Source organism: Triturus cristatus, chromosome 1_1 (genome assembly GCF_964204655.1).
Source record: "Triturus cristatus chromosome 1_1, aTriCri1.1, whole genome shotgun sequence".
Taxonomy (NCBI): Eukaryota; Metazoa; Chordata; class Amphibia; order Caudata; family Salamandridae; genus Triturus; species Triturus cristatus.
The window spans coordinates 1,217,816,775-1,217,884,728 of NC_140579.1; positions in this window are offsets into that span (position 1 = coordinate 1,217,816,775).

Genomic DNA, 67,954 nt, shown 5'->3' on the forward strand with positions numbered 1-67,954 from the left:
CTGCTTTCTCTGTCTCTACAGCAGCTCTGCTGACCTGGTTCTCTGGTTCTAGAGGAGGTCTGCTGCCCTGGTTCTCTGGCTCTAAAGCAGCTCTGCTGACCTGGTTCTCTGCCTCTAGAGCAGCTCTGCTGACCTGGTTCTCAGGCTCTAGAGCATCTCTGCTGACCTGGCTGCCTGGCTTTAAAACAGCTCTGCTGACCTAGTTCTCTGGCTCTAAAGCAGCTCTGCTGACCTTGTTCTCTGGCTCTAGAGCAGATCTGTTGATCTGGTTCTCTGGCTCTAAAACAGGTCTGCTGACCTAGTTCTCTGGCTCTAAAGCAGCTCTACTGACCTGGTTCTCTGGCTCTAGATCAGCTCTGCTTACTTGGTTATTAGGCTATAGAGCAGCTCTGCTGACCTAGTTCTCTGGCTCTAAAGCAGCTCTGCTGACCTGGTTCTCTCCCTCTACAGTAGCACTGCTGACCTGCTTTCTCTGTCTCTACAGCAGCTCTGCTGACCTGGTTCTCTGCCTCTAGAGCAGCTCTGCTGACCTGGTTCTCAGGCTCTAGAGCATCTCTGCTGACCTGGCTGCCTGGCTTTAAAACAGCTCTGCTGACCTAGTTCTCTGGCTCTAAAGCAGCTCTGCTGACCTTGTTCTCTGGCTCTAGAGTAGCTCTGTTGACCTGGTTCTTAGGATCTAGAGCAGCTCTGCTGACCTGGTTCTCTCCCTCTGGAGCAGCTCTGCTGACCTGGTTTCTCTGGCTCTACAGCAGCTCGGCTGACCTGGTTCTCTGGCTCTAGAGCAGCTCTGCTGACCTGGTTCTTAGGCTCTATAGCAGCTCTACTGACCTGGTTCTCTGGCTCTAATGCAGCTCTGCTGACCTGCTTTCTCTGGCTCTACAGCAGCTCTGCTGACCTGGTTCTCTGGCTCTACAGCAGCTCTAATGACCTGGTTCTCAGGCTCTAGAGCAGCTGTGCTGACCTGGTTCTCTGGCTCAAAAGCAGCTCTGCTGACCTAGTTCTCTGGCTCTAAAGCAGATCTGCTGACCTGGTTCTCTGGCTCTACAGCAGCTCTGCTGACCTGGGTCTCTGGCTCTACAGCAGCTCTGTTGACCTGGTTCTCTGGCTCTAGAGCAGCTGTGCTGACCTGGTTCTTAGGCTCTAGAGCAGCTCTGCTGACCTGGTTCTCTCCCTCTGAAGCAGCTCTCCTGACCTGGTTCTCTCCCTCTAAAGCAGCTCTGCTGACCTGGTTTCTCTGGCACTACAGCAGCTCGGCTGACCTGGTTCTCTGGCTCTAAAGCAGCTCTGCTGACCTGGTTCTATGGCTCTAAATCAGCTCTGCTGACCTGGTTCTCTGGTTCGAGAGCAGCTCTGCTGCCCTGGTTCTCTGGCTCTAAAGCAGCTCTGCTGGCCTGGTTCTCTGGCTCTAAAACAGCTCTGCTGACCTGGTTCTCTCGCTCTAGAGCAGATCTGCTGACCTTGTTCTTAGTCTCTAGAGCAGCTCTGCTGACCTGGTTCTTAGGCTCTAAAGCAGCTCTGATGACCTGGCTCTCTGCCTCAAAAGCAGCTCTGCTGACCTCGTTATCTGGCTCAAGAGCAGCTGTGCTGACTAGGTTCTTAGGCTCTAGAGCAGCTCTGCAGACCTGGTTCTCTCCCTCTAAAGCAGCACTGCTGACCTGGTTTCTCTGGCTCTACAGCAGCTCTGCTGACCTGGTTCTAGAGGAGGTCTGCTGCCCTGGTTCTCTGGCTCTAAAGTCGCTCTGCTGCACTGGTTCTCTGTCTCTAGAGCAGCTCTGCTGACCTGGTTCTCAGGCTCTAGAGCAGCTCTGCTGACCTAGTTGTCTAGCTCTAAAACAGCTCTGCTGACCTTGTTCTCTGGCTCTAGAGTAGATCTGCTGACCTGATTCTTAGGCTCTAAAGCAGCTCTGCTGACCTGGTTCTTAGGCTCTAGAGCAGCTCTGCTGACCTGGTTCTCTCCCTCTAGAGCAGCTCTGCTGGCCTGGTTTCTCTGGCTCTACAGCAGCTCGGCTGACCTGGTTCTCTGGCTCTAGAGCAGCTCTTCTGACGTAGTTCTCTGGCTCTAAAGCAGATCTGTTGACCTGGTTCTCTGGCACTAGAGCAGCTGTGCTTACCTGGTTCTTAGGCTCTAGAGCATCTCTGCTGACCTGGTTCTCTCCCTCTAAAGCAGCTATTCTCACCTGGTTTCTCTGGCTCTACAGCAGCTCTGCTGACCTGGTTCTCTGGCTCTACAGCAGCTCTGATGACCTTGTTCTCTGGCTCTAGAGCAGCTGTGCTGACCTGGTTCTTAGGCTCTAGAGCAGCTCTGCTGACCTGGTTCTCTCCCTCTGAAGCAGCTCTCTTGACCTGGTTCTCTCCCTCTAGAGCAGCTCTGCTGACCTGGTTTCTCTGGCTCTACAGCAGCTCAGCTGACCTGGTTCTCTGGCTCTAAAGCAGCTCCGCTGACCTGGTTCTCTGCCTCTAAAGCAGCATTGCTGACCTGGTTTCTCTGGCTCTACAGCAGCTTGGCTGACCTGGTTCTCTGGCTCTTGAGAAGCTCTGCTGACCTGGTTATCAGGCTCTAGAGCAGGTCTGCTGAACTGGTTCTCTGGCTCTACAGCAGCTCTGCTGACCTGGTTCTCTGGTTCTAAAGCAGCTCTGCTGACCTGGTTCTCTGGCTCTATAGCTGCTCTGCTGACCTGGTTCTCTGTCTCTAGAGCAGCTCTGCTGACCTGGTTCTCAGGCTCTAGAGCAGATCTGTTGATCTGGTTCTCTGGCTCTAAAACAGGTCTGCTGATCTAGCTCTCTGGCTCTAAAGCAGCTCTACTGACCTGGTTCTCTGGCTCTAGATCAGCTCTGCTTACTTGGTTATTAGGCTATAGAGCAGCTCTGCTGACCTAGTTCTCTGGCTCTAAAGCAGCTCTGCTGACCTGGTTCTCTCCCTCTACAGCAGCACTGCTGACCTAGTTTCTCTGGCTCTACAGCAGCTCTGCTGACCTGGTTCTCTGGTTCTAGAGGAGGTCTGCTGCCCTGGTTCTCTGGCTCTAAAGCAGCTCTGCTAACCTGGTTCTCTGCCTCTAGAGCAGCTCTGCTGACCTGGTTCTCAGGCTCTAGAGCATCTCTGCTGACCTGGTTGTCTGGCTCTAAAACAGCTCTGCTGACCTAGTTCTCTGGCTCTAAAGCAGCTCTGCTGACCTTGTTCTCTGGCTCTAGAGTAGCTCTGTTGACCTGGTTCTTAGGCTCTAGAGCAGCTCTGCTGACCTGGTTCTCTCCCTCTACAGCAGCTCTGCTGACCTGGTTTCTCTGGCTCTACAGCAGCTCGGCTGACCTGGTTCTCTGGCTCTAGAGCAGCTCTGCTGACCTGGTTCTTAGGCTCTAGAGCAGCTCTACTGACCTGGTTCTCAGGCTCTAGAGGAGCTGTGCTGACCTGGTTCTCTGGCTCTACAGCAGCTCTGCTGACCTGGTTCTCTGGCTCTACAGCAGCTGTGCTGACCTGGTTCTTAGGCTCTAGAGCAGCTCTGCTGACCTGGTTCTCTCCCTCTGAAGCAGCTCTCCTGACCTGGTTCTCTCCCTCTAAAGCAGCTCTGCTGACCTGGTTTCTCTGGCTCTACAGCAGCTCGGCTGACCTGGTTCTCTGGCTCTAAAGCAGCTCTGCTGACCTGGTTCTATGGCTCTAAATCAGCTCTGCTGACCTGGTTCTCTGGTTCGAGAGCAGCTCTGCTGCCCTGGTTCTCTGGCTCTAAAGCAGCTCTGCTGGCCTGGTTCTCTGGCTCTAAAACAGCTCTGCTGACCTGGTTCTCTAGCTCTAGAGCAGATCTGCTGACCTTGTTCTTAGTCTCTAGAGCAGCTCTGCTGACCTGGTTCTTAGGCTCTAAAGCAGCTCTGATGACCTGGTTCTCTGCCTCAAAAGCAGCTCTGCTGACCTCGTTATCTGGCTCAAGAGCAGCTGTGATGACCTGGTTCTCAGGCTCTAGAGCATCTCTGCTGACCTGGTTGTCTGGCTCTAAAACAGCTCTGCTGACCTAGTTCTCTGGCTCTAAAGCAGCTCTGCTGACCTTGTTCTCTGGCTCTAGAGTAGCTCTGTTGACCTGGTTCTTAGGCTCTAGAGCAGCTCTGCTGATCTGGTTCTCTCCCTCTAGAGCAGCTCTGCTGACCTGGTTTCTCTGGCTCTACAGCAGCTCGGCTGACCTGGTTCTCTGGCTCTAGAGCAGCTCTGCTGACCTGGTTCTTAGGCTCTAGAGCAGCTCTACTGACCTGGTTCTCTGGCTCTAATGCAGCTCTGCTGACCTGTTTTCTCTCGCTCTAGAGCAGCTCTGCTGACCTGGTTCTCTGGCTCTACAGCAGCTCTAATGACCTGGTTCTCAGGGTCTAGAGCAGCGCTGCTGACCTGGTTCTTAGGCTCTAGAGCAGCTCTACTGACCTGGTTCTCTGGCTCTAATGCAGCTCTGCTGACCTGCTTTCCCTGGCTCTACAGCAGCTCTGCTGACCTGGTTCTCTGGCTCTACAGCAGCTCTAATGACCTGGTTTTCAGGCTCTAGAGGAGCTGTGCTGACCTGGTTCTCTGGCTCCACAGCAGCTCTGCTGACCTGGTTCTCTGGCTCTACAGCAGCTGTGCTGACCTGGTTCTTAGGCTCTAGAGCAGCTCTGCTGACCTGGTTCTCTCCCTCTGAAGCAGCTCTCCTGACCTGGTTCTCTCCCTCTAAAGCAGCTCTGCTGACCTGGTTTCTCTGGCTCTACAGCAGCTCGGCTGACCTGGTTCTCTGGCTCTAATGCAGCTCTGCTGACCTGGTTCTATGGCTCTAAATCAGCTCTGCTGACCTGGTTCTCTGGTTCGAGAGCAGCTCTGCTGCCCTGGTTCTCTGGCTCTAAAGCAGCTCTGCTGGCCTGGTTCTCTGGCTCTAAAACAGCTCTGCTGACCTGGTTCTCTAGCTCTAGAGCAGATATGCTGACCTTGTTCTTAGTCTATAGAGCAGCTCTGATGACCTGGTTCTCTGCCTCAAAAGCAGCTCTGCTGACCTCGTTATCTGGCTCAAGAGCAGCTGTGCTGACCTGGTTCTCATGCTCTAGAGCATCTCTGCTGACCTGGTTGTCTGGCTCTAAAACAGCTCTGCTGACCTAGTTCTCTGGCTCTAAAGCAGCTCTGCTGACCTTGTTCTCTGGCTCTAGAGTAGCTCTGTTGACCTGGTTCTTAGGCTCTAGAGCAGCTCTGCTGACCTGGTTCTCTCCCTCTAGAGCAGCTCTGCTGACCTGGTTTCTCTGGCTCTACAGCAGCTCGGCTGACCTGGTTCTCTGGCTCTAGAGCAGCTCTGCTGACCTGGTTCTTAGGCTCTAGAGCAGCTCTGCTGACCTGGTTCTCTCCCTCTAGAGCAGCTCTGCTGACCTGGTTTCTCTGGCTCTACAGCAGCTCGGCTGACCTGGTTCTCTGGCTCTAGAGCAGCTCTGCTTACCTGGTTCTTAGGCTCTAGAGCAGCTCTACTGACCTGGTTCTCTGGCTCTAATGCAGCTCTGCTGACCTGCTTTCTCTAGCTCTACAGCAGCTCTGCTGACCTGGTTCTCTGGCTCTACAGCAGATCTAATGACCTGGTTCTCAGGCTCTAGAGCAGCTCTGCTGACCTGGTTCTTAGGCTCTAGAGCAGCTCTACTGACCTGGTTCTCTGGCTCTAATGCAGCTCTGCTGACCTGCTTTCTCTGGCTCTACAGCAGCTCTGCTGACCTGGTTCTCTGGCTCTACAGCAGCTCTAATGACCTGGTTCTCAGGCTCTAGAGGAGCTGTGCTGACCTGGTTCTCTGGCGCTACAGCAGCTCTGCTGACCTGGTTCTCTGGCTCTACAGCAGCTGTGCTGACCTGGTTCTTAGGCTCTGGAGCAGCTCTGCTGACCTGGTTCTCTCCCTCTGAAGCAGCTCTCCTGACCTGGTTCTCTCCCTCTAAAGCAGCTCTGCTGACCTGGTTTCTCTGGCTCTACAGCAGCTCGGCTGACCTGGATCTCTGGCTCTAAAGCAGCTCTGCTGACCTGGTTCTATGGCACTAAATCAGCTCTGCTGACCTGGTTCTCTGGTTCGAGAGCAGCTCTGCTGCCCTGGTTCTCTGGCTCTAAAGCACCTCTGCTGGCCTGGTTCTCTGGCTCTAAAACAGCTCTGCTGACCTGGTTCTATGGCACTAAATCAGCTCTGCTGACCTGGTTCTCTGGTTCGAGAGCAGCTCTGCTGCCCTGGTTCTCTGGCTCTAAAGCACCTCTGCTGGCCTGGTTCTCTGGCTCTAAAACAGCTCTGCTGACCTGGTTCTCTAGCTCTAGAGCAGATCTGCTGACCTTGTTCTTAGTCTCTAGAGCAGCTCTGCTGACCTGGTTCTTAGGCTCTAAAGCAGCTCTGATGACCTGGTTCTCTGCCTCAGAAGCAGCTCTAATGACCTGGTTCTCAGGCTCTAGAGCAGCTCTGCTGACCTGGTTCTTAGGCTCTAGAGCAGCTCTACTGACCTGCTTTCTCTGGCTCTACAGCAACTCTGCTGACCTGGTTCTCTGGCTCTACAGCAGCTCTAATGACCTGGTTCTCAGGCTCTAGAGGAGCTGTGCTGACCTGGTTCTCTGGCGCTACAGCAGCTCTGCTGACCTGGTTCTCTGGCTCTACAGCAGCTGTGCTGACCTGGTTCTTAGGCTCTGGAGCAGCTCTGCTGACCTGGTTCTCTCCCTCTGAAGCAGCTCTCCTGACCTGGTTCTCTCCCTCTAAAGCAGCTCTGCTGACCTGGTTTCTCTGGCTCTACAGCAGCTCAGCTGACCTGGTTCTCTGGCTCTAAAGCAGCTCTGCTGACCTGGTTCTATGGCACTAAATCAGCTCTGCTGACCTGGTTCTCTGGCTCTAATGCAGCTCTGCTGACCTGCTTACCCTGGCTCTACAGCAGCTCTGCTGACCTGGTTCTCTGGCTCTACAGCAGCTCTAATAACCTGGTTCTCAGGCTCTAGAGGAGCTGTGCTGACCTGGTTCTCTGGCTCCACAGCAGCTCTGCTGACCTGGTTCTCTGGCTCTACAGCAGCTGTGCTGACCTGGTTCTTAGGCTCTAGAGCATCTCTGCTGACCTGGTTCTCTCCCTCTGAAGCAGCTCTCCTGACCTGGTTCTCTCCCTCTAAAGCAGCTCTGCTGACCTGGTTTCTCTGGCTCTACAGCAGCTCGTCTGACCTGGTTCTCTGGCTCTAAAGCAGCTCTGCTGACCTGGTTCTATGGCTCTAAATCAGCTCTGCTGACCTGGTTCTCTGGTTCGAGAGCAGCTCTGCTGACCTGGTTCTTAGGCTCTAGAGCAGCTCTGCTGACCTGGTTCTCTCCCTCTAGAGCAGCTCTGCTGACCTGGTTTCTCTGGCTCTAAATCAGCTCTGCTGACCTGGTTCTCTGGTTCGAGAGCAGCTCTGCTGACCTGGTTCTTAGGCTCTAGAGCAGCTCTGCTGACCTGGTTCTCTCCCTCTAGAGCAGCTCTGCTGACCTGGTTTCTCTGGCTCTACAGCAGCTCGGCTGACCTGGTTCTCTGGCTCTAGAGCAGCTCTGCTGACCTGGTTCTTAGGCTCTAGAGCAGCTCTACTGACCTGGTTCTCTGGCTCTAATGCAGCTCTGCTGACCTGCTTTCTCTAGCTCTACAGCAGCTCTGCTGACCTGGTTCTCTGGCTCTACAGCAGCTCTAATGACCTGGTTCTCAGGCTCTAGAGCAGCTCTGCTGACCTGGTTCTTAGGCCCTAGAGCAGCTCTACTGACCTGGTTCTCTGGCTCTAATGCAGCTCTGCTGACCTGCTTTCTCTGGCTCTACAGCAGCTCTGCTGACCTGGTTCTCTGGCTCTACAGCAGCTCTAATGACCTGGTTCTCAGGCTCTAGAGGAGCTGTGCTGACCTGGTTCTCTGGCGCTACAGCAGCTCTGCTGACCTGGTTCTCTGGCTCTACAGCAGCTGTGCTGACCTGGTTCTTAGGCTCTGGAGCAGCTCTGCTGACCTGGTTCTCTCCCTCTGAAGCAGCTCTCCTGACCTGGTTCTCTCCCTCTAAAGCAGCTCTGCTGACCCGGTTTCTCTGGCTCTACAGCAGCTCGGCTGACCTGGTTCTCTGGCTCTAAAGCAGCTCTGCTGACCTGGTTCTATGGCACTAAATCAGCTCTGCTGACCTGGTTCTCTGGTTCGAGAGCAGCTCTGCTGCCCTGGTTCTCTGGCTCTAAAGCACCTCTGCTGGCCTGGTTCTCTGGCTCTAAAACAGCTCTGCTGACCTGGTTCTCTAGCTCTAGAGCAGATCTGCTGACCTTGTTCTTAGTCTCTAGAGCAGCTCTGCTGACCTCGTTCTTAGGCTCTAAAGCAGCTCTGATGACCTGGTTCTCTGCCTCAAAAGCAGCTCTAATGACCTGGTCCTCAGGCTCTAGAGCAGCTCTGCTGACCTGGTTCTTAGGCTCTAGAGCAGCTCTACTGACCTGGTTCTCTGGCTCTAATGCAGCTCTGCTGACCTGCTTTCTCTGGCTCTACAGCAGCTCTGCTGACCTGGTTCTCTGGCTCTACAGCAGCTCTAATGACCTGGTTCTCAGGCTCTAGAGGAGCTGTGCTGACCTGGTTCTCTGGCGCTACAGCAGCTCTGCTGACCTGGTTCTCTGGCTCTACAGCAGCTGTGCTGACCTGGTTCTTAGGCTCTGGAGCAGCTCTGCTGACCTCGTTCTCTCCCTCTGAAGCAGCTCTCCTGACCTGGTTCTCTCCCTCTAAAGCAGCTCTGCTGACCTGGTTTCTCTGGCTCTACAGCAGCTCAGCTGACCTGGTTCTCTGGCTCTAAAGCAGCTCTGCTGACATGGTTCTATGGCACTAAATCAGCTCTGCTGACCTGGTTCTCTGGTTCGAGAGCAGCTCTGCTGCCCTGGTTCTCTGGCTCTAAAGCAGCTCTGCTGGCCTGGTTCTCTGGCTCTAAAACAGCTCTGCTGACCTGGTTCTCTAGCTCTAGAGCAGATCTGCTGACCTTGTTCTTAGTCTCTAGAGCAGCTCTGCTGACCTGGTTCTTAGGCTCTAAAGCAGCTCTGATGACCTGGTTCTCTGCCTCAAAAGCAGCTCTGCTGACCTCGTTATCTGGCTCAAGAGCAGCTGTGCTGACTTGGTTCTTAGGCTCTAGAGCAGCTCTGCTGACCTGGTTCTCTCCCTCTAAAGCAGCACTGCTGACCTGGTTTCTCTGGCTCTACAGCAGCTCTGCTGACCTGGTTCTAGAGGAGGTCTGCTGCCCTGGTTCTCTGGCTCTAAAGTCGCTCTGCTGACCTGGTTCTCTGCCTCTAGAGCAGCTCTGCTGACCTGGTTCTCAGGCTCTAGAGCAGCTCTGCTGACCTAGTTGTCTGGCTCTAAAACAGCTCTGCTGACATAGTTCTCTGGCTCTAAAGCAGCTCTGCTGACCTTGTTCTCTGGCTCTAGAGTAGATCTGCTGACCTGATTCTTAGGCTCTAAAGCAGCTCTGCTGACCTGGTTCTTAGGCTCTAGAGCAGCTGTGCTGTCCTGGTTCTTATGCTCTAGAGCAGCTCTGATGACCTGGTTCTCTCCCTCTAAAGCAGCTATTCTCACCTGGTTTCTCTGGCTCTATAGCAGCTCTGCTGACCTGGTTCTCTGGCTCTACAGCAGCTCTGATGACCTGGTTCTCTGGCTCTAGAGCAGCTGTGCTGTCCTGGTTCTTATGCTCTAGAGCAGCTCTGCTGACCTGGTTCTCTCCCTCTGAAGCAGCTCTCTTGACCTGGTTCTCTCCCTCTAAAGCAGCTCTGCTGACCTGGTTTCTCTGGCTCTACAGCAGCTCAGCTGACCTGGTTCTCTGGCTCTAAAGCAGCTCTGCTGACCTGGTTCTATGGCTCTAAATCAGCTCTGCTGACCTGGTTCTCTGGTTCGACAGCAGCTCTTCTGCCCTGGTTCTCTGGCTCTAAAGCAGCTCTGCTGACCTGGTTCTCTGCCTCTAGAGCAGCTCTGCTGACCTGGTTTTCAGGCTCTAGATCAGCTCTGCTGGCCTGGTTCTCTGGCTGTAAAGCAGCTCTGCTGACCTGTTTCCCTGGCTCTAAAGCAGCTCTGCTGACCTGGTTCTCTGCGTCCAGAGCAGCTATGCTGACCTGGTTCTCAAGCTCTAGAGCAGCTCTGCTGACCTGGTTCTCTGGCTCTAAAACAGCTCTGCTGACCTGGTTCTCTAGCTCTAGAGCAGATCTGCTGACCTTGTTCTTAGTCTCTAGAGTAACTCTGCTGACCTGTTTCTTAGGCTCTAAAGCAGCTCTGATGACCTGGTTCTCTGCCTCTAAAGCAGCTCTGCTGACCTGGTTATCTGGCTCAAGAGCAGCTGTGCTGACTTGGTTCTTAGGCTCTAGAGCAGCTCTGCTGACCTGGTTCTCTCCCTCTAAAGCAGCTCTGCTGACCTGGTTTCTCTGGCTCTACAGCAGCTCAGCTGACCTTGTTCACTGGATCTAGAGCAGCTCTGCTGACCTTGTTCTTAGGTTCTAAAGCAGCTCTGCTGACCTGGTTCTCTCCCTCTACAGCAGCACTGCTAACCTGGTTTCTCTGGCTCTACAGCAGCTCTGCTGACCTGGTTCTCTGGCTCTAGAGCACCTCTGCTGATGTGGTTCTTTGGCTCTAAAGCAGCTCTTCTGACCTGGTTCTTAGGCTCTACAGCAGCTCTGCTGACCCGTTCTATGGCTCTACAGCAGCCCTGCTGACCTGGTTCTCTGGCTCTACAGCAGCTCGTCTGACCTAGTTCTCTGGCTCTAAAGCAGATCTGTTGACCTGGTTCTCTGGCACTAGAGCAGCTGTGCTTACCTGGTTCTTAGGCTCTAGAGCAGCTCTGCTGACCTGGTTCTCTGGCTCTACAGCAGCTCTGATGACCTGGTTCTCTGGCTCTAGAGCACCTGAGCTGACCTGGTTCTTAGGCTCTAGAGCAGCTCTGCTGACCTGGTTCTCTCCCTCTGAAGCAGCTCTCTTGACCTGGTTCTCTCCCTCTAAAGCAGCTCTGCTGACCTGGTTTCTCTGGCTCTACAGCAGCTCAGCTGACCTGGTTCTTAGGCTCTAAAGCAGCTCTGATGACCTGGTTCTCTGCCTCAAAAGCAGCTCTGCTGACCTCGTTATCTGGCTCAAGAGCAGCTGTGCTGACTTGGTTCTTAGGCTCTAGAAAAGCTAGAATCGTGTCAAAAAAGCCAGATGGGGTGGTAGAGCTTTTTCGTTTCATGCGGCTAGCCAGTGGAATGAGCTCCCTGGCTTTGTTAAACTTACGGAAAGTCACCAAGTTTTCAGAAAACTGATAAAAACACGGCTGTTTGATACGACTCGGTGTTAGATGGAGTGGTCTCTCTCTATGGACTAGCGCCAAGACGCCTCGGCATTTGTTCGCGCTCTATAAATGATGATCCTATCCTATCGTAGAGCAGCTCTGCTGACCTGGTTCTCTCCCTCTAAAGCAGCACTGCTGACCTGGTTTCTCTGGCTCTACAGCAGCTCTGCTGACCTGGTTCTAGAGGAGGTCTGCTGCCCTGGTTCTCTGGCTCTAAAGTCGCTCTGCTGACCTGGTTCTCTGCCTCTAGAGCAGCTCTGCTGACCTGGTTCTCAGGCTCTAGAGCAGCTCTGCTGACCTAGTTCTCTGGCTCTAAAACAGCTCTGTTGACCTAGTTCTCTGGCTCTAAAGCAGCTCTGCTGACCTTGTTCTCTGGCTCTAGAGTAGATCTGCTGACCTGATTCTTAGGCTCTAAAGCTGCTCTGCTGACCTGGTTCTTAGGATCTAGAGCAGCTCCTCTGACCTGGTTCTCTCCCTCTAGAGCAGCTCTGCTGGCCTGGTTTCTCTGGCTCTACAGCAGCTCGGCTGACCTGGTTCTCTGGCTCTAGAGCAGCTCTTCTGACCTAGTTCTCTGGCTCTAAAGCAGATCTGTTGACCTGTTTCTCTGGCACTGGAGCAGCTGTGCTTACCTGGTTCTTAGGCTCTAGAGCAGCTCTGCTGACCTGGTTCTCTCCCTCTAAAGCAGCTATTCTCACCTGGTTTCTCTGGCTCTACAGCAGCTCTGCTGACCTGGTTCTCTGGCTCTACAGCAGCTCTGATGACCTGGTTCTCTGGCTCTAGAGCAGCTGTGCTGACCTGGTTCTTATGCTCTAGAGCAGCTCTGCTGACCTGGTTCTCTCCCTCTGAAGCAGCTCTCCTGACCTGGTTCTCTCCCTCTAAAGCAGCTCTGCTGACCCGGTTTCTCTGGCTCTACAGCAGCTCGGCTGACCTGGTTCTCTGGCTCTAAAGCAGCTCTGCTGACCTGGTTCTATGGCACTAAATCAGCTCTGCTGACCTGGTTCTCTGGTTCGAGAGCAGCTCTGCTGCCCTGGTTCTCTGGCTCTAAAGCACATCTGCTGGCCTGGTTCTCTGGCTCTAAAACAGCTCTGCTGACCTGGTTCTCTAGCTCTAGAGCAGATCTGCTGACCTTGTTCTTAGTCTCTAGAGCAGCTCTGCTGACCTCGTTCTTAGGCTCTAAAGCAGCTCTGATGACCTGGTTCTCTGCCTCAAAAGCAGCTCTAATGACCTGGTTCTCAGGCTCTAGAGCAGCTCTGCTGACCTGGTTCTTAGGCTCTAGAGCAGCTCTACTGACCTGGTTCTCTGGCTCTAATGCAGCTCTGCTGACCTGCTTTCTCTGGCTCTACAGCAGCTCTGCTGACCTGGTTCTCTGGCTCTACAGCAGCTCTAATGACCTGGTTCTCAGGCTCTAGAGGAGCTGTGCTGACCTGGTTCTCTGGCGCTACAGCAGCTCTGCTGACCTGGTTCTCTGGCTCTACAGCAGCTGTGCTGACCTGGTTCTTAGGCTCTGGAGCAGCTCTGCTGACCTGGTTCTCTCCCTCTGAAGCAGCTCTCCTGACCTGGTTCTCTCCCTCTAAAGCAGCTCTGCTGACCTGGTTTCTCTGGCTCTACAGCAGCTCAGCTGACCTGGTTCTCTGGCTATAAAGCAGCTCTGCTGACATGGTTCTATGGCACTAAATCAGCTCTGCTGACCTGGTTCTCTGGTTCGAGAGCAGCTCTGCTGCCCTGGTTCTCTGGCTCTAAAGCAGCTCTGCTGGCCTGGTTCTCTGGCTCTAAAACAGCTCTGCTGACCTGGTTCTCTAGCTCTAGAGCAGATCTGCTGACCTTGTTCTTAGTCTCTAGAGCAGCTCTGCTGACCTGGTTCTTAGGCTCTAAAGCAGCTCTGATGACCTGGTTCTCTGCCTCAAAAGCAGCTCTGCTGACCTCGTTATCTGGCTCAAGAGCAGCTGTGCTGACTTGGTTCTTAGGCTCTAGAGCAGCTCTGCTGACCTGGTTCTCTCCCTCTAAAGCAGCACTGCTGACCTGGTTTCTCTGGCTCTACAGCAGCTCTGCTGACCTGGTTCTAGAGGAGGTCTGCTGCCCTGGTTCTCTGGCTCTAAAGTCGCTCTGCTGACCTGGTTCTCTGCCTCTAGAGCAGCTCTGCTGACCTGGTTCTCAGGCTCTAGAGCAGCTCTGCTGACCTAGTTGTCTGGCTCTAAAACAGCTCTGCTGACATAGTTCTCTGGCTCTAAAGCAGCTCTGCTGACCTTGTTCTCTGGCTCTAGAGTAGATCTGCTGACCTGATTCTTAGGCTCTAAAGCAGCTCTGCTGACCTGGTTCTTAGGCTCTAGAGCAGCTCTGCTGACCTGGTTCTCTCCCTCTAAAGCAGCTATTCTCACCTGGTTTCTCTGGCTCTATAGCAGCTCTGCTGACCTGGTTCTCTGGCTCTACAGCAGCTCTGATGACCTGGTTCTCTGGCTCTAGAGCTGCTGTGTTGTCCTGGTTCTTATGCTCTAGAGCAGCTCTGCTGACCTGGTTCTCTCCCTCTGAAGCAGCTCTCTTGACCTGGTTCTCTCCCTCTAAAGCAGCTCTGCTGACCTGGTTTCTCTGGCTCTACAGCAGCTCAGCTGACCTGGTTCTCTGGCTCTAAAGCAGCTCTGCTGACCTGGTTCTATGGCTCTAAATCAGCTCTGCTGACCTGGTTCTCTGGTTCGACAGAAGCTCTTCTGCCCTGGTTCTCTGGCTCTAAAGCAGCTCTGCTGACCTGGTTCTCTGCCTCTAGAGCAGCTCTGCTGACCTGGTTTTCAGGCTCTAGATCAGCTCTGCTGGCCTGGTTCTCTGGCTGTAAAGCAGCTCTGCTGACCTGTTTCCCTGGCTCTAAAGCAGCTCTGCTGACCTGGTTCTCTGCGTCCAGAGCAGCTATGCTGACCTGGTTCTCAAGCTCTAGAGCAGCTCTGCTGACCTGGTTCTCTGGCTCTAAAACAGCTCTGCTGACCTGGTTCTCTAGCTCTAGAGCAGATCTGCTGACCTTGTTCTTAGTCTCTAGAGCAACTCTTCTGACCTGTTTCTTAGGCTCTACAGCAGCTCTGATGACCTGGTTCTCTGCCTCTAAAGCAGCTCTGCTGACCTGGTTATCTGGCTCAAGAGCAGCTGTGCTGACTTGGTTCTTAGGCTCTAGAGCAGCTCTGCTGACCTGGTTCTCTCCCTCTAAAGCAGCTCTGCTGACCTGGTTTCCTTGGCTCTACAGCAGCTCAGCTGACCTTGTTCACTGGATCTAGAGCAGCTCTGCTGACCTTGTTCTTAGGTTCTAAAGCAGCTCTGCTGACCTGGTTCTCTCCCTCTACAGCAGCACTGCTAACCTGGTTTCTCTGGCTCTACAGCAGCTCTGCTGACCTGGTTCTCTGGCTCTAGAGCACCTCTGCTGATGTGGTTCTTTGGCTCTAAAGCAGCTCTTCTGACCTGGTTCTTAGGCTCTACAGCAGCTCTGCTGACCCGTTCTATGGCTCTACAGCAGCCCTGCTGACCTGGTTCTCTGGCTCTACAGCAGCTCGTCTGACCTAGTTCTCTGGCTCTAAAGCAGATCTGTTGACCTGGTTCTCTGGCACTAGAGCAGCTGTGCTTACCTGGTTCTTAGGCTCTAGAGCAGCTCTGCTGACCTGGTTCTCTGGCTCTACAGCAGCTCTGATGACCTGGTTCTCTGGCTCTAGAGCACCTGAGCTGACCTGGTTCTTAGGCTCTAGAGCAGCTCTGCTGACCTGGTTCTCTCCCTCTGAAGCAGCTCTCTTGACCTGGTTCTCTCCCTCTAAAGCAGCTCTGCTGACCTGGTTTCTCTGGCTCTACAGCAGCTCAGCTGACCTGGTTCTTAGGCTCTAAAGCAGCTCTGATGACCTGGTTCTCTGCCTCAAAAGCAGCTCCGCTGACCTCGTTATCTGGCTCAAGAGCAGCTGTGCTGACTTGGTTCTTAGGCTCTAGAAAAGCTAGAATCGTGTCAAAAAAGCCAGATGGGGTGGTAGAGCTTTTTAGTTTCATGCGGCTAGCCGGTGGAATGAGCTCCCTGGCTTTGTTAAACTTACGGAAAGTCACCAAGTTTTCAGAAAACTGATAAAAACACGGCTGTTTGATACGACTCGGTGTTAGATGGAGTGGTCTCTCTCTATGGACTAGCGCCAAGATGCCTCGGCATTTGTTCGCGCTCTATAAATGATGATCCTATCCTATCGTAGAGCAGCTCTGCTGACCTGGTTCTCTCCCTCTAAAGCAGCACTGCTGACCTGGTTTCTCTGGCTCTACAGCAGCTCTGCTGACCTGGTTCTAGAGGAGGTCTGCTGCCCTGGTTCTCTGGCTCTAAAGTCGCTCTGCTGACCTGGTTCTCTGCCTCTAGAGCAGCTCTGCTGACCTGGTTCTCAGGCTCTAGAGCAGCTCTGCTGACCTAGTTCTCTGGCTCTAAAACAGCTCTGTTGACCCAGTTCTCTGGCTCTAAAGCAGCTCTGCTGACCTTGTTCTCTGGCTCTAGAGTAGATCTGCTGACCTGATTCTTAGGCTCTAAAGCAGCTCTGCTGACCTGGATCTTAGGCTCTAGAGCAGCTCTGCTGACCTGGTTCTCTCCCTCTAGAGCAGCTCTGCTGGCCTGGTCTCTTTGGCTCTATAGCAGCTCGGCTGACCTGGTTCTCTGGCTCTAGAGCAGCTCTTCTGACCTAGTTCTCTGGCTCTAAAGCAGATCTGTTGACCTGGTTCTCTGGCACTAGAGCAGCTGTGCTTACCTGGTTCTTAGGCTCTAGAGCAGCTCTGCTGACCTGGTTCTCTCCCTCTAAAGCAGCTATTCTCACCTGGTTTCTCTGGCTCTATAGCAGCTCTGCTGACCTGGTTCTCTGGCTCTACAGCAGCTCTGATGACCTGGTTCTCTGGCTCTAGAGCAGCTGTGCTGTCCTGGTTCTTATGCTCTAAAGCAGCTCTGCTGACCTTGTTCTCTGGCTCTAGAGTAGATCTGCTGACCTGATTCTTAGGCTCTAAAGCAGCTCTGCTGACCTGGTTCTTAGGATCTAGAGAAGCTCCTCTGACCTGGTTCTCTCCCTCTAGAGCAGCTCTGCTGGCCTGGTTTCTCTGGCTCTACAGCAGCTCGGCTGACCTGGTTCTCTGGCTCTAGAGCAGCTCTTCTGACCTAGTTCTCTGGCTCTAAAGCAGATCTGTTGACCTGTTTCTCTGGCACTGGAGCAGCTGTGCTTACCTGGTTCTTAGGCTCTAGAGCAGCTCTGCTGACCTGGTTCTCTCCCTCTAAAGCAGCTATTCTCACCTGGTTTCTCTGGCTCTACAGCAGCTCTGCTGACCTGGTTCTCTGGCTCTACAGCAGCTCTGATGACCTGGTTCTCTGGCTCTAGAGCAGCTGTGCTGACCTGGTTCTTATGCTCTAGAGCAGCTCTGCTGACCTGGTTCTCTCCCTCTGAAGCAGCTCTCTTGACCTGGTTCTCTCCCTCTAAAGCAGCTCTGCTGACCTGGTTTCTCTGGCTCTACAGCAGCTCAGCTGACCTGGTTCTCTGGCTCTAAAGCAGCTCTGCTGACCTGGTTCTATGGCTCTAAATCAGCTCTGCTGACCTGGTTCTCTGGTTCGACAGCATCTCTTCTGCCCTGGTTCTCTGGCTCTAAAGCAGCTCTGCTGACCTGGTTCTCTGCCTCTAGAGCAGCTCTGCTGACCTGGTTTTCAGGCTCTAGATCAGTTCTGCTGGCCTGGTTCTCTGGCTGTAAAGCAGCTCTGCTGACCTGTTTCCCTGGCTCTAAAGCAGCTCTGCTGACCTGGTTCTCTGCGTCCAGAGCAGCTATGCTGACCTGGTTCTCAAGCTCTAGAGCAGCTCTGCTCACCTGGTTCTCTGGCTCTAAAACAGCTCTGCTGACCTGGTTCTCTAGCTCTAGAGCAGATCTGCTGACCTTGTTCTTAGTCTCTAGAGCAACTCTGCTGACCTGTTTCTTAGGCTCTAAAGCAGCTCTGATGACCTGGTTCTCTGCCTCTAAAGCAGCTCTGCTGACCTGGTTATCTGGCTCAAGAGCAGCTGTGCTGACTTGGTTCTTAGGCTCTAGAGCAGCTCTGCTGACCTGGTTCTCTCCCCCTTAAGCAGCTCTGCTGACCTGATTTCTCTGGCTCTACAGCAGCTCAGCTGACCTTGTTCACTGGATCTAGAGCAGCTCTGCTGACCTTGTTCTTAGGTTCTAAAGCAGCTCTGCTGACCTGGTTCTCTCCCTCTACAGCAGCACTGCTAACCTGGTTTCTCTGGCTCTACAGCAGCTCTGCTGACCTGGTTCTCTGGCTCTAGAGCACCTCTGCTGATGTGTTTCTTTGGCTCTAAAGCAGCTCTTCTGACCTGGTTCTTAGGCTCTACAGCAGCTCTGCTGACCCGTTCTATGGCTCTACAGCAGCCCTGCTGACCTGGTTCTCTGGCTCTACAGCAGCTCGTCTGACCTAGTTCTCTGGCTCTAAAGCAGATCTGTTGACCTGGTTCTCTGGCACTAGAGCAGCTGTGCTTACCTGGTTCTTAGGCTCTAGAGCAGCTCTGCTGACCTGGTTCTCTGGCTCTACAGCAGCTCTGATGACCTGGTTCTCTGGCTCTAGAGCACCTGAGCTGACCTGGTTCTTAGGCTCTAGAGCAGCTCTGCTGACCTGGTTCTCTCCCTCTGAAGCAGCTCTCTTGACCTGGTTCTCTCCCTCTAAAGCAGCTCTGCTGACCTGGTTTCTCTGGCTCTACAGCAACTCAGCTGACCTGGTTCTTAGGCTCTAAAGCAGCTCTGATGACCTGGTTCTCTGCCTCAAAAGCAGCTCTGCTGACCTCGTTATCTGGCTCAAGAGCAGCTGTGCTGACTTGGTTCTTAGGCTCTAGAAAAGCTAGAATCGTGTCAAAAAAGCCAGATGGGGTGGTAGAGCTTTTTCGTTTCATGCGGCTAGCCGGTGGAATGAGCTCCCTGGCTTTGTTAAACTTACGGAAAGTCACCAAGTTTTCAGAAAACTGATAAAAACACGGCTGTTTGATACGACTCGGTGTTAGATGGAGTGGTCTCTCTCTATGGACTAGCGCCAAGACGCCTCGGCATTTGTTCGCGCTCTATAAATGATGATCCTATCCTATCGTAGAGCAGCTCTGCTGACCTGGTTCTCTCCCTCTAAAGCAGCACTGCTGACCTGGTTTCTCTGGCTCTACAGCAGCTCTGCTGACCTGGTTCTAGAGGAGGTCTGCTGCCCTGGTTCTCTGGCTCTAAAGTCGCTCTGCTGACCTGGTTCTCTGCCTCTAGAGCAGCTCTGCTGACCTGGTTCTCAGGCTCTAGAGCAGCTCTGCTGACCTAGTTCTCTGGCTCTAAAACAGCTCTGTTGACCTAGTTCTCTGGCTCTAAAGCAGCTCTGCTGACCTTGTTCTCTGGCTCTAGAGTAGATCTGCTGACCTGATTCTTAGGCTCTAAAGCAGCTCTGCTGACCTGGTTCTTAGGATCTAGAGAAGCTCCTCTGACCTGGTTCTCTCCCTCTAGAGCAGCTCTGCTGGCCTGATTTCTCTGGCTCTACAGCAGCTCGGCTGACCTGGTTCTCTGGCTCTAGAGCAGCTCTTCTGACCTAGTTCTCTGGCTCTAAAGCAGATCTGTTGACCTGTTTCCCTGGCACTGGAGCAGCTGTGCTTACCTGGTTCTTAGGCTCTAGAGCAGCTCTGCTGACCTGGTTCTCTCCCTCTAAAGCAGCTATTCTCACCTGGTTTCTCTGGCTCTACAGCAGCTCTGCTGACCTGGTTCTCTGGCTCTACAGCAGCTCTGATGACCTGGTTCTCTGGCTCTAGAGCAGCTGTGCTGACCTGGTTCTTATGCTCTAGAGCAGCTCTGCTGACCTGGTTCTCTCCCTCTGAAGCAGCTCTCTTGACCTGGTTCTCTCCCTCTAAAGCAGCTCTGCTGACCTGGTTTCTCTGGCTCTACAGCAGCTCAGCTGACCTGGTTCTCTGGCTCTAAAGCAGCTCTGCTGACCTGGTTCTATGGCTCTAAATCAGCTCTGCTGACCTGGTTCTCTGGTTCGACAGCAGCTCTTCTGCCCTGGTTCTCTGGCTCTAAAGCAGCTCTGCTGACCTGGTTCTCTGCCTCTAGAGCAGCTCTGCTGACCTGGTTTTCAGGCTCTAGATCAGCTCTGCTGGCCTGGTTCTCTGGCTGTAAAGCAGCTCTGCTGCCCTGTTTCCCTGGCTCTAAAGCAGCTCTGCTGACCTGGTTCTCTGCGTCCAGAGCAGCTATGCTGACCTGGTTCTCAAGCTCTAGAGCAGCTCTGCTGACCTGGTTCTCTGGCTCTAAAACAGCTCTGCTGACCTGGTTCTCTAGCTCTAGAGTAGATCTGCTGACCTTGTTCTTAGTCTCTAGGGCAACTCTGCTGACCTGTTTCTTAGGCTCTAAATCAGCTCTGATGACCTGGTTCTCTGCCTCTAAAGCAGCTCTGCTGACCTGGTTATCTGGCTCAAGAGCAGCTGTGCTGACTTGGTTCTTAGGCTCTAGAGCAGCTCTGCTGACCTGGTTCTCTCCCTCTAAAGCAGCTCTGCTGACCTGGTTTCTCTGGCTCTACAGAAGCTCAGCTGACCTTGTTCACTGGATCTAGAGCAGCTCTGCTGACCTTGTTCTTAGGTTCTAAAGCAGCTCTGCTGACCTGGTTCTCTCCCTCTACAGCAGCACTGCTAACCTGGTTTCTCTGGCTCTACAGCAGCTCTGCTGACCTGGTTCTCTGGCTCTAGAGCACCTCTGCTGATGTGGTTCTTTGGCTCTAAAGCAGATCTTCTGACCTGGTTCTTAGGCTCTACAGCAGCTCTGCTGACCCATTCTATGGCTCTACAGCAGCCCTGCTGACCTGATTCTCTGGCTCAACAGCAGCTCGTCTGACCTAGTTCTCTGGCTCTAAAGCAGATCTGTTGACCTGGTTCTCTGGCACTAGAGCAGCTGTGCTTACCTGGTTCTTAGGCTCTAGAGCAGCTCTGCTGACCTGGTTCTCTGGCTCTACAGTAGCTCTGATGACCTGGTTCTCTGGCTGTAGAGCAGCTGAGCTGACCTGGTTCTTAGGCTCTAGAGCGGCTCTGCTGACCTGGTTCTCTCCCTCTAAAGCAGCTCTGCTGACCTGGTTTCTCTGGCTCTACAGCAGCTCAGCTGACCTGGTTCTCTGGCTCTAAAGCAGCTCTGCTGACCTGGTTCTATGGCTCTAAATCAGCTCTGCTGCCCTGGTTCTCTGGCTCTAAAGCAGATCTGCTCACCTGGTTCTCTGGCTGTAGAGCAGCTGAGCTGACCTGGTTCTTAGGCTCTAGAGCGGCTCTGCTGACCTGGTTCTCTCCCTCTAAAGCAGCTCTGCTGGCGTGGTTCTCTGGCTCTAAAGCAGCTCTGCTGACCTAGTTCTCTGGCTCTAAAGCAGCTCCGCTGACCTGGTTCTCTGCCTCTAAAGCAGCACTGTTGACCTGGTTTCTCTGGCTCTACAGCAGCTCGGCTGCCCTGGTTCTCTGGCTCTAGAGCAGCTCTGCTGACCTGGTTCTCAGGCTCTAGAGCAGCACTGCTGACCTGGTTTCTCTGGCTCTACAGCAGCTCTGCTGACCTGGTTCTCTGGCTCTAAAGCAGCTCTGCTGACCCGTTCTATGGCTCTAAAACAGCTCTGCTGACCTAGTTCTCTGGCTCGAAAGCAGCTCTGCAGACCTTGTTCTCTGGCTCTAAAGTAGCTCTGCTCACCTGGTTCTTAGGCTCTAGAGCAGCTCTGCTGACCTGGTTCTTAGGCTCTAAAGCAGCTCTGCTAACCTGGTTCTCTGGCTCTATAACAGCTGTGCTGACCTGGTTCGTAGGTTCTAGAGCAGATCTGCTGACCTGGTTCTCTCCCTCTAGAGCAGCTCTGCTGACTTGGTTTCTCTGGCTCTACAGCAGCTCAGCTGACCTGGTTCTCTGGCTCTAGAGCAGCTCTGCTGACCTGGTTCTTAGGCTCCAGAGCAGCTCTACTGACCTGGTTCTCTGCCTCTAAAGCAGCTCTGCTGACCTGGTTTTCTGGCTCTACAGCCGCTCTAATGACCTGGTTCTCAGGCTCTAGAGGAGCTCTGCTGACCTGGTTCTCTGGCTCTAAAACAGCTCTGCTTACCTAGTTCTCTGGCTCTAAAGCAGCTATGCTGACCGGGTTCTCTGGCTCTAGAGACGCTGTGCTGACATGGTTCTTAGGCTCTAGAGCAGCTCTGCTGACCTGGTTCTCTCCCTCTGAAGAAGATGTTCTGACCTGGTTTCTCTGGCTCTACAGCAGCTCTGCTGACCTGGTTCTCTGGCTCTACTGCAGCTCTGATGACCTGGTTCTCTGGCTCTAAAACAGCTCTGCTGACCTGGTTCTCTAGCTCTAGAGCAGATCTGCTGACCTTGTTCTTAGTCTCTAGAGCAACTCTGCTGACCTGTTTCTTAGGCTCTAAAGCAGCTCTGATGACCTGGTTCTCTGCCTCTAAGGCAGCTCTGCTGACCAGGTTATCTGGCTCAAGAGCAGCTGTGCTGACTTTGTTCTTACGCTCTAGAGCAGGTCTGCTGACCTGGTTCTCTCCCTCTAAAGCAGCTCTGCTGACCTGGTTTCTCTGGCTCTACAGAAGCTCAGCTGACCTTGTTCACTGGATCTAGAGCAGCTCTACTGACCTTGTTCTTAGGTTCTAAAGCAGCTCTGCTGACCTGGTTCTCTCCCTCTACAGAAGCACTGCTAACCTGGTTTCTCTGGCTCTACAGCAGCTCTTCTGACCTGGTTCTTAGGCTCTACAGCAGCTCTGCTGACCTGTTCTATGGCTCTAAAGCAGCTCTGCTGACGTGGTTCTCTGGCTCTAAAGCAGCTCTGCTGACCTAGTTCTCTGGCTCTAAAGCAGCTCCTCTGACCTGGTTCTCTGCCTCTAAAGCAGCACTGCTGACCTGGTTTCTCTGGCTCTACAGCAGCTCGGCTGCCCTGGTTCTCTGGCTCTACAGCAGCTCTGCTGACCTGGTTCTCTGGCTCTAGAGCACCTCTGCTGACGTGGTTTTTTGGCTCTAAAGCAGCTCTTCTGACCTGGTTCTTAGGCTCTACAGCAGCTCTGCTGACCCGTTCTATGGCTCTAAAACAGCTCTGCTGACCTAGTTCTCTGGCTCTAAAGCAGCTCTGCAGACCTTGTTCTCTGGCTTTAGAGTAGCTCTGCTCACCTGGTTCTTAGTCTCTTGAGCAGCTCTGCTGACCTGGTTCTTAGGCACTAAAGCAGCTCTGCTCACCTGGTTCTCTGGCTCTATAACAGCTGTGCTGACCTTGTTCTTAGGTTCTAGAGCAGCTCTGCTGACCTGGTTCTCTCCCTCTAGAGCAGCTCTGCTGACTTGGTTTCTCTGGCTCTACAGGAGCTCGGCTGACCTGGTTCTCTGGCTCTAGAGCAGCTCTGCTGACCTGGTTCTTAGGCTCTAGAGCAGCTCTACTGACCTGGTTCTCTGGCTCTAAAGCAGCTCTGCTGACCTGCTTTCTCTGGCTCTACAGCAGCTCTGCTGACCTGGTTCTCTGGCTCTACAGCAGCTCTAATGACCTGGTTCTCAGGCTCTAGAAGAGCTCTGCTGACCTGGTTCTCTGGCTCTAAAACAGCTCTGCTTACCTAGTTCTCTGGCTCTAGAGACGCTGTGCTGACATGGTTCTTAGGCTCTAGAGCAGCACTGCTGACCTGGTTCTCTCCCTCTGAAGAAGATGTTCTGACCTGGTTTCTCTGGCTCTACAGCAACTCTGCTGACCTGGTTCTCTGGCTCTACTGCAGCTCTGGTGACCTGGTTCTCTGGCTCTAAAACAGCTCTGCTGACCTGGTTCTCTAGCTCTAGAGCAGATCTGCTGACCTTGTCTTAGTCTCTAGAGCAACTCTGCTGCCCTGTTTCTTAGGCTCTAAAGCAGCTCTGATGACCTGGTTCTCTGCCTCTAAAGCAGCTCTGCTGGCCTGGTTCTGTGGCTCTAGAGCAGCTCTACTGACCTGGTTCTTAGGCTCTAAAGCAGCTCTGATGACCTGGTTCTCTGCCTCAAAAGCAGCTCTGCTGACCTCATTATCTGGCTCAAGAGCAGCTGTGCTGACTTGGTTCTTAGGCTCTAGAAAAGCTAGAATCGTGTCAAAAAAGCCAGATGGGGTGGTAGAGCTTTTTCGTTTCATGCGGCTAGCCGGTGGAATGAGCTCCCTGGCTTTGTTAAACTTACGGAAAGTCACCAAGTTTTCAGAAAACTGATAAAAACACGGCTGTTTGATACGACTCGGTGTTAGATGGAGTGGTCTCTCTTTATGGACTAGCGCCAAGACGCCTCGGCATTTGTTCGCGCTCTATAAATGATGATCCTATCCTATCCTAGAGCAGCTCTGCTGACCTGGTTCTCTCCCTCTAAAGCAGCACTGCTGACCTGGTTTCTCTGGCTCTACAGCAGCTCTGCTGACCTGGTTCTAGAGGAGGTCTGCTGCCCTGGTTCTCTGGCTCTAAAGTCGCTCTGCTGACCTGGTTCTCTGCCTCTAGAGCAGCTCTGCTGACCTGGTTCTCAGGCTCTAGAGCAGCTCTGCTGACCTAGTTGTCTGGCTCTAAAACAGCTCTGTTGACCTAGTTCTCTGGCTCTAAAGCAGCTCTGCTGACCTTGTTCTCTGGCTCTAGAGTAGATCTGCTGACCTGATTCTTAGGCTCTAAAGCAGCTCTGCTGACCTGGTTCTTAGGATCTAGAGCAGCTCTTCTGACCTGGTTCTCTCCCTCTAGAGCAGCTCTGCTGGCCTGGTTTCTCTGGCTCTACAGCAGCTCGGCTGACCTGGTTCTCTGGCTCTAGAGCAGATCTGTTGACCTGTTTCTCTGGCACTAGAGCAGCTGTGCTTACCTGGTTCTTAGGCTCTAGAGCAGCTCTGCTGACCTGGTTCTCTCCCTCTAAAGCAGCTATTCTCACCTGGTTTCTCTGACTCTACAGCAGCTCTGCTGACCTGGTTCTCTGGCTCTACAGCAGCTCTGATGACCTGGTTCTCTGGCTCTAGAGCAGCTGTGCTGACCTGGTTCTTATGCTCTAGAGCAGCTCTGCTGACCTGGTTCTCTCCCTCTGAAGCAGCTCTCTTGACCTGGTTATCACCCTCTAAAGCAGCTCTGCTGACCTGGTTTCTCTGGCTCTACAGCAGCTCAGCTGACCTGGTTCTCTGGCTCTAAAGCAGCTCTGCTGACCTGGTTCTATGGCTCTAAATCAGCTCTGCTGCCCTGGTTCTCTGGCTCTAAAGCAGCTCTGCTGACCTGGTTCTCTGCCTCTAGAGCAGCTCTGCTGACCTGGTTTTTAGGCTCTAGATCAGCTCTGCTGGCCTGGTTCTCTGGCTGTAAAGCAGCTCTGCTGCCCTGTTTCCCTGGCTCTAAAGCAGCTCTGCTGACCTGGTTCTCTGCGTCCAGAGCAGCTATGCTGACCTGGTTCTCAAGCTCTAGAGCAGCTCTGCTGACCTGGTTCTCTGGCTCTAAATCAGCTCTGCTGACCTGGTTCTCTAGCTCTAGAGCAGATCTGCTGACCTTGTTCTTAGTCTCTAGAGCAACTCTGCTGACCTGTTTCTTAGGCTCTAAAGCAGCTCTGATGACCTGGTTCTCTGCCTCTAAAGCAGCTCTGCTGACCTGGTTATCTGGCTCTACAGAAGCTCAGCTGACCTTGTTCACTGGATCTAGAGCAGCTCTTCTGACCTTGGTCTTAGGTTCTGAAGCAGCTCTGCTGACCTGGTTCTCTCCCTCTACAGCAGCACTGCTAACCTGGTTTCTCTGGCTCTACAGCAGCTCTGCTGACCTGGTTCTTACGCTCTAGAGCAGCTCTGCTGACCTGGTTCTCTCCCTCTAAAGCAGCTCTGCTGACCTGGTTTCTCTGGCTCTACAGAAGCTCAGCTGACCTTGTTCACTGGATATAGAGCAGCTCTGCTGACCTTGTTCTTAGGTTCTAAAGCAGCTCTGCTGACCTGGTTCTCTCCCTCTACAGCAGCACTGCTAACCTGGTTTCTCTGGCTCTACAGCAGCTCTGCTGACCTGGTTCTCTGGCTCTAGAGCACCTCTGCTGATGTGGTTCTTTGGCTCTAAAGCAGCTCTTCTGACCTGGTTCTTAGGCTCTACAGCAGCTCTGCTGACCCGTTCTATGGCTCTACAGCAGCCCTGCTGACCTGGTTCTCTGGCTCTACAGCAGCTCGTCTGACCTAGTTCTCTGGCTCTAAAGCAGATCTGTTGACCTGGTTCTCTGGCACTAGAGCAGCTGTGCTTACCTGGTTCTTAGGCTCTAGAGCAGCTCTGCTGACCTGGTTCTCTGGCTCTACAGCATCTCTGATGACCTGGTTCTCTGGCTCTAGAGCAGCTGAGCTGACCTGGTTCTTAGGCTCTAGAGCAGCTCTGCTGACCTGGTTCTCTCCCTCTAAAGCAGCTCTGCTGACCTGGTTTCTCTGGCTCTACAGCAGCTCAGCTGACCTGGTTCTCTGGCTCTAAAGCAGCACTGCTGACCTAGTTCTATGGCTCTAAATCAGCTCTGCTGCCCTGGTTCTCTGGCTCTAAAGCAGCTCTGCTGACCTGGTTCTCTGCCTCTAGAGCAGCTCTGCTGACCTGGTTTTCAGGCTCTAGATCAGCTCTGCTGGCCTGGTTCTCTGGCTGTAAAGCAGCTCTGCTGCCCTGTTTCCCTGGCTCTAAAGCAGCTCTGCTGACCTGGTTCTCTGCGTCCAGAGCAGCTATGCTGACCTGGTTCTCAAGCTCTAGAGCAGCTCTGCTGACCTGGTTCTCTGGCTCTAAAACAGCTCTGCTGACCTGGTTCTCTAGCTCTAGAGTAGATCTGCTGACCTTGTTCTTAGTCTCTAGAGCAACTCTGCTGACCTGTTTCTTAGGCTCTAAAGCAGCTCTGATGACCTGGTTCTCTGCCTCTAAAGCAGCTCTGCTGACCTGGTTATCTGGCTCAAGAGCAGCTGTGCTGACTTGGTTCTTACGCTCTAGAGCAGCTCTGCTGACCTGGTTCTCTCCCTCTAAAGCAGCTCTGCTGACCTGGTTTCTCTGGCTCTACAGAAGCTCAGCTGACCTTGTTCACTGGATCTAGAGCAGCTCTGCTGACCTTGTTCTTAGGTTCTAAAGCAGCTCTGCTGACCTGGTTCTCTCCCTCTACAGCAGCACTGCTAACCTGGTTCCTCTGGCTCTACATCAGCTCTGCTGACCTGGTTCTCTGGCTCTAGAGCACCTCTGCTGATGTGGTTCTTTGGCTCTAAAGCAGCTCTTCTGACCTGGTTCTTAGGCTCTACAGCAGCTCTGCTGACCCGTTCTATGGCTCTACAGCAGCCCTGCTGACCTGGTTCTCTGGCTCTACAGCAGCTCGTCTGACCTAGTTCTCTGGCTCTAAAGCAGATCTGTTGACCTGGTTCTCTGGCACTAGAGCAGCTGTGCTTACCTGGTTCTTAGGCTCTAGAGCAGCTCTGCTGACCTGGTTCTCTGGCTCTACAGCAGCTCTGATGACCTGGTTCTCTGGCTGTAGAGCAGCTGAGCTGACCTGGTTCTTAGGCTCTAGAGCGGCTCTGCTGACCTGGTTCTCTCCCTCTAAAGCAGCTCTGCTGACCTGGTTTCTCTGGCTCTACAGCAGCTCAGCTGACCTGGTTCTCTGGCTCTAAAGCAGCTCTGCTGACCTGGTTCTATGGCTCTAAATCAGCTCTGCTGCCCTGGTTCTCTGGCTCTAAAGCAGATCTGCTCACCTGGTTCTCTGCCTCTAGAGCAGCTCTGCTGACCTGGTTTTCAGGCTCTAGATCAGCTCTGCTGGCCTGGTTCTCTGGCTCTAAAGCAGCTCTGCTGACCTGTTTCCCTGGCTCTAAAGCAGCTCTGCTGACCTGGTTCTCTGCGTCCAGAGCAGCTATGCTGACCTGGTTCTCAAGCTCTAGAGCAGCTCTGCTGATCTGGTTCTCTGGCTCTAAAACAGCTCTGATGACCTGGTTCTCTGCCTCTAAAGCAGCTCTGCTGACCTGGTTATCTGGCTCAAGAGCAGCTGTGCTGACTTGGTTCTTAGGCTTCAGAGCAGCTCTGCTGACCTGGTTCTCTCCCTCTAAAGCAGCTCTGCTGACCTGGTTTCTCTGGCTCTACAGCAGCTCAGCTGACCTGGTTCTTAGGCTCTACAGCAGCTATGCTGACCCGTTCCATGGCTCTAAAGCAGCTCTGCTGACGTGGTCCTCTGGCTCTAGAGCACCTCTGCTGATGTGGTTCTTTGGTTCTAAAGCAGCTCTTCTGACCTGGTTCTTAGGCTCTACAGCAGCTCTGCTGACCCGTTCTATGGCTCTAAAGCAGCTCTGCTGGCGTGGTTCTCTGGCTCTAAAGCAGCTCTGCTGACCGAGTTCTCTGGCTCTAAAGCAGCTCCGCTGACCTGGTTCTCTGCCTCTAAAGCAGCACTGTTGACCTGGTTTCTCTGGCTCTACAGCAGCTCGGCTGCCCTGGTTCTCTGGCTCTAAAGCAGCTCTGATGACCTGGTTCTCTGCCTCTAAAGCAGCTCTGCTGACCTGGTTATCTGGCTCAAGAGCAGCTGTGCTGACTTGGTTCTTACGCTCTAGAGCAGCTCTGCTGACCTGGTTCTCTCCCTCTAAAGCAGCTCTGCTGACCTGGTTTCTCTGGCTCTACAGAAGCTCAGCTGACCTTGTTCACTGGATCTAGAGCAGCTCTGCTGACCTTGTTCTTAGGTTCTAAAGCAGCTCTGCTGACCTGGTTCTCTCCCTCTACAGCAGCACTGCTAACCTGGTTTCTCTGACTCTACAGCAGCTCTGCTGACCTGGTTCTCTGGCTCTAGAGCACCTCTGCTGATGTGGTTCTTTGGCTCTAAAGCAGCTCTTCTGACCTGGTTCTTAGGCTCTACAGCAGCTCTGCTGACCCGTTCTATGGCTCTACAGCAGCCCTGCTGACCTGGTTCTCTGGCTCTACAGCAGCTCGTCTGACCTAGTTCTCTGGCTCTAAAGCAGATCTGTTGACCTGGTTCTCTGGCACTAGAGCAGCTGTGCTTACCTGGTTCTTAGGCTCTAGAGCAGCTCTGCTGACCTGGTTCTCTGGCTCTAAAGCAGCTCTGATGACCTGGTTCTCTGGCTGTAGAGCAGCTGAGCTGACCTGGTTCTTAGGCTCTAGAGCGGCTCTGCTGACCTGGTTCTCTCCCTCTAAAGCAGCTCTGCTGGCGTGGTTCTCTGGCTCTAAAGCAGCTCTGCTGACCTAGTTCTCTGGCTCTAAAGCAGCTCCGCTGACCTGGTTCTCTGCCTCTAAAGCAGCACTGTTGACCTGGTTTCTCTGGCTCTACAGCAGCTCGGCTGCCCTGGTTCTCTGGCTCTAGAGCAGCTCTGCTGACCTGGTTCTCAGGCTCTAGAGCAGCACTGCTGACCTGGTTTCTCTGGCTCTACAGCAGCTCTGCTGACCTGGTTCTCTGGCTCTAAAGCAGCTCTGCTGACCCGTTCTATGGCTCTAAAACAGCTCTGCTGACCTAGTTCTCTGGCTCGAAAGCAGCTCTGCAGACCTTGTTCTCTGGCTCTAAAGTAGCTCTGCTCACCTGGTTCTTAGGCTCTAGAGCAGCTCTGCTGACCTGGTTCTTAGGCTCTAAAGCAGCTCTGCTAACCTGGTTCTCTGGCTCTATAACAGCTGTGCTGACCTGGTTCGTAGGTTCTAGAGCAGATCTGCTGACCTGGTTCTCTCCCTCTAGAGCAGCTCTGCTCACTTGGTTTCTCTGGCTCTACAGCAGCTCAGCTGACCTGGTTCTCTGGCTCTAGAGCAGCTCTGCTGACCTGGTTCTTAGGCTCCAGAGCAGCTCTACTGACCTGGTTCTCTGCCTCTAAAGCAGCTCTGCTAACCTGCTTTCTATGGCTCTACAGCAGCTCTGCTGACCTGGTTTTCTGGCTCTACAGCCGCTCTAATAACCTGGTTCTCAGGCTCTAGAGGAGCTCTGCTGACCTGGTTCTCTGGCTCTAAAACAGCTCTGCTTACCTAGTTCTCTGGCTCTAAAGCAGCTATGCTGACCGGGTTCTCTGGCTCTAGAGACGCTGTGCTGACATGGTTCTTAGGCTCTAGAGCAGCTCTGCTGACCTGGTTCTCTCCCTCTGAAGAAGATGTTCTGACCTGGTTTCTCTGGCTCTACAGCAGCTCTGCTGACCTGGTTCTCTGGCTCTACTGCAGCTCTGATGACCTGGTTCTCTGGCTCTAAAACAGCTCTGCTGACCTGGTTCTCTAGCTCTAGAGCAGATCTGCTGACCTTGTTCTTAGTCTCTAGAGCAACTCTGCTGACCTGTTTCTTAGGCTCTAAAGCAGCTCTGATGACCTGGTTCTCTGCCTCTAAGGCAGCTCTGCTGACCTGGTTATCTGGCTCAAGAGCAGCTGTGCTGACTTTGTTCTTACGCTCTAGAGCAGGTCTGCTGACCTGGTTCTCTCCCTCTAAAGCAGCTCTGCTGACCTGGTTTCTCTGGCTCTACAGAAGCTCAGCTGACCTTGTTCACTGGATCTAGAGCAGCTCTACTGACCTTGTTCTTAGGTTCTAAAGCAGCTCTGCTGACCTGGTTCTCTCCCTCTACAGAAGCACTGCTAACCTGGTTTCTCTGGCTCTACAGCAGCTCTTCTGACCTGGTTCTTAGGCTCTACAGCAGCTCTGCTGACCTGTTCTATGGCTCTAAAGCAGCTCTGCTGACGTGGTTCTCTGGCTCTAAAGCAGCTCTGCTGACCTAGTTCTCTGGCTCTAAAGCAGCTCCTCTGACCTGGTTCTCTGCCTCTAAAGAAGCACTGCTGACCTGGTTTCTCTGGCTCTACAGCAGCTCAGCTGCCCTGGTTCTCTGGCTCTACAGCAGCTCTGCTGACCTGGTTCTCTGGCTCTAGAGCACCTCTGCTGACGTGGTTTTTTGGCTCTAAAGCAGCTCTTCTGACCTGGTTCTTAGGCTCTACAGCAGCTCTGCTGACCCGTTCTATGGCTCTAAAACAGCTCTGCTGACCTAGTTCTCTGGCTCTAAAGCAGCTCTGCAGACCTTGTTCTCTGGCTTTAGAGTAGCTCTGCTCACCTGGTTCTTAGTCTCTTGAGCAGCTCTGCTGACCTGGTTCTTAGGCACTAAAGCAGCTCTGCTGACCTGGTTCTCTGGCTCTATAACAGCTGTGCTGACCTTGTTCTTAGGTTCTAGAGCAGCTCTGCTGACCTGGTTCTCTCCCTCTAGAGCAGCTCTGCTGACTTGGTTTCTCTGGCTCTACAGGAGCTCGGCTGACCTGGTTCTCTGGCTCTAGAGCAGCTCTGCTGACCTGGTTCTTAGGCTCTAGAGCAGCTCTACTGACCTGGTTCTCTGGCTCTAAAGCAGCTCTGCTGACCTGCTTTCTCTGGCTCTACAGCAGCTCCGCTGACCTGGTTCTCTGGCTCTACAGCAGCTCTAATGACCTGGTTCTCAGGCTCTAGAGGAGCTCTGCTGACCTGGTTCTCTGGCTCTAAAACAGCTCTGCTTACCTAGTTCTCTGGCTCTAGAGACGCTGTGCTGACATGGTTCTTAGGCTCTAGAGCAGCTCTGCTGACCTGGTTCTCTCCCTCTGAAGAAGATGTTCTGACCTGGTTTCTCTGGCTCTACAGCAACTCTGCTGACCTGGTTCTCTGGCTCTACTGCAGCTCTGGTGACCTGGTTCTCTGGCTCTAAAACAGCTCTGCTGACCTGGTTCTCTAGCTCTAGAGCAGATCTGCTGACCTTGTCTTAGTCTCTAGAGCAACTCTGCTGCCCTGTTTCTTAGGCTCTAAAGCAGCTCTGATGACCTGGTTCTCTGCCTCTAAAGCAGCTCTGCTGGCTTGGTTCTGTGGCTCTAGAGCAGCTCTACTGACCTGGTTCTTAGGCTCTAAAGCAGCTCTGATGACCTGGTTCTCTGCCTCAAAAGCAGCTCTGCTGACCTCGTTATCTGGCTCAAGAGCAGCTGTGCTGACTTGGTTCTTAGGCTCTAGAAAAGCTAGAATCGTGTCAAAAAAGCCAGATGGGGTGGTAGAGCTTTTTCGTTTCATGCGGCTAGCCGGTGGAATGAGCTCCCTGGCTTTGTTAAACTTACGGAAAGTCACCAAGTTTTCAGAAAACTGATAAAAACACGGCTGTTTGATACGACTCGGTGTTAGATGGAGTGGTCTCTCTTTATGGACTAGCGCCAAGACGCCTCGGCATTTGTTCGCGCTCTATAAATGATGATCCTATCCTATCCTAGAGCAGCTCTGCTGACCTGGTTCTCTCCCTCTAAAGCAGCACTGCTGACCTGGTTTCTCTGGCTCTACAGCAGCTCTGCTGACCTGGTTCTAGAGGAGGTCTGCTGCCCTGGTTCTCTGGCTCTAAAGTCGCTCTGCTGACCTGGTTCTCTGCCTCTAGAGCAGCTCTGCTGACCTGGTTCTCAGGCTCTAGAGCAGCTCTGCTGACCTAGTTGTCTGGCTCTAAAACAGCTCTGTTGACCTAGTTCTCTGGCTCTAAAGCAGCTCTGCTGACCTTGTTCTCTGGCTCTAGAGTAGATCTGCTGACCTGATTCTTAGGCTCTAAAGCAGCTCTGCTGGCCTGGTTCTTAGGATCTAGAGCAGCTCTTCTGACCTGGTTCTCTCCCTCTAGAGCAGCTCTGCTGGCCTGGTTTCTCTGGCTCTACAGCAGCTCGGCTGACCTGGTTCTCTGGCTCTAGAGCAGATCTGTTGACCTGTTTCTCTGGCACTAGAGCAGCTGTGCTTACCTGGTTCTTAGGCTCTAGAGCAGCTCTGCTGACCTGGTTCTCTCCCTCTAAAGCAGCTATTCTCACCTGGTTTCTCTGACTCTACAGCAGCTCTGCTGACCTGGTTCTCTGGCTCTACAGCAGCTCTGATGACCTGGTTCTCTGGCTCTAGAGCAGCTGTGCTGACCTGGTTCTTATGCTCTAGAGCAGCTCTGCTGACCTGGTTCTCTCCCTCTGAAGCAGCTCTCTTGACCTGGTTATCACCCTCTAAAGCAGCTCTGCTGACCTGGTTTCTCTGGCTCTACAGCAGCTCAGCTGACCTGGTTCTCTGGCTCTAAAGCAGCTCTGCTGACCTGGTTCTATGGCTCTAAATCAGCTCTGCTGCCCTGGTTCTCTGGCTCTAAAGCAGCTCTGCTGACCTGGTTCTCTGCCTCTAGAGCAGCTCTGCTGACCTGGTTTTTAGGCTCTAGATCAGCTCTGCTGGCCTGGTTCTCTGGCTGTAAAGCAGCTCTGCTGCCCTGTTTCCCTGGCTCTAAAGCAGCTCTGCTGACCTGGTTCTCTGCGTCCAGAGCAGCTATGCTGACCTGGTTCTCAAGCTCTAGAGCAGCTCTGCTGACCTGGTTCTCTGGCTCTAAAACAGCTCTGCTGACCTGGTTCTCTAGCTCTAGAGCAGATCTGCTGACCTTGTTCTTAGTCTCTAGAGCAACTCTGCTGACCTGTTTCTTAGGCTCTAAAGCAGCTCTGATGACCTGGTTCTCTGCCTCTAAAGCAGCTCTGCTGACCTGGTTATCTGGCTCTACAGAAGCTCAGCTGACCTTGTTCACTGGATCTAGAGCAGCTCTTCTGACCTTGGTCTTAGGTTCTGAAGCAGCTCTGCTGACCTGGTTCTCTCCCTCTACAGCAGCACTGCTAACCTGGTTTCTCTGGCTCTACAGCAGCTCTGCTGACCTGGTTCTTACGCTCTAGAGCAGCTCTGCTGACCTGGTTCTCTCCCTCTAAAGCAGCTCTGCTGACCTGGTTTCTCTGGCTCTACAGAAGCTCAGCTGACCTTGTTCACTGGATATAGAGCAGCTCTGCTGACCTTGTTCTTAGGTTCTAAAGCAGCTCTGCTGACCTGGTTCTCTCCCTCTACAGCAGCACTGCTAACCTGGTTTCAATGGCTCTACAGCAGCTCTGCTGACCTGGTTCTCTGGCTCTAGAGCACCTCTGCTGATGTGGTTCTTTGGCTCTAAAGCAGCTCTTCTGACCTGGTTCTTAGGCTCTACAGCAGCTCTGCTGACCCGTTCTATGGCTCTACAGCAGCCCTGCTGACCTGGTTCTCTGGCTCTACAGCAGCTCGTCTGACCTAGTTCTCTGGCTCTAAAGCAGATCTGTTGACCTGGTTCTCTGGCACTAGAGCAGCTGTGCTTACCTGGTTCTTAGGCTCTAGAGCAGCTCTGCTGACCTGGTTCTCTGGCTCTACAGCATCTCTGATGACCTGGTTCTCTGGCTCTAGAGCAGCTGAGCTGACCTGGTTCTTAGGCTCTAGAGCAGCTCTGCTGACCTGGTTCTCTCCCTCTAAAGCAGCTCTGCTGACCTGGTTTCTCTGGCTCTACAGCAGCTCAGCTGACCTGGTTCTCTGGCTCTAAAGCAGCACTGCTGACCTAGTTCTATGGCTCTAAATCAGCTCTGCTGCCCTGGTTCTCTGGCTCTAAAGCAGATCTGCTCACCTGGTTCTCTGCCTCTAGAGCAGCTCTGCTGACCTGGTTTTCAGGCTCTAGATCAGCTCTGCTGGCCTGGTTCTCTGGCTGTAAAGCAGCTCTGCTGCCCTGTTTCCCTGGCTCTAAAGCAGCTCTGCTGACCTGGTTCTCTGCGTCCAGAGCAGCTATGCTGACCTGGTTCTCAAGCTCTAGAGCAGCTCTGCTGACCTGGTTCTCTGGCTCTAAAACAGCTCTGCTGACCTGGTTCTCTAGCTCTAGAGTAGATCTGCTGACCTTGTTCTTAGTCTCTAGAGCAACTCTGCTGACCTGTTTCTTAGGCTCTAAAGCAGCTCTGATGACCTGGTTCTCTGCCTCTAAAGCAGCTCTGCTGACCTGGTTATCTGGCTCAAGAGCAGCTGTGCTGACTGGTTCTTACGCTCTAGAGCAACTCTGCTGACCTGGTTCTCTCCCTCTAAAGCAGCTCTGCTGACCTGGTTTCTCTGGCTCTACAGAAGCTCAGCTGACCTTGTTCACTGGATCTAGAGCAGCTCTGCTGACCTTGTTCTTAGGTTCTAAAGCAGCTCTGCTGACCTGGTTTCTCTCCCTCTACAGCAGCACTGCTAACCTGGTTCCTCTGGCTCTACATCAGCTCTGCTGACCTGGTTCTCTGGCTCTAGAGCACCTCTGCTGATGTGGTTCTTTGGCTCTAAAGCAGCTCTTCTGACCTGGTTCTTAGGCTCTACAGCAGCTCTGCTGACCCGTTCTATGGCTCTACAGCAGCCCTGCTGACCTGGTTCTCTGGCTCTACAGCAGCTCGTCTGACCTAGTTCTCTGGCTCTAAAGCAGATCTGTTGACCTGGTTCTCTGGCACTAGAGCAGCTGTGCTTACCTGGTTCTTAGGCTCTAGAGCAGCTCTGCTGACCTGGTTCTCTGGCTCTACAGCAGCTCTGATGACCTGGTTCTCTGGCTGTAGAGCAGCTGAGCTGACCTGGTTCTTAGGCTCTAGAGCGGCTCTGCTGACCTGGTTCTCTCCCTCTAAAGCAGCTCTGCTGACCTGGTTTCTCTGGCTCTACAGCAGCTCAGCTGACCTGGTTCTCTGGCTCTAAAGCAGCTCTGCTGACCTGGTTCTATGGCTCTAAATCAGCTCTGCTGCCCTGGTTCTCTGGCTCTAAAGCAGATCTTCTCACCTGGTTCTCTGCCTCTAGAGCAGCTCTGCTGACCTGGTTTTCAGGCTCTAGATCAGCTCTGCTGGCCTGGTTCTCTGGCTCTAAAGCAGCTCTGCTGACCTGTTTCCCTGGCTCTAAAGCAGCTCTGCTGACCTGGTTCTCTGCGTCCAGAGCAGCTATGCTGACCTGGTTCTCAAGCTCTAGAGCAGCTCTGCTGATCTGGTTCTCTGGCTCTAAAACAGCTCTGATGACCTGGTTCTCTGCCTCTAAAGCAGCTCTGCTGACCTGGTTATCTGGCTCAAGAGCAGCTGTGCTGACTTGGTTCTTAGGCTTCAGAGCAGCTCTGCTGACCTGGTTCTCTCCCTCTAAAGCAGCTCTGCTGACCTGGTTTCTCTGGCTCTACAGCAGCTCAGCTGACCTGGTTCTTAGGCTCTACAGCAGCTATGCTGACCCGTTCCATGGCTCTAAAGCAGCTCTGCTGACGTGGTCCTCTGGCTCTAGAGCACCTCTGCTGATGTGGTTCTTTGGTTCTAAAGCAGCTCTTCTGACCTGGTTCTTAGGCTCTACAGCTGCTCTGCTGACCCGTTCTATGGCTCTAAAGCAGCTCTGCTGGCGTGGTTCTCTGGCTCTAAAGCAGCTCTGCTGACCGAGTTCTCTGGCTCTAAAGCAGCTCCGCTGACCTGGTTCTCTGCCTCTAAAGCAGCACTGTTGACCTGGTTTCTCTGGCTCTACAGCAGCTCGGCTGCCCTGGTTCTCTGGCTCTAAAGCAGCTCTGATGACCTGGTTCTCTGCCTCTAAAGCAGCTCTGCTGACCTGGTTATCTGGCTAAAGAGCAGCTGTGCTGACTTGGTTCTTACGCTCTAGAGCAGCTCTGCTGACCTGGTTCTCTCCCTCTAAAGCAGCTCTGCTGACCTGGTTTCTCTGGCTCTACAGAAGCTCAGCTGACCTTGTTCACTGGATCTAGAGCAGCTCTGCTGACCTTGTTCTTAGGTTCTAAAGCAGCTCTGCTGACCTGGTTCTCTCCCTCTACAGCAGCACTGCTAACCTGGTTTCTCTGACTCTACAGCAGCTCTGCTGACCTGGTTCTTTGGCTCTAAAGCAGCTCTTCTGACCTGGTTCTTAGGCTCTACAGCAGCTCTGCTGACCCGTTCTATGGCTCTACAGCAGCCCTGCTGACCTGGTTCTCTGGCTCTACAGCAGCTCGTCTGACCTAGTTCTCTGGCTCTAAAGCAGATCTGTTGACCTGGTTCTCTGGCACTAGAGCAGCTGTGCTTACCTGGTTCTTAGGCTCTAGAGCAGCTCTGCTGACCTGGTTCTCTGGCTCTACAGCAGCTCTGATGACCTGGTTCTCTGGCTGTAGAGCAGCTGAGCTGACCTGGTTCTTAGGCTCTAGAGCGGCTCTGCTGACCTGGTTCTCTCCCTCTAAAGCAGCTCTGCTGGCGTGGTTCTCTGGCTCTAAAGCAGCTCTGCTGACCTAGTTCTCTGGCTCTAAAGCAGCTCCGCTGACCTGGTTCTCTGCCTCTAAAGCAGCACTGTTGACCTGGTTTCTCTGGCTCTACAGCAGCTCGGCTGCCCTGGTTCTCTGGCTCTAGAGCAGCTCTGCTGACCTGGTTCTCAGGCTCTAGAGCAGCACTGCTGACCTGGTTTCTCTGGCTCTACAGCAGCTCTGCTGACCTGGTTCTCTGGCTCTAAAGCAGCTCTGCTGACCCGTTCTATGGCTCTAAAACAGCTCTGCTGACCTAGTTCTCTGGCTCGAAAGCAGCTCTGCAGACCTTGTTCTCTGGCTCTAAAGTAGCTCTGCTCACCTGGTTCTTAGGCTCTAGAGCAGCTCTGCTGACCTGGTTCTTAGGCTCTAAAGCAGCTCTGCTAACCTGGTTCTCTGGCTCTATAACAGCTGTGCTGACCTGGTTCGTAGGTTCTAGAGCAGATCTGCTGACCTGGTTCTCTCCCTCTAGAGCAGCTCTGCTGACTTGGTTTCTCTGGCTCTACAGCAGCTCAGCTGACCTGGTTCTCTGGCTCTAGAGCAGCTCTGCTGACCTGGTTCTTAGGCTCCAGAGCAGCTCTACTGACCTGGTTCTCTGCCTCTAAAGCAGCTCTGCTAACCTGCTTTCTATGGCTCTACAGCAGCTCTGCTGACCTGGTTTTCTGGCTCTACAGCCGCTCTAATGACCTGGTTCTCAGGCTCTAGAGGAGCTCTGCTGACCTGGTTCTCTGGCTCTAAAACAGCTCTGCTTACCTAGTTCTCTGGCTCTAAAGCAGCTATGCTGACCGGGTTCTCTGGCTCTAGAGACGCTGTGCTGACATGGTTCTTAGGCTCTAGAGCAGCTCTGCTGACCTGGTTCTCTCCCTCTGAAGAAGATGTTCTGACCTGGTTTCTCTGGCTCTACAGCAGCTCTGCTGACCTGGTTCTCTGGCTCTACTGCAGCTCTGATGACCTGGTTCTCTGGCTCTAAAACAGCTCTGCTGACCTGGTTCTCTAGCTCTAGAGCAGATCTGCTGACCTTGTTCTTAGTCTCTAGAGCAACTCTGCTGACCTGTTTCTTAGGCTCTAAAGCAGCTCTGATGACCTGGTTCTCTGCCTCTAAGGCAGCTCTGCTGACCTGGTTATCTGGCTCAAGAGCAGCTGTGCTGACTTTGTTCTTACGCTCTAGAGCAGGTCTGCTGACCTGGTTCTCTCCCTCTAAAGCAGCTCTGCTGACCTGGTTTCTCTGGCTCTACAGAAGCTCAGCTGACCTTGTTCACTGGATCTAGAGCAGCTCTACTGACCTTGTTCTTAGGTTCTAAAGCAGCTCTGCTGACCTGGTTCTCTCCCTCTACAGAAGCACTGCTAACCTGGTTTCTCTGGCTCTACAGCAGCTCTTCTGACCTGGTTCTTAGGCTCTACAGCAGCTCTGCTGACCTGTTCTATGGCTCTAAAGCAGCTCTGCTGACGTGGTTCTCTGGCTCTAAAGCAGCTCTGCTGACCTAGTTCTCTGGCTCTAAAGCAGCTCCTCTGACCTGGTTCTCTGCCTCTAAAGCAGCACTGCTGACCTGGTTTCTCTGGCTCTACAGCAGCTCGGCTGCCCTGGTTCTCTGGCTCTACAGCAGCTCTGCTGACCTGGTTCTCTGGCTCTAGAGCACCTCTGCTGACGTGGTTCTTTGGCTCTAAAGCAGCTCTTCTGACCTGGTTCTTAGGCTCTACAGCAGCTCTGCTGACCCGTTCTATGGCTCTAAAACAGCTCTGCTGACCTAGTTCTCTGGCTCTAAAGCAGCTCTGCAGACCTTGTTCTCTGGCTTTAGAGTAGCTCTGCTCACCTGGTTCTTAGTCTCTTGAGCAGCTCTGCTGACCTGGTTCTTAGGCACTAAAGCAGCTCTGCTGACCTGGTTCTCTGGCTCTATAACAGCTGTGCTGACCTTGTTCTTAGGTTCTAGAGCAGCTCTGCTGACCTGGTTCTCTCCCTCTAGAGCAGCTCTGCTGACTTGGTTTCTCTGGCTCTACAGGAGCTCGGCTGACCTGGTTCTCTGGCTCTAGAGCAGCTCTGCTGACCTGGTTCTTAGGCTCTAGAGCAGCTCTACTGACCTGGTTCTCTGGCTCTAAAGCAGCTCTGCTGACCTGCTTTCTCTGGCTCTACAGCAGCTCTGCTGACCTGGTTCTCTGGCTCTACAGCAGCTCTAATGACCTGGTTCTCAGGCTCTAGAGGAGCTCTGCTGACCTGGTTCTCTGGCTCTAAAACAGCTCTGCTTACCTAGTTCTCTGGCTCTAGAGACGCTGTGCTGACATGGTTCTTAGGCTCTAGAGCAGCTCTGCTGACCTGGTTCTCTCCCTCTGAAGAAGATGTTCTGACCTGGTTTCTCTGGCTCTACAGCAACTCTGCTGACCTGGTTCTCTGGCTCTACTGCAGCTCTGGTGACCTGGTTCTCTGGCTCTAAAACAGCTCTGCTGACCTGGTTCTCTAGCTCTAGAGCAGATCTGCTGACCTTGTCTTAGTCTCTAGAGCAACTCTGCTGCCCTGTTTCTTAGGCTCTAAAGCAGCTCTGATGACCTGGTTCTCTGCCTCTAAAGCAGCTCTGCTGGCCTGGTTCTGTGGCTCTAGAGCAGCTCTACTGACCTGGTTCTTAGGCTCTAAAGCAGCTCTGATGACCTGGTTCTCTGCCTCAAAAGCAGCTCTGCTGACCTCGTTATCTGGCTCAAGAGCAGCTGTGCTGACTTGGTTCTTAGGCTCTAGAAAAGCTAGAATCGTGTCAAAAAAGCCAGATGGGGTGGTAGAGCTTTTTCGTTTCATGCGGCTAGCCGGTGGAATGAGCTCCCTGGCTTTGTTAAACTTACGGAAAGTCACCAAGTTTTCAGAAAACTGATAAAAACACGGCTGTTTGATACGACTCGGTGTTAGATGGAGTGGTCTCTCTTTATGGACTAGCGCCAAGACGCCTCGGCATTTGTTCGCGCTCTATAAATGATGATCCTATCCTATCCTAGAGCAGCTCTGCTGACCTGGTTCTCTCCCTCTAAAGCAGCACTGCTGACCTGGTTTCTCTGGCTCTACAGCAGCTCTGCTGACCTGGTTCTAGAGGAGGTCTGCTGCCCTGGTTCTCTGGCTCTAAAGTCGCTCTGCTGACCTGGTTCTCTGCCTCTAGAGCAGCTCTGCTGACCTGGTTCTCAGGCTCTAGAGCAGCTCTGCTGACCTAGTTGTCTGGCTCTAAAACAGCTCTGTTGACCTAGTTCTCTGGCTCTAAAGCAGCTCTGCTGACCTTGTTCTCTGGCTCTAGAGTAGATCTGCTGACCTGATTCTTAGGCTCTAAAGCAGCTCTGCTGACCTGGTTCTTAGGATCTAGAGCAGCTCTTCTGACCTGGTTCTCTCCCTCTAGAGCAGCTCTGCTGGCCTGGTTTCTCTGGCTCTACAGCAGCTCGGCTGACCTGGTTCTCTGGCTCTAGAGCAGATCTGTTGACCTGTTTCTCTGGCACTAGAGCAGCTGTGCTTACCTGGTTCTTAGGCTCTAGAGCAGCTCTGCTGACCTGGTTCTCTCCCTCTAAAGCAGCTATTCTCACCTGGTTTCTCTGACTCTACAGCAGCTCTGCTGACCTGGTTCTCTGGCTCTACAGCAGCTCTGATGACCTGGTTCTCTGGCTCTAGAGCAGCTGTGCTGACCTGGTTCTTATGCTCTAGAGCAGCTCTGCTGACCTGGTTCTCTCCCTCTGAAGCAGCTCTCTTGACCTGGTTATCACCCTCTAAAGCAGCTCTGCTGACCTGGTTTCTGTGGCTCTACAGCAGCTCAGCTGACCTGGTTCTCTGGCTCTAAAGCAGCTCTGCTGACCTGGTTCTATGGCTCTAAATCAGCTCTGCTGCCCTGGTTCTCTGGCTCTAAAGCAGCTCTGCTGACCTGGTTCTCTGCCTCTAGAGCAGCTCTGCTGACCTGGTTTTTAGGCTCTAGATCAGCTCTGCTGGCCTGGTTCTCTGGCTGTAAAGCAGCTCTGCTGCCCTGTTTCCCTGGCTCTAAAGCAGCTCTGCTGACCTGGTTCTCTGCGTCCAGAGCAGCTATGCTGACCTGGTTCTCAAGCTCTAGAGCAGCTCTGCTGACCTGGTTCTCTGGCTCTAAAACAGCTCTGCTGACCTGGTTCTCTAGCTCTAGAGCAGATCTGCTGACCTTGTTCTTAGTCTCTAGAGCAACTCTGCTGACCTGTTTCTTAGGCTCTAAAGCAGCTCTGATGACCTGGTTCTCTGCCTCTAAAGCAGCTCTGCTGACCTGGTTATCTGGCTCTACAGAAGCTCAGCTGACCTTGTTCACTGGATCTAGAGCAGCTCTTCTGACCTTGGTCTTAGGTTCTGAAGCAGCTCTGCTGACCTGGTTCTCTCCCTCTACAGCAGCACTGCTAACCTGGTTTCTCTGGCTCTACAGCAGCTCTGCTGACCTGGTTCTTACGCTCTAGAGCAGCTCTGCTGACCTGGTTCTCTCCCTCTAAAGCAGCTCTGCTGACCTGGTTTCTCTGGCTCTACAGAAGCTCAGCTGACCTTGTTCACTGGATATAGAGCAGCTCTGCTGACCTTGTTCTTAGGTTCTAAAGCAGCTCTGCTGACCTGGTTCTCTCCCTCTACAGCAGCACTGCTAACCTGGTTTCTCTGGCTCTACAGCAGCTCTGCTGACCTGGTTCTCTGGCTCTAGAGCACCTCTGCTGATGTGGTTCTTTGGCTCTAAAGCAGCTCTTCTGACCTGGTTCTTAGGCTCTACAGCAGCTCTGCTGACCCGTTCTATGGCTCTACAGCAGCCCTGCTGACCTGGTTCTCTGGCTCTACAGCAGCTCGTCTGACCTAGTTCTCTGGCTCTAAAGCAGATCTGTTGACCTGGTTCTCTGGCACTAGAGCAGCTGTGCTTACCTGGTTCTTAGGCTCTAGAGCAGCTCTGATGACCTGGTTCTCTGGCTCTACAGCATCTCTGATGACCTGGTTCTCTGGCTCTAGAGCAGCTGAGCTGACCTGGTTCTTAGGCTCTAGAGCAGCTCTGCTGACCTGGTTCTCTCCCTCTAAAGCAGCTCTGCTGACCTGGTTTCTCTGGCTCTACAGCAGCTCAGCTGACCTGGTTCTCTGGCTCTAAAGCAGCACTGCTGACCTAGTTCTATGGCTCTAAATCAGCTCTGCTGCCCTGGTTCTCTGGCTCTAAAGCAGATCTGCTCACCTGGTTCTCTGCCTCTAGAGCAGCTCTGCTGACCTGGTTTTCAGGCTCTAGATCAGCTCTGCTGGCCTGGTTCTCTGGCTGTAAAGCAGCTCTGCTGCCCTGTTTCCCTGGCTCTAAAGCAGCTCTGCTGACCTGGTTCTCTGCGTCCAGAGCAGCTATGCTGACCTGGTTCTCAAGCTCTAGAGCAGCTCTGCTGACCTGGTTCTCTGGCTCTAAAACAGCTCTGCTGACCTGGTTCTCTAGCTCTAGAGTAGATCTGCTGACCTTGTTCTTAGTCTCTAGAGCAACTCTGCTGACCTGTTTCTTAGGCTCTAAAGCAGCTCTGATGACCTGGTTCTCTGCCTCTAAAGCAGCTCTGCTGACCTGGTTATCTGGCTCAAGAGCAGCTGTGCTGACTTGGTTCTTACGCTCTAGAGCAGCTCTGCTGACCTGGTTCTCTCCCTCTAAAGCAGCTCTGCTGACCTGGTTTCTCTGGCTCTACAGAAGCTCAGCTGACCTTGTTCACTGGATCTAGAGCAGCTCTGCTGACCTTGTTCTTAGGTTCTAAAGCAGCTCTGCTGACCTGGTTCTCTCCCTCTACAGCAGCACTGCTAACCTGGTTCCTCTGGCTCTACATCAGCTCTGCTGACCTGGTTCTCTGGCTCTAGAGCACCTCTGCTGATGTGGTTCTTTGGCTCTAAAGCAGCTCTTCTGACCTGGTTCTTAGGCTCTACAGCAGCTCTGCTGACCCGTTCTATGGCTCTACAGCAGCCCTGCTGACCTGGTTCTCTGGCTCTACAGCAGCTCGTCTGACCTAGTTCTCTGGCTCTAAAGCAGATCTGTTGACCTGGTTCTCTGGCACTAGAGCAGCTGTGCTTACCTGGTTCTTAGGCTCTAGAGCAGCTCTGCTGACCTGGTTCTCTGGCTCTACAGCAGCTCTGATGACCTGGTTCTCTGGCTGTAGAGCAGCTGAGCTGACCTGGTTCTTAGGCTCTAGAGCGGCTCTGCTGACCTGGTTCTCTCCCTCTAAAGCAGCTCTGCTGACCTGGTTTCTCTGGCTCTACAGCAGCTCAGCTGACCTGGTTCTCTGGCTCTAAAGCAGCTCTGCTGACCTGGTTCTATGGCTCTAAATCAGCTCTGCTGCCCTGGTTCTCTGGCTCTAAAGCAGATCTGCTCACCTGGTTCTCTGCCTCTAGAGCAGCTCTGCTGACCTGGTTTTCAGGCTCTAGATCAGCTCTGCTGGCCTGGTTCTCTGGCTCTAAAGCAGCTCTGCTGACCTGTTTCCCTGGCTCTAAAGCAGCTCTGCTGACCTGGTTCTCTGCGTCCAGAGCAGCTATGCTGACCTGGTTCTCAAGCTCTAGAGCAGCTCTGCTGATCTGGTTCTCTGGCTCTAAAACAGCTCTGATGACCTGGTTCTCTGCCTCTAAAGCAGCTCTGCTGACCTGGTTATCTGGCTCAAGAGCAGCTGTGCTGACTTGGTTCTTAGGCTTCAGAGCAGCTCTGCTGACCTGGTTCTCTCCCTCTAAAGCAGCTCTGCTGACCTGGTTTCTCTGGCTCTACAGCAGCTCAGCTGACCTGGTTCTTAGGCTCTACAGCAGCTATGCTGACCCGTTCCATGGCTCTAAAGCAGCTCTGCTGACGTGGTCCTCTGGCTCTAGAGCACCTCTGCTGATGTGGTTCTTTGGTTCTAAAGCAGCTCTTCTGACCTGGTTCTTAGGCTCTACAGCAGCTCTGCTGACCCGTTCTATGGCTCTAAAGCAGCTCTGCTGGCGTGGTTCTCTGGCTCTAAAGCAGCTCTGCTGACCGAGTTCTCTGGCTCTAAAGCAGCTCCGCTGACCTGGTTCTCTGCCTCTAAAGCAGCACTGTTGACCTGGTTTCTCTGGCTCTACAGCAGCTCGGCTGCCCTGGTTCTCTGGCTCTAAAGCAGCTCTGATGACCTGGTTCTCTGCCTCTAAAGCAGCTCTGCTGACCTGGTTATCTGGCTCAAGAGCAGCTGTGCTGACTTGGTTCTTACGCTCTAGAGCAGCTCTGCTGACCTGGTTCTCTCCCTCTAAAGCAGCTCTGCTGACCTGGTTTCTCTGGCTCTACAGAAGCTCAGCTGACCTTGTTCACTGGATCTAGAGCAGCTCTGCTGACCTTGTTCTTAGGTTCTAAAGCAGCTCTGCTGACCTGGTTCTCTCCCTCTACAGCAGCACTGCTAACCTGGTTTCTCTGACTCTACAGCAGCTCTGCTGACCTGGTTCTCTGGCTCTAGAGCACCTCTGCTGATGTGGTTCTTTGGCTCTAAAGCAGCTCTTCTGACCTGGTTCTTAGGCTCTACAGCAGCTCTGCTGACCCGTTCTATGGCTCTACAGCAGCCCTGCTGACCTGGTTCTCTGGCTCTACAGCAGCTCGTCTGACCTAGTTCTCTGGCTCTAAAGCAGATCTGTTGACCTGGTTCTCTGGCACTAGAGCAGCTGTGCTTACCTGGTTCTTAGGCTCTAGAGCAGCTCTGCTGACCTGGTTCTCTGGCTCTACAGCAGCTCTGATGACCTGGTTCTCTGGCTGTAGAGCAGCTGAGCTGACCTGGTTCTTAGGCTCTAGAGCGGCTCTGCTGACCTGGTTCTCTCCCTCTAAAGCAGCTCTGCTGGCGTGGTTCTCTGGCTCTAAAGCAGCTCTGCTGACCTAGTTCTCTGGCTCTAAAGCAGCTCCGCTGACCTGGTTCTCTGCCTCTAAAGCAGCACTGTTGACCTGGTTTCTCTGGCTCTACAGCAGCTCGGCTGCCCTGGTTCTCTGGCTCTAGAGCAGCTCTGCTGACCTGGTTCTCAGGCTCTAGAGCAGCACTGCTGACCTGGTTTCTCTGGCTCTACAGCAGCTCTGCTGACCTGGTTCTCTGGCTCTAAAGCAGCTCTGCTGACCCGTTCTATGGCTCTAAAACAGCTCTGCTGACCTAGTTCTCTGGCTCGAAAGCAGCTCTGCAGACCTTGTTCTCTGGCTCTAAAGTAGCTCTGCTCACCTGGTTCTTAGGCTCTAGAGCAGCTCTGCTGACCTGGTTCTTAGGCTCTAAAGCAGCTCTGCTAACCTGGTTCTCTGGCTCTATAACAGCTGTGCTGACCTGGTTCGTAGGTTCTAGAGCAGATCTGCTGACCTGGTTCTCTCCCTCTAGAGCAGCTCTGCTGACTTGGTTTCTCTGGCTCTACAGCAGCTCAGCTGACCTGGTTCTCTGGCTCTAGAGCAGCTCTGCTGACCTGGTTCTTAGGCTCCAGAGCAGCTCTACTGACCTGGTTCTCTGCCTCTAAAGCAGCTCTGCTAACCTGCTTTCTATGGCTCTACAGCAGCTCTGCTGACCTGGTTTTCTGGCTCTACAGCCGCTCTAATGACCTGGTTCTCAGGCTCTAGAGGAGCTCTGCTGACCTGGTTCTCTGGCTCTAAAACAGCTCTGCTTACCTAGTTCTCTGGCTCTAAAGCAGCTATGCTGACCGGGTTCTCTGGCTCTAGAGACGCTGTGCTGACATGGTTCTTAGGCTCTAGAGCAGCTCTGCTGACCTGGTTCTCTCCCTCTGAAGAAGATGTTCTGACCTGGTTTCTCTGGCTCTACAGCAGCTCTGCTGACCTGGTTCTCTGGCTCTACTGCAGCTCTGATGACCTGGTTCTCTGGCTCTAAAACAGCTCTGCTGACCTGGTTCTCTAGCTCTAGAGCAGATCTGCTGACCTTGTTCTTAGTCTCTAGAGCAACTCTGCTGACCTGTTTCTTAGGCTCTAAAGCAGCTCTGATGACCTGGTTCTCTGCCTCTAAGGCAGCTCTGCTGACCTGGTTATCTGGCTCAAGAGCAGCTGTGCTGACTTTGTTCTTACGCTCTAGAGCAGGTCTGCTGACCTGGTTCTCTCCCTCTAAAGCAGCTCTGCTGACCTGGTTTCTCTGGCTCTACAGAAGCTCAGCTGACCTTGTTCACTGGATCTAGAGCAGCTCTACTGACCTTGTTCTTAGGTTCTAAAGCAGCTCTGCTGACCTGGTTCTCTCCCTCTACAGAAGCACTGCTAACCTGGTTTCTCTGGCTCTACAGCAGCTCTTCTGACCTGGTTCTTAGGCTCTACAGCAGCTCTGCTGACCTGTTCTATGGCTCTAAAGCAGCTCTGCTGACGTGGTTCTCTGGCTCTAAAGCAGCTCTGCTGACCTAGTTCTCTGGCTCTAAAGCAGCTCCTCTGACCTGGTTCTCTGCCTCTAAAGCAGCACTGCTGACCTGGTTTCTCTGGCTCTACAGCAGCTCGGCTGCCCTGGTTCTCTGGCTCTACAGCAGCTCTGCTGACCTGGTTCTCTGGCTCTAGAGCACCTCTGCTGACGTGGTTCTTTGGCTCTAAAGCAGCTCTTCTGACCTGGTTCTTAGGCTCTACAGCAGCTCTGCTGACCCGTTCTATGGCTCTAAAACAGCTCTGCTGACCTAGTTCTCTGGCTCTAAAGCAGCTCTGCAGACCTTGTTCTCTGGCTTTAGAGTAGCTCTGCTCACCTGGTTCTTAGTCTCTTGAGCAGCTCTGCTGACCTGGTTCTTAGGCACTAAAGCAGCTCTGCTGACCTGGTTCTCTGGCTCTATAACAGCTGTGCTGACCTTGTTCTTAGGTTCTAGAGCAGCTCTGCTGACCTGGTTCTCTCCCTCTAGAGCAGCTCTGCTGACTTGGTTTCTCTGGCTCTACAGGAGCTCGGCTGACCTGGTTCTCTGGCTCTAGAGCAGCTCTGCTGACCTGGTTCTTAGGATCTAGAGCAGCTCTACTGACCTGGTTCTCTGGCTCTAAAGCAGCTCTGCTGACCTGCTTTCTCTGGCTCTACAGCAGCTCTGCTGACCTGGTTCTCTGGCTCTACAGCAGCTCTAATGACCTGGTTCTCAGGCTCTAGAGGAGCTCTGCTGACCTGGTTCTCTGGCTCTAAAACAGCTCTGCTTACCTAGTTCTCTGGCTCTAGAGACGCTGTGCTGACATGGTTCTTAGGCTCTAGAGCAGCTCTGCTGACCTGGTTCTCTCCCTCTGAAGAAGATGTTCTGACCGGGTTTCTCTGGCTCTACAGCAACTCTGCTGACCTGGTTCTCTGGCTCTACTGCAGCTCTGGTGACCTGGTTCTCTGGCTCTAAAACAGCTCTGCTGACCTGGTTCTCTAGCTCTAGAGCAGATCTGCTGACCTTGTCTTAGTCTCTAGAGCAACTCTGCTGCCCTGTTTCTTAGGCTCTAAAGCAGCTCTGATGACCTGGTTCTCTGCCTCTAAAGCAGCTCTGCTGGCCTGGTTCTGTGGCTCTAGAGCAGCTCTACTGACCTGGTTCTTAGGCTCTAAAGCAGCTCTGATGACCTGGTTCTCTGCCTCAAAAGCAGCTCTGCTGACCTCGTTATCTGGCTCAAGAGCAGCTGTGCTGACTTGGTTCTTAGGCTCTAGAAAAGCTAGAATCGTGTCAAAAAAGCCAGATGGGGTGGTAGAGCTTTTTCGTTTCATGCGGCTAGCCGGTGGAATGAGCTCCCTGGCTTTGTTAAACTTACGGAAAGTCACCAAGTTTTCAGAAAACTGATAAAAACACGGCTGTTTGATACGACTCGGTGTTAGATGGAGTGGTCTCTCTTTATGGACTAGCGCCAAGACGCCTCGGCATTTGTTCGCGCTCTATAAATGATGATCCTATCCTATCCTAGAGCAGCTCTGCTGACCTGGTTCTCTCCCTCTAAAGCAGCACTGCTGACCTGGTTTCTCTGGCTCTACAGCAGCTCTGCTGACCTGGTTCTAGAGGAGGTCTGCTGCCCTGGTTCTCTGGCTCTAAAGTCGCTCTGCTGACCTGGTTCTCTGCCTCTAGAGCAGCTCTGCTGACCTGGTTCTCAGGCTCTAGAGCAGCTCTGCTGACCTAGTTGTCTGGCTCTAAAACAGCTCTGTTGACCTAGTTCTCTGGCTCTAAAGCAGCTCTGCTGACCTTGTTCTCTGGCTCTAGAGTAGATCTGCTGACCTGATTCTTAGGCTCTAAAGCAGCTCTGCTGACCTGGTTCTTAGGATCTAGAGCAGCTCTTCTGACCTGGTTCTCTCCCTCTAGAGCAGCTCTGCTGGCCTGGTTTCTCTGGCTCTACAGCAGCTCGGCTGACCTGGTTCTCTGGCTCTAGAGCAGATCTGTTGACCTGTTTCTCTGGCACTAGAGCAGCTGTGCTTACCTGGTTCTTAGGCTCTAGAGCAGCTCTGCTGACCTGGTTCTCTCCCTCTAAAGCAGCTATTCTCACCTGGTTTCTCTGACTCTACAGCAGCTCTGCTGACCTGGTTCTCTGGCTCTACAGCAGCTCTGATGACCTGGTTCTCTGGCTCTAGAGCAGCTGTGCTGACCTGGTTCTTATGCTCTAGAGCAGCTCTGCTGACCTGGTTCTCTCCCTCTGAAGCAGCTCTCTTGACCTGGTTATCACCCTCTAAAGCAGCTCTGCTGACCTGGTTTCTCTGGCTCTACAGCAGCTCAGCTGACCTGGTTCTCTGGCTCTAAAGCAGCTCTGCTGACCTGGTTCTATGGCTCTAAATCAGCTCTGCTGCCCTGGTTCTCTGGCTCTAAAGCAGCTCTGCTGACCTGGTTCTCTGCCTCTAGAGCAGCTCTGCTGACCTGGTTTTTAGGCTCTAGATCAGCTCTGCTGGCCTGGTTCTCTGGCTGTAAAGCAGCTCTGCTGCCCTGTTTCCCTGGCTCTAAAGCAGCTCTGCTGACCTGGTTCTCTGCGTCCAGAGCAGCTATGCTGACCTGGTTCTCAAGCTCTAGAGCAGCTCTGCTGACCTGGTTCTCTGGCTCTAAAACAGCTCTGCTGACCTGGTTCTCTAGCTCTAGAGCAGATCTGCTGACCTTGTTCTTAGTCTCTAGAGCAACTCTGCTGACCTGTTTCTTAGGCTCTAAAGCAGCTCTGATGACCTGGTTCTCTGCCTATAAAGCAGCTCTGCTGACCTGGTTATCTGGCTCTACAGAAGCTCAGCTGACCTTGTTCACTGGATCTAGAGCAGCTCTTCTGACCTTGGTCTTAGGTTCTGAAGCAGCTCTGCTGACCTGGTTCTCTCCCTCTACAGCAGCACTGCTAACCTGGTTTCTCTGGCTCTACAGCAGCTCTGCTGACCTGGTTCTTACGCTCTAGAGCAGCTCTGCTGACCTGGTTCTCTCCCTCTAAAGCAGCTCTGCTGACCTGGTTTCTCTGGCTCTACAGAAGCTCAGCTGACCTTGTTCACTGGATATAGAGCAGCTCTGCTGACCTTGTTCTTAGGTTCTAAAGCAGCTCTGCTGACCTGGTTCTCTCCCTCTACAGCAGCACTGCTAACCTGGTTTCTCTGGCTCTACAGCAGCTCTGCTGACCTGGTTCTCTGGCTCTAGAGCACCTCTGCTGATGTGGTTCTTTGGCTCTAAAGCAGCTCTTCTGACCTGGTTCTTAGGCTCTACAGCAGCTCTGCTGACCCGTTCTATGGCTCTACAGCAGCCCTGCTGACCTGGTTCTCTGGCTCTACAGCAGCTCGTCTGACCTAGTTCTCTGGCTCTAAAGCAGATCTGTTGACCTGGTTCTCTGGCACTAGAGCAGCTGTGCTTACCTGGTTCTTAGGCTCTAGAGCAGCTCTGCTGACCTGGTTCTCTGGCTCTACAGCATCTCTGATGACCTGGTTCTCTGGCTCTAGAGCAGCTGAGCTGACCTGGTTCTTAGGCTCTAGAGCAGCTCTGCTGACCTGGTTCTCTCCCTCTAAAGCAGCTCTGCTGACCTGGTTTCTCTGGCTCTACAGCAGCTCAGCTGACCTGGTTCTCTGGCTCTAAAGCAGCTCTGCTGACCTAGTTCTATGGCTCTAAATCAGCTCTGCTGCCCTGGTTCTCTGGCTCTAAAGCAGATCTGCTCACCTGGTTCTCTGCCTCTAGAGCAGCTCTGCTGACCTGGTTTTCAGGCTCTAGATCAGCTCTGCTGGCCTGGTTCTCTGGCTCTAAAGCAGCTCTGCTGACCTGTTTCCCTGGCTCTAAAGCAGCTCTGCTGACCTGGTTCTCTGCGTCCAGAGCAGCTATGCTGACCTGGTTCTCAAGCTCTAGAGCAGCTCTGCTGACCTGGTTCTCTGGCTCTAAAACAGCTCTGCTGACCTGGTTCTCTAGCTCTAGAGCAGATCTGCTGACCTTGTTCTTAGTCTCTAGAGCAACTCTGCTGACCTGTTTCTTAGGCTCTAAAGCAGCTCTGATGACCTGGTTCTCTGCCTCTAAAGCAGCTCTGCTGACCTGGTTATCTGGCTCAAGAGCAGTTGTGCTGACTTGGTTCTTAGGCTCTAGAGCAGCTCTACTGACCTGGTTCTCTCCCTCTAAAGCAGCTCTGCTGACCTGGTTTCTCTGGCTCTACAGCAGCTCAGCTGACCTGGTTCTTAGGCTCTACAGCAGCTCTGCTGACCCGTTCTATGGCTCTAAAGCAGCTCTGCTGTCGTGGTTCTCTGGCTCTAGAGCACCTCTGCTGATGTGGTTCTTTGGCTCTAAAGCAGCTCTTCTGACCTGGTTCTTAGGCTCTACAGCAGCTCTGCTGACCCGTTCTATGGCTCTAAAGCAGCTCTGCTGATGTGGTTCTCTGGCTCTAAAGCAGCTCTGCTGACCTAGTTCTCTGGCTCTAAAGCAGCTCCGCTGACCTGGTTCTCTGCCTCTAAAGCAGCACTGCTGACCTGGTTTCTCTGGCAATACAGCTACAGCAGCTCGGCTGCCCTGGTTCTCTGGCTCTACAGCAGCTCTGCTGACCTGGTTCTCTGGCTCTAGAGCACCTCTGCTGACGTGGTTCTTTGGCTCTAAAGCAGCTCTTCTGACCTGGTTCTTAGGCTCTACAGCAGCTCTGCTGACCCGTTCTATGGCTCTAAAACAGCTCTGCTGACCTAGTTCTCTGGCTCTAAAGCAGCTCTGCAGACCTTGTTCTCTGGCTCTAGAGTAGCTCTGCTCACCTGGTTCTTAGGCTCTAGAGCAGCTCTGCTGACCTGGTTCTTAGGCTCTAAAGCAGCTCTGCTGACCTGGTTCTCTGGCTCTATAACAGCTGTGCTGACCTGGTTCTTAGGTTCTAGAGCAGCTCTGCTGACCTGGTTCTCTCCCTCTAGAGCAGCTCTGCTGACTTGGTTTCTCTGGCTCTACAGCAGCTCGGCTGACCTGGTTCTCTGGCTCTAGAGCAGCTCTGCTGACCTGGTTCTTAGGCTCTAGAGCAGCTCTACTGACCTGGTTCTCTGGCTCTAAAGCAGCTCTGCTGACCTGCTTTCTCTGGCTCTACAGCAGCTCTGCTGACCTGGTTCTCTGGCTCTACAGCAGCTCTAATGATCTGGTTCTCAGGCTCTAGAGGAGCTCTGCTGACCTGGTTCTCTGGCTCTAAAACAGCTCTGCTTACTTAGTTCTCTGGCTATAAAGCAGCTATGCTGACCGGGTTCTCTGGCTCTAGAGACGCTGTGCTGACATGGTTCTTAGGCTCTAGAGCAGCTCTGCTGACCTGGTTCTCTCCCTCTAAAGCAGCACTTCTGACCTGGTTTCTCTGGCTCTACAGCAACTCTGCTGACCTGGATCTCTGGCTCTACTGCAGCTCTGATGACCTGGTTCTCTGGCTCTAAAACAGCTCTGCTGACCTGGTTCTCTAGCTCTAGAGCAGATCTGCTGACCTTGTTCTTAGTCTCTAGAGCAACTCTGCTGCCCTGTTTCTTAGGCTCTAAAGCAGCTCTGATGACCTGGTTCTCTGCCTCTAAAGCAGCTCTGCTGACCTGGTTCTCTGGCTCTAGAGCAGCTCTACTGACCTGGTTCTTAGGCTCTAAAGCAGCTCTGATGACCTGGTTCTCTGCCTCAAAAGCAGCTCTGCTGACCTCGTTATCTGGCTCAAGAGCAGCTGTGCTGACTTGGTTCTTAGGCTCTAGAAAAGCTAGAATCGTGTCAAAAAAGCCAGATGGGGTGGTAGCGCTTTTTCGTTTCATGCGGCTAGCCGGTGGAATGAGCTCCCTGGCTTTGTTAAACTTACGGAAAGTCACCAAGTTTTCAGAAAACTGATAAAAACACGGCTGTTTGATACGACTCGGTGTTAGATGGAGTGGTCTCTCTCTATGGACTGGCGCCAAGACGCCTCGGCATTTGTTCGCGCTCTATAAATGATGATCCTATCCTATCCTAGAGCAGCTCTGCTGACCTGGTTCTCTCCCTCTAAAGCAGCACTGCTGACCTGGTTTCTCTGGCTCTACAGCAGCTCTGCTGACCTGGTTCTAGAGGAGGTCTGCTGCCCTGGTTCTCTGGCTCTAAAGTCGCTCTGCTGACCTGGTTCTCTGCCTCTAGAGCAGCTCTGCTGACCTGGTTCTCAGGCTCTAGAGCAGCTCTGCTGACCTAGTTGTCTGGCTCTAAAACAGCTCTGTTGACCTAGTTCTCTGGCTCTAAAGCAGCTCTGCTGACCTTGTTCTCTGGTTCTAGAGTAGATCTGCTGACCTGATTCTTAGGCTCTAAAGCAGCTCTGATGACCTGGTTCTTAGGATCTAGAGCAGCTCTTCTGACCTGGTTCTCTCCCTCTAGAGCAGCTCTGCTGGCCTGGTTTCTCTGGCTCTACAGCAGCTCGGCTGACCTGGTTCTCTGGCTCTAGAGCAGCTCTTCTGACTTAGTTCTCTGGCTCTAAAGTAGATCTGTTGACCTGGTTCTCTGGCACTAGAGCAGCTGTGCTTACCTGGTTCTTAGGCTCTAGAGCAGCTCTGCTGACCTGGTTCTCTCCCTCTAAAGCAGCTATTCTCACCTGGTTTCTCTGGCTCTATAGCAGCTCTGCTGACCTGGTTCTCTGGCTCTACAGCAGCTCTGATGACCTGGTTCTCTGGCTCTAGAGCAGCTGTGCTGTCCTGGTTCTTATGCTCTAGAGCAGCTCTGCTGACCTGGTTCTCTCCCTCTGAAGCAGCTCTCTTGACCTGGTTCTCTCCCTCTAAAGCAGCTCTGCTGACCTGGTTTCTCTGGCTCTACAGCAGCTCAGCTGACCTGGTTCTCTGGCTCTAAAGCAGCTCTGCTGACCTGGTTCTATGGCTCTAAATCAGCTCTGCTGACCTGGTTCTCTGGTTCGACAGCAGCTCTTCTGCCCTGGTTCTCTGGCTCTAAAGCAGCTCTGCTGACCTGGTTCTCTGCCTCTAGAGCAGCTCTGCTGACCTGGTTTTCAGGCTCTAGATCAGCTCTGCTGGCCTGGTTCTCTGGCTGTAAAGCAGCTCTGCTGACCTGTTTCCCTGGCTCTAAAGCAGCTCTGCTGACCTGGTTCTCTGCGTCCAGAGCAGCTATGCTGACCTGGTTCTCAAGCTCTAGAGCAGCTCTGCTGACCTGGTTCTCTGGCTCTAAAACAGCTCTGCTGACCTGGTTCTCTAGCTCTAGAGCAGATCTGCTGACCTTGTTCTTAGTCTCTAGAGTAACTCTGCTGACCTGTTTCTTAGGCTCTAAAGCAGCTCTGATGACCTGGTTCTCTGCCTCTAAAGCAGCTCTGCTGACCTGGTTATCTGGCTCAAGAGTAGCTGTGCTGACTTGGTTCTTAGGCTCTAGAGCAGCTCTGCTGACATGGTTCTCTCCCTCTAAAGCAGCTCTGCTGACCTGGTTTCTCTGGTTCTACAGCAGCTCAGCTGACCTTGTTCACTGGATCTAGAGCAGCTCTGCTGACCTTGTTCTTAGGTTCTAAAGCAGCTCTGCTGACCTGGTTCTCTCCCTCTACAGCAGCACTGCTAACCTGGTTTCTCTGGCTCTACAGCAGCTCTGCTGACCTGGTTCTCTGGCTCTAGAGCACCTCTGCTGATGTGGTTCTTTGGCTCTAAAGCAGCTCTTCTGACCTGGTTCTTAGGCTCTACAGCAGCTCTGCTGACCCGTTCTATGGCTCTACAGCAGCCCTGCTGACCTGGTTCTCTGGCTCTACAGCAGCTTGTCTGACCTAGTTCTCTGGCTCTAAAGCAGATCTGTTGACCTGGTTCTCTGGCACTAGAGCAGCTGTGCTTACCTGGTTCTTAGGCTCTAGAGTAGCTCTGCTGACCTGGTTCTCTGGCTCTACAGCAGCTCTGATGACCTGGTTCTCTGGCTCTAGAGCACCTGAGCTGACCTGGTTCTTAGGCTCTAGAGCAGCTCTGCTGACCTGGTTCTCTCCCTCTGAAGCAGCTCTCTTGACCTGGTTCTCTCCCTCTAAAGCAGCTCTGCTGACCTGGTTTCTCTGGCTCTACAGCAGCTCAGCTGACCTGGTTCTTAGGCTCTAAAGCAGCTCTGATGACCTGGTTCTCTGCCTCAAAAGCAGCTCTGCTGACCTCGTTATCTGGCTCAAGAGCAGCTGTGCTGACTTGGTTCTTAGGCTCTAGAAAAGCTAGAATCGTGTCAAAAAAGCCAGATGGGGTGGTAGAGCTTTTTCGTTTCATGCGGCTAGCCGGTGGAATGAGCTCCCTGGCTTTGTTAAACTTACGGAAAGTCACCAAGTTTTCAGAAAACTGATAAAAACACGGCTGTTTGATACGACTCGGTGTTAGATGGAGTGGTCTCTCTCTATGGACTAGCGCCAAGACGCCTCGGCATTTGTTCGCGCTCTATAAATGATGATCCTATCCTATCGTAGAGCAGCTCTGCTGACCTGGTTCTCTCCCTCTAAAGCAGCACTGCTGACCTGGTTTCTCTGGCTCTACAGCAGCTCTGCTGACCTGGTTCTAGAGGAGGTCTGCTGCCCTGGTTCTCTGGCTCTAAAGTCGCTCTGCTGACCTGGTTCTCTGCCTCTAGAGCAGCTCTGCTGACCTGGTTCTCAGGCTCTAGAGCAGCTCTGCTGACCTAGTTCTCTGGCTCTAAAACAGCTCTGTTGATCTAGTTCTCTGGCTCTAAAGCAGCTCTGCTGACCTTGTTCTCTGGCTCTAGAGTAGATCTGCTGACCTGATTCTTAGGCTCTAAAGCAGCTCTGCTGACCTGGTTCTTAGGCTCTAGAGCAGCTCTGCTGACCTGGTTCTCTCCCTCTAGAGCAGCTCTGCTGGCCTGGTCTCTTTGGCTCTATAGCAGCTCGGCTGACCTGGTTCTCTGGCTCTAGAGCAGCTCTTCTGACCTAGTTCTCTGGCTCTAAAGCAGATCTGTTGACCTGGTTCTCTGGCACTAGAGCAGCTCTTCTGACCTAGTTCCCTGGCTCTAAAGCAGCTCTGCTGACCTGGTTCTCTGCGTCCAGAGCAGCTATGCTGACCTGGTTCTCAAGCTCTAGAGCAGCTCTGCTGACCTGGTTCTCTGGCTCTAAAACAGCTCTGCTGACCTGGTTCTCTAGCTCTAGAGCAGATCTGCTGACCATGTTCTTAGTCTCTAGAGCAACTCTGCTGACCTGTTTCTTAGGCTCTAAAGCAGCTCTGATGACCTGGTTCTCTGCCTCTAAAGCAGCTCTGCTGACCTGGTTATCTGGCTCAAGAGCAGCTGTGCTGACTTGGTTCTTAGGCTCTAGAGCAGCTCTGCTGACCTGGTTCTCTGCCTCTAAAGCAGCTCTGCTGACCTGGTTTCTCTGGCTCTACAGCAGCTCAGCTGACCTTGTTCACTGGATCTAGAGCAGCTCTGCTGACCTTGTTCTTAGGTTCTAAAGCAGCTCTGCTGACCTGGTTCTCTCCCTCTACAGCAGCACTGCTAACCTGGTTTCTCTGGCTCTACAGCAGCTCTGCTGACCTGGTTCTCTGGCTCTAGAGCACCTCTGCTGATGTGGTTCTTTGGCTCTAAAGCAGCTCTTCTGACCTGGTTCTTAGGCTCTACAGCAGCTCTGCTGACCCGTTCTATGGCTCTACAGCAGCCCTGCTGACCTGGTTCTCTGGCTCTACAGCAGCTCGTCTGACCTAGTTCTCTGGCTCTAAAGCAGATCTGTTGACCTGGTTCTCTGGCACTAGAGCAGCTGTGCTTACCTGGTTCTTAGGCTCTAGAGCAGCTCTGCTGACCTGGTTCTCTGGCTCTACAGCAGCTCTGATGACCTGGTTCTCTGGCTCTAGAGCACCTGAGCTGACCTGGTTCTTAGGCTCTAGAGCAGCTCTGCTGACCTGGTTATCTCCCTCTGAAGCAGCTCTCTTGACCTGGTTCTCTCCCTCTAAAGCAGCTCTGCTGACCTGGTTTCTCTGGCTCTACAGCAGCTCAGCTGACCTGGTTCTTAGGCTCTAAAGCAGCTCTGATGACCTGGTTCTCTGCCTCAAAAGCAGCTCTGCTGACCTCGTTATCTGGCTCAAGAGCAGCTGTGCTGACTTGGTTCTTAGGCTCTAGAAAAGCTAGAATCGTGTCAAAAAAGCCAGATGGGGTGGTAGAGCTTTTTCGTTTCATGCGGCTAGCCGGTGGAATGAGCTCCCTGGCTTTGTTAAACTTACGGAAAGTCACCAAGTTTTCAGAAAACTGATAAAAACACGGCTGTTTGATGTGACTCGGTGTTAGATGGAGTGGTCTCTCTCTATGGACTAGCGCCAAGACGCCTCGGCATTTGTTCGCGCTCTATAAATGATGATCCTATCCTATCGTAGAGCAGCTCTGCTGACCTGGTTCTCTCCCTCTAAAGCAGCACTGCTGACCTGGTTTCTCTGGCTCTACAGCAGCTCTGCTGACCTGGTTCTAGAGGAGGTCTGCTGCCCTGGTTCTCTGGCTCTAAAGTCGCTCTGCTGACCTGGTTCTCTGCCTCTAGAGCAGCTCTGCTGACCTGGTTCTCAGGCTCTAGAGCAGCTCTGCTGACCTAGTTCTCTGGCTCTAAAACAGCTCTGTTGACCTAGTTCTCTGGCTCTAAAGCAGCTCTGCTGACCTTGTTCTCTGGCTCTAGAGTAGATCTGCTGACCTGATTCTTAGGCTCTAAAGCAGCTCTGCTGACCTGGTTCTTAGGCTCTAGAGCAGCTCTGCTGACCTGGTTCTCTCCCTCTAGAGCAGCTCTGCTGGCCTGGTCTCTTTGGCTCTATAGCAGCTCGGCTGACCTGGTTCTCTGGCTCTAGAGCAGCTCTTCTGACCTAGTTCTCTGGCTCTAAAGCAGATCTGTTGACCTGGTTCTCTGGCACTAGAGCAGCTGTGCTTACCTGGTTCTTAGGCTCTAGAGCAGCTCTGCTGACCTGGTTCTCTCCCTCTAAAGCAGCTATTCTCACCTGGTTTCTCTGGCTCTATAGCAGCTCTGCTGACCTGGTTCTCTGGCTCTACAGCAGCTCTGATGACCTGGTTCTCTGGCTCTAGAGCAGCTGTGCTGTCCTGGTTCTTATGCTCTAGAGCAGCTCTGCTGACCTGGTTCTCTCCCTCTGAAGCAGCTCTCTTGACCTGGTTCTCTCCCTCTAAAGCAGCTCTGCTGACCTGGTTTCTCTGGCTCTACAGCAGCTCAGCTGACCTGGTTCTCTGGCTCTAAAGCAGCTCTGCAGACCTGGTTCTATGGCTCTAAATCAGCTCTGCTGACCTGGTTCTCTGGTTCGACAGCATCTCTTCTGCCCTGGTTCTCTGGCTTTAAAGCAGCTCTGCTGACCTGGTTCTCTGCCTCTAGAGCAGCTCTGCTGACCTGGTTTTCAGGCTCTAGATCAGCTCTGCTGGCCTGGTTCTCTGGCTGTAAAGCAGCTCTGCTGACCTGTTTCCCTGGCTCTAAAGCAGCTCTGCTGACCTGGTTCTCTGCGTCCAGAGCAGCTATGCTGACCTGGTTCTCAAGCTCTAGAGCAGCTCTGCTCACCTGGTTCTCTGGCTCTAAAACAGCTCTGCTGACCTGGTTCTCTAGCTCTAGAGCAGATCTGCTGACCTTGTTCTTAGTCTCTAGAGCAACTCTGCTGACCTGTTTCTTAGGCTCTAAAGCAGCTCTGATGACCTGGTTATCAGGCTCAAGAGCAGCTGTGCTGACTTGGTTCTCAGGCTCTAGAGCAGCTCTGCTGACCTAGTTCTCTGGCTCTAAAACAGCTCTGTTGACCTAGTTCTCTGGCTCTAAAGCAGCTCTGCTGACCTTGTTCTCTGGCTCTAGAGTAGATCTGCTGACCTGATTCTTAGGCTCTAAAGCAGCTCTGCTGACCTGGATCTTAGGCTCTAGAGCAGCTCTGCTGACCTGGTTCTCTCCCTCTAGAGCAGCTCTGCTGGCCTGGTCTCTTTGGCTCTATAGCAGCTCGGCTGACCTGGTTCTCTGGCTCTAGAGCAGCTCTTCTGACCTAGTTCTCTGGCTCTAAAGCAGATCTGTTGACCTGGTTCTCTGGCACTAGAGCAGCTGTGCTTACCTGGTTCTTAGGCTCTAGAGCAGCTCTGCTGACCTGGTTCTCTCCCTCTAAAGCAGCTATTCTCACCTGGTTTCTCTGGCTCTATAGCAGCTCTGCTGACCTGGTTCTCTGGCTCTACAGCAGCTCTGATGACCTGGTTCTCTGGCTCTAGAGCAGCTGTGCTGTCCTGGTTCTTATGCTCTAGAGCAGCTCTGCTGACCTGGTTCTCTCCCTCTGAAGCAGCTCTCTTGACCTGGTTCTCTCCCTCTAAAGCAGCTCTGCTGACCTGGTTTCTCTGGCTCTACAGCAGCTCAGCTGACCTGGTTCTCTGGCTCTAAAGCAGCTCTGCTGACCTGGTTCTATGGCTCTAAATCAGCTCTGCTGACCTGGTTCTCTGGTTCGACAGCATCTCTTCTGCCCTGGTTCTCTGGCTCTAAAGCAGCTCTGCTGACCTGGTTCTCTGCCTCTAGAGCAGCTCTGCTGACCTGGTTTTCAGGCTCTAGATCAGCTCTGCTGGCCTGGTTCTCTGGCTGTAAAGCAGCTCTGCTGACCTGTTTCCCTGGCTCTAAAGCAGCTCTGCTGACCTGGTTCTCTGCGTCCAGAGCAGCTATGCTGACCTGGTTCTCAAGCTCTAGAGCAGCTCTGCTCACCTGGTTCTCTGGCTCTAAAACAGCTCTGCTGACCTGGTTCTCTAGCTCTAGAGCAGATCTGCTGACCTTGTTCTTAGTCTCTAGAGCAACTCTGCTGACCTGTTTCTTAGGCTCTAAAGCAGCTCTGATGACCTGGTTCTCTGCCTCTAAAGCAGCTCTGCTGACCTGGTTATCTGGCTCAAGAGCAGCTGTGCTGACTTGGTTCTTAGGCTCTAGAGCAGCTCTGCTGACCTGGTTCTCTCCCCCTTAAGCAGCTCTGCTGACCTGATTTCTCTGGCTCTACAGCAGCTCAGCTGACCTTGTTCACTGGATCTAGAGCAGCTCTGCTGACCTTGTTCTTAGGTTCTAAAGCAGCTCTGCTGACCTGGTTCTCTCCCTCTACAGCAGCACTGCTAACCTGGTTTCTCTGGCTCTACAGCAGCTCTGCTGACCTGGTTCTCTGGCTCTAGAGCACCTCTGCTGATGTGTTTCTTTGGCTCTAAAGCAGCTCTTCTGACCTGGTTCTTAGGCTCTACAGCAGCTCTGCTGACCCGTTCTATGGCTCTACAGCAGCCCTGCTGACCTGGTTCTCTGGCTCTACAGCAGCTCGTCTGACCTAGTTCTCTGGCTCTAAAGCAGATCTGTTGACCTGGTTCTCTGGCACTAGAGCAGCTGTGCTTACCTGGTTCTTAGGCTCTAGAGCAGCTCTGCTGACCTGGTTCTCTGGCTCTACAGCAGCTCTGATGACCTGGTTCTCTGGCTCTAGAGCACCTGAGCTGACCTGGTTCTTAGGCTCTAGAGCAGCTCTGCTGACCTGGTTCTCTCCCTCTGAAGCAGCTCTCTTGACCTGGTTCTCTCCCTCTAAAGCAGCTCTGCTGACCTGGTTTCCCTGGCTCTACAGCAACTCAGCTGACCTGGTTCTTAGGCTCTAAAGCAGCTCTGATGACCTGGTTCTCTGCCTCAAAAGCAGCTCTGCTGACCTCGTTATCTGGCTCAAGAGCAGCTGTGCTGACTTGGTTCTTAGGCTCTAGAAAAGCTAGAATCGTGTCAAAAAAGCCAGATGGGGTGGTAGAGCTTTTTCGTTTCATGCGGCTAGCCGGTGGAATGAGCTCCCTGGCTTTGTTAAACTTACGGAAAGTCACCAAGTTTTCAGAAAACTGATAAAAACACGGCTGTTTGATACGACTCGGTGTTAGATGGAGTGGTCTCTCTCTATGGACTAGCGCCAAGACGCCTCGGCATTTGTTCGCGCTCTATAAATGATGATCCTATCCTATCGTAGAGCAGCTCTGCTGACCTGGTTCTCTCCCTCTAAAGCAGCACTGCTGACCTGGTTTCTCTGGCTCTACAGCAGCTCTGCTGACCTGGTTCTAGAGGAGGTCTGCTGCCCTGGTTCTCTGGCTCTAAAGTCGCTCTGCTGACCTGGTTCTCTGCCTCTAGAGCAGCTCTGCTGACCTGGTTCTCAGGCTCTAGAGCAGCTCTGCTGACCTAGTTGTCTGGCTCTAAAACAGCTCTGTTGACCTAGTTCTCTGGCTCTAAAGCAGCTCTGCTGACCTTGTTCTCTGGCTCTAGAGTAGATCTGCTGACCTGATTCTTAGGCTCTAAAGCAGCTCTGCTGACCTGGTTCTTAGGATCTAGAGAAGCTCCTCTGACCTGGTTCTCTCCCTCTAGAGCAGCTCTGCTGGCCTGGTTTCTCTGGCTCTACAGCAGCTCGGCTGACCTGGTTCTCTGGCTCTAGAGCAGCTCTTCTGACCTAGTTCTCTGGCTCTAAAGCAGATCTGTTGACCTGTTTCTCTGGCACTGGAGCAGCTGTGCTTACCTGGTTCTTAGGCTCTAGAGCAGCTCTGCTGACCTGGTTCTCTCCCTCTAAAGCAGCTATTCTCACCTGGTTTCTCTGGCTCTACAGCAGCTCTGCTGACCTGGTTCTCTGGCTCTACAGCAGCTCTGATGACCTGGTTCTCTGGCTCTAGAGCAGCTGTGCTGACCTGGTTCTTATGCTCTAGAGCAGCTCTGCTGACCTGGTTCTCTCCCTCTGAAGCAGCTCTCTTGACCTGGTTCTCTCCCTCTAAAGCAGCTCTGCTGACCTGGTTTCTCTGGCTCTACAGCAGCTCAGCTGACCTGGTTCTCTGGCTCTAAAGCAGCTCTGCTGACCTGGTTCTATGGCTCTAAATCAGCTCTGCTGACCTGGTTCTCTGGTTCGACAGCAGCTCTTCTGCCCTGGTTCTCTGGCTCTAAAGCAGCTCTGCTGACCTGGTTCTCTGCCTCTAGAGCAGCTCTACTGACCTGGTTTTCAGGCTCTAGATCAGCTCTGCTGGCCTGGTTCTCTGGCTGTAAAGCAGCTCTGCTGCCCTGTTTCCCTGGCTCTAAAGCAGCTCTGCTGACCTGGTTCTCTGCGTCCAGAGCAGCTATGCTGACCTGGTTCTCAAGCTCTAGAGCAGCTCTGCTGACCTGGTTCTCTGGCTCTAAAACAGCTCTGCTGACCTGGTTCTCTAGCTCTAGAGTAGATCTGCTGACCTTGTTCTTAGTCTCTAGAGCAACTCTGCTGACCTGTTTCTTAGGCTCTAAAGCAGCTCTGATGACCTGGTTCTCTGCCTCTAAAGCAGCTCTGCTGACCTGGTTATCTGGCTCAAGAGCAGCTGTGCTGACTTGGTTCTTACGCTCTAGAGCAGCTCTGCTGACCTGGTTCTCTCCCTCTAAAGCAGCTCTGCTGACCTGGTTTCTCTGGCTCTACAGAAGCTCAGCTGACCTTGTTCACTGGATCTAGAGCAGCTCTGCTGACCTTGTTCTTAGGTTCTAAAGCAGCTCTGCTGACCTGGTTCTCTCCCTCTACAGCAGCACTGCTAACCTGGTTTCTCTGGCTCTACAGCAGCTCTGCTGACCTGGTTCTCTGGCTCTAGAGCACCTCTGCTGATGTGGTTCTTTGGCTCTAAAGCAGATCTTCTGACCTGGTTCTTAGGCTCTACAGCAGCTCTGCTGACCCGTTCTATGGCTCTACAGCAGCCCTGCTGACCTGGTTCTCTGGCTCTACAGCAGCTCGTCTGACCTAGTTCTCTGGCTCTAAAGCAGATCTGTTGACCTGGTTCTCTGGCACTAGAGCAGCTGTGCTTACCTGGTTCTTAGGCTCTAGAGCAGCTCTGCTGACCTGGTTCTCTGGCTCTACAGTAGCTCTGATGACCTGGTTCTCTGGCTGTAGAGCAGCTGAGCTGACCTGGTTCTTAGGCTCTAGAGCGGCTCTGCTGACCTGGTTCTCTCCCTCTAAAGCAGCTCTGCTGACCTGGTTTCTCTGGCTCTACAGCAGCTCAGCTGACCTGGTTCTCTGGCTCTAAAGCAGCTCTGCTGACCTGGTTCTATGGCTCTAAATCAGCTCTGCTGCCCTGGTTCCCTGGCTCTAAAGCAGATCTGCTCACCTGGTTCTCTGCCTCTAGAGCAGCTCTGCTGACCTGGTTTTCAGGCTCTAGATCAGCTCTGCTGGCCTGGTTCTCTGGCTCTAAAGCAGCTCTGCTGACCTGTTTCCCTGGCTCTAAAGCAGCTCTGCTGACCTGGTTCTCTGCGTCCAGAGCAGCTATGCTGACCTGGTTCTCAAGCTCTAGAGCAGCTCTGCTGATCTGGTTCTCTGGCTCTAAAACAGCTCTGATGACCTGGTTCTCTGCCTCTAAAGCAGCTCTGCTGACCTGGTTATCTGGCTCAAGAGCAGCTGTGCTGACTTGGTTCTTAGGCTTCAGAGCAGCTCTGCTGACCTGGTTCTCTCCCTCTAAAGCAGCTCTGCTGACCTGGTTTCTCTGGCTCTACAGCAGCTCAGCTGACCTGGTTCTTAGGCTCTACAGCAGCTATGCTGACCCGTTCCATGGCTCTAAAGCAGCTCTGCTGACGTGGTCCTCTGGCTCTAGAGCACCTCTGCTGATGTGGTTCTTTGGCTCTAAAGCAGCTCTTCTGACCTGGTTCTTAGGCTCTACAGCAGCTCTGCTGACCCGTTCTATGGCTCTAAAGCAGCTCTGCTGGCGTGGTTCTCTGGCTCTAAAGCAGCTCTGCTGACCTAGTTCTCTGGCTCTAAAGCAGCTCCGCTGACCTGGTTCTCTGCCTCTAAAGCAGCACTGTTGACCTGGTTTCTCTGGCTCTACAGCAGCTCGGCTGCCCTGGTTCTCTGGCTCTAAAGCAGCTCTGATGACCTGGTTCTCTGACTCTAAAGCAGCTCTGCTGACCTGGTTATCTGGCTCAAGAGCAGCTGTGCTGACTTGGTTCTTACGCTCTAGAGCAGCTCTGCTGACCTGGTTCTCTCCCTCTAAAGCAGCTCTGCTGACCTGGTTTCTCTGGCTCTACGGAAGCTCAGCTGACCTTGTTCACTGGATCTAGAGCAGCTCTGCTGACCTTGTTCTTAGGTTCTAAAGCAGCTCTGCTGACCTGGTTCTCTCCCTCTACAGCAGCACTGCTAACCTGGTTTCTCTGGCTCTACAGCAGCTCTGCTGACCTGGTTCTCTGGCTCTAGAGCACCTCTGCTGATGTGGTTCTTTGGCTCTAAAGCAGCTCTTCTGACCTGGTTCTTAGGCTCTACAGCAGCTCTGCTGACCCGTTCTATGGCTCTACAGCAGCCCTGCTGACCTGGTTATCTGGCTCAAGAGTAGCTGTGCTGACTTGGTTCTTAGGCTCTAGAGCAGCTCTGCTGACCTGGTTCTCTCCCTCTAAAGCAGCTCTGCTGACCTGGTTTCTCTGGTTCTACAGCAGCTCAGCTGACCTTGTTCACTGGATCTAGAGCAGCTCTGCTGACCTTGTTCTTAGGTTCTAAAGCAGCTCTGCTGACCTGGTTCTCTCCCTCTACAGCAGCACTGCTAACCTGGTTTCTCTGGCTCTACAGCAGCTCTGCTGACCTGGTTCTCTGGCTCTAGAGCACCTCTGCTGATGTGGTTCTTTGGCTCTAAAGCAGCTCTTCTGACCTGGTTCTTAGGCTCTACAGCAGCTCTGCTGACCCGTTCTATGGCTCTACAGCAGCCCTGCTGACCTGGTTCTCTGGCTCTACAGCAGCTTGTCTGACCTAGTTCTCTGGCTCTAAAGCAGATCTGTTGACCTGGTTCTCTGGCACTAGAGCAGCTGTGCTTACCTGGTTCTTAGGCTCTAGAGCAGCTCTGCTGACCTGGTTCTCTGGCTCTACAGCAGCTCTGATGACCTGGTTCTCTGGCTCTAGAGCACCTGAGCTGACCTGGTTCTTAGGCTCTAGAGCAGCTCTGCTGACCTGGTTCTCTCCCTCTGAAGCAGCTCTCTTGACCTGGTTCTCTCCCTCTAAAGCAGCTCTGCTGACCTGGTTTCTCTGGCTCTACAGCAGCTCAGCTGACCTGGTTCTTAGGCTCTAAAGCAGCTCTGATGACCTGGTTCTCTGCCTCAAAAGCAGCTCTGCTGACCTCGTTATCTGGCTCAAGAGCAGCTGTGCTGACTTGGTTCTTAGGCTCTAGAAAAGCTAGAATCGTGTCAAAAAAGCCAGATGGGGTGGTAGAGCTTTTTCGTTTCATGCGGCTAGCCGGTGGAATGAGCTCCCTGGCTTTGTTAAACTTACGGAAAGTCACCAAGTTTTCAGAAAACTGATAAAAACACGGCTGTTTGATACGACTCGGTGTTAGATGGAGTGGTCTCTCTCTATGGACTAGCGCCAAGACGCCTCGGCATTTGTTCGCGCTCTATAAATGATGATCCTATCCTATCGTAGAGCAGCTCTGCTGACCTGGTTCTCTCCTTCTAAAGCAGCACTGCTGACCTGGTTTCTCTGGCTCTACAGCAGCTCTGCTGACCTGGTTCTAGAGGAGGTCTGCTGCCCTGGTTCTCTGGCTCTAAAGTCGCTCTGCTGACCTGGTTCTCTGCCTCTAGAGCAGCTCTGCTGACCTGGTTCTCAGGCTCTAGAGCAGCTCTGCTGACCTAGTTCTCTGGCTCTAAAACAGCTCTGTTGACCTAGTTCTCTGGCTCTAAAGCAGCTCTGCTGACCTTGTTCTCTGGCTCTAGAGTAGATCTGCTGACCTGATTCTTAGGCTCTAAAGCAGCTCTGCTGACCTGGTTCTTAGGCTCTAGAGCAGCTCTGCTGACCTGGTTCTCTCCCTCTAGAGCAGCTCTGCTGGCCTGGTCTCTTTGGCTCTATAGCAGCTCGGCTGACCTGGTTCTCTGGCTCTAGAGCAGCTCTTCTGACCTAGTTCTCTGGCTCTAAAGCAGATCTGTTGACCTGGTTCTCTGGCACTAGAGCAGCTCTTCTGACCTAGTTCCCTGGCTCTAAAGCAGCTCTGCTGACCTGGTTCTCTGCGTCCAGAGCAGCTATGCTGACCTGGTTCTCAAGCTCTAGAGCAGCTCTGCTGACCTGGTTCTCTGGCTCTAAAACAGCTCTGCTGACCTGGTTCTCTAGCTCTAGAGCAGATCTGCTGACCATGTTCTTAGTCTCTAGAGCAACTCTGCTGACCTGTTTCTTAGGCTCTAAAGCAGCTCTGATGACCTGGTTCTCTGCCTCTAAAGCAGCTCTGCTGACCTGGTTATCTGGCTCAAGAGCAGCTGTGCTGACTTGGTTCTTAGGCTCTAGAGCAGCTCTGCTGACCTGGTTCTCTGCCTCTAAAGCAGCTCTGCTGACCTGGTTTCTCTGGCTCTACAGCAGCTCAGCTGACCTTGTTCACTGGATCTAGAGCAGCTCTGCTGACCTTGTTCTTAGGTTCTAAAGCAGCTCTGCTGACCTGGTTCTCTCCCTCTAGAGCAGCTCTGCTGACCTGGTTCTTAGGCTCTAGAGCCACTCTACTGACCTGGATCTTTGGCTCTACAATGGCTCTGCTGACCTGGTTCTCTGGCTCTAAAGCAGCTCTGCTGACCTGTTCTATGGCTCTAAAGCAGCTCTGCTGACCTGGTTCTCTGGCTCTAAAGCAGCTCTGCTGACCTGGTTCTCTGGCTCTAGAGCAACTCTGCTGACCTGGTTCTCAGGCTCTAGAGCAGGTCTGCTGACCTGGATCTCTGGCTCTAAAGCAGCTCTTTTGACCTGGTTCTCTCCCTCTAAAGTAGCACTGTTGACCTGGTTTCTCTGGCTCTACTGCAGGTCGGCTGACCTGGTTCCCAGGTTCTAGAGCAGCTCTGCTGGCCTAGTTCTTAGGCTCTAGAGTAGCCCTGCTGATCTGATTCGCTCCCTCTAAAGTAGCTCTGCTGACCTGGTTCTCTGGCTCTAGAGCAGCACTTCTGACCTGGATCTTAGGCTCTAGAGGAGCTCTGCTGACCTGTTCCATGGCTCTAAAGCAGCTCTGCTGACCTGGTTCTCTGGCTCTAGAGCAGCTCTGCTGACCTGGTTCTCAGGCTCTAGAGCAGATCTATTGATCTGGTTCTCTAGCTCTAAAACAGGTCTGTTGACCTAGTTCTCTGGCTCTAAAGCAGCTCTGCTGACCTGGTTCTCTGGCTCTAGATCAGCTCTGCTTACTTGGTTATTAGGCTATAGAGCAGCTCTGCTGACCTGGTTCTTAGGCTCTAAAGCAGCTCTGCTGACCTGGTTCTCTGGCTCTATAGCAGCTTTGCTGACCTGCTTCTTAGGCTCTAGAGCAGCTCTGCTGACCTGGTTCTCTCCCTCTAAAGCGGCTCTGCTGACCTGGTTTCTCTGGCTCTACAGAAGCTCTGCTGACCTGGTTCTCTGGCTGTAGAGCAGCTCTGCTGACCTGGTTCTTAGCCTCTATAGCAGATCTGCTGAAGTGGTTCTCTGGCTCTAAAGCAGCTCTGTTGACCTGGTTCTCTCCCTCTAAAGCAGCTTTGCTGACCTGGTTTCTCTGACTCTACAGTAGCTCGGCTGACCTGGTTCTCTGGCTCTAGAGCAGCTCTGCTAACCTGGTTCTCTGGCTCTAAAGCAGCTCTGATGACCTGGTTCTCTGGCTCTAAAGCAGCTCTGTTGACCTGCTTTCTCTGTCTCTACAGCAGCTCTGCTGACCTGGTTCTCTGGCTCTACAGCAACTCTGATGACCTGGTTCTCAGGCTCTAGAGGAGCTCTGCTGGTGTGGTTCTCTGGCTCAAAATCAGCTCTGCTGACCTGGTTCTCTGTTTTGAGAGCAGCTCTTCTGCCCTGGTTCTCTGGCTCTAAAGCAGCTCTGTTGACCTGGTTCTCTTCCTCTAGAGCAGCTCTGCTGACCTGGGTCTCTCCCTCTAGAGCAGCTCTGCTGACCTGGTTTCTCTGGCTCTACAGCAGCTCTGCTGACCTGGTTCTCTGGCTCTAGAGCAGCTCTGATGACCTGGTTCTTAGGCTCTAGAGCAGCTCTCCTGACCTGCTTCCTCTGGCTCTCTGGCTCTACAGCAGCTCTAATGACCTGGTTCTCAGGCTCTAGAGGAGCTCTGCTGACCTGGTTCTCTGGCTCTAGAGCAGCTGTGCTGACCTGGTTCTCTGGCTCTAAAGCAGCTCTGCTGACCTGGTTCTATGGCTCTAAATCAGCTCTGCTGACCTGGATCTCTGGTTTGAGAGCAGCTCTGCTGCCCTGGTTCTCTGGCTCTAAAGCAGCTCTGCTGACCTGGTTCTCAGGCTCTAGAGCAGCTCTGCTGACCTGGTTCTCTGGCTCTAAAACAGCTCCGCTGACCTGGTTCTCTGCCTCTAAAGCAGCACTGCTGACCTGGTTTCTCTGGCTCTACAGCAGCTTGACTGACCTGGTTCTCTGGCTCTAGAGAAGCTCTGCTGACCTGGTTCTCTGGCTCTAGAGCAGCTGTGCTGACATGGTTCTCTGGCTCTAAAGCAGCTCTGCTGACCTGGTTCTATGGCTTTAAATCAGCTCTGCTGACCTGGATCTCTGGTTTGAGAGCAGCTCTGCTGCCCTGGTTCTCTGGCTCTAAAGCAGCTCCGCTGACCTGGTTCTCAGGCTCTAGAGCAGCTGTGCTGACCTGGTTCTCTGGCTCTAAAACAGCTCTGGTGACCTGGTTCTCTGGCTCTAGAGCAGCTGTGCTGACCTGGTTCTTAGGCTCTAGGGTAGCTCTGCTTACCTGGTTCACTCCCTCTAAAGCAGCTCTACTGACCTGGTTTCTCTGGCTCTACGCAGCTCTGCTGACCACGTTCTCTGGCTCTAGAGCAGGTCTGCTGACCTTGTTCTTAGGCTCTAGAGCAGCTCTGCTGACCTGGTTCTCTGGCTCTAATGCAGTTCTGCTGACCCGGCTTTTCTGGCTCTACGCAGCTCTGCTGACCTGGTTCTCTCGTTCTAGAGCAGCTCTGCTGACCTGGTTCTTAGGCTCTAGAGCAGCTCTACTGACCTGGATCTTTGGCTCTACAATGGCTCTGCTGACCTGGTTCTCTGGCTCTAAAGCAGCTCTGCTGACCTGTTCTATGGCTCTAAAGCAGCTCTGCTGACCTGGTTCTCTGGCTCTAAAGCAACTCTGCTGACCTGGTTCTCTGGCTCTAGAGCAACTCTGCTGACCTGGTTCTCAGGCTCTAGAGCAGGTCTGCTGACCTGATTCTCTGGCTCTAAAGCAGCTCTGTTGACCTGGTTCTCTCCCTCTAAAGCAGCACTATTGACCTGGTTTCTCTGGCTCTACTGCAGCTCGGCTGACCTGGTTCCCAGGTTCTAGAGCAGCTCTGCTGACCTGGTTCTCTGGCTCTACAGCAACTCTGATGACCTGGTTCTCAGGCTCTAGAGGAGCTCTGCTGGTGTGGTTCTCTGGCTCAAAATCAGCTCTGCTGACCTGGTTCTCTGTTTTGAGAGCAGCTCTTCTGCCCTGGTTCTCTGGCTCTAAAGCAGCTCTGTTGACCTGGTTCTCTTCCTCTAGAGCAGCTCTGCTGACCTGGGTCTCTCCCTCTAGAGCAGCTCTGCTGACCTGGTTTCTCTGGCTCTACAGCAGCTCTGCTGACCTGGTTCTCTGGCTCTAGAGCAGCTCTGATGACCTGGTTCTTAGGCTCTAGAGCAGCTCTCCTGACCTGCTTCCTCTGGCTCTCTGGCTCTACAGCAGCTCTA